At 39.2% G+C, this 72,089-nt stretch overlaps 1 protein-coding gene across 1 annotated transcript; it reads left to right on the forward strand.

The window, feature by feature from the left end:
- The first annotated feature begins 2,943 nt into the window (after positions 1-2,943).
- Positions 2,944-36,930, forward strand: LYPLAL1 (lysophospholipase like 1). Its single transcript, XM_061991445.1, has 5 exons — positions 2,944-3,057; positions 7,263-7,362; positions 19,136-19,305; positions 30,642-30,757; positions 31,322-36,930. The coding sequence occupies exons 1-5, from the start codon at positions 2,973-2,975 to the stop codon at positions 31,559-31,561; spliced, it is 711 nt and encodes a 236-aa protein (XP_061847429.1). The 5' UTR covers positions 2,944-2,972; the 3' UTR covers positions 31,562-36,930.
- The last annotated feature ends 35,159 nt before the right edge of the window (positions 36,931-72,089 follow it).

The raw sequence follows: 72,089 nt of genomic DNA on the forward strand, positions 1-72,089 counted from the left end.
TCTGCAACATACTGTTTTCAGCCAAAGTTAATTTTAAAGTGCAAAGCCATTTTAAATGAGAAAAAAACCAAAATGGTTGCAAGTAAATTAAACTCTTCTGGATGCTTTTGAATGGCGTCAGTGTGAGAGAACAGAGTTAGAACAGAGAGCGCTGTGAGCAAGAGCCTATCCTAAATAACAAGACACAGCTCACATTTAACATTTACTTTCTTTAGAAAACTTAAATATGGCCACATATTTACATTTCAATATTTATTTAGCATTTAAGTAAAAATTTAATACATTTAGTTCATTAAGCCCAGGGAAAAAAAAACTAAAAAGAGACGTAATTGCAACAGAATATGTTTTTAAGGGTGTGGGAGGACATTTTATTGATGCTGTGAAATGTAATAAATTCCTTTTAGAGATGTTTCATGTCAGCAGTGCAAGACTTGTAAAAAACCATAAGTATCAGAACTTAAGCATATGTTAGTTTAACAAAATTTGCAAGCTATTTTCATATTGCCTATAATTTTCTACGGTTATTAACATACTGTTAATTCATTCAGGCTAGTCCTTTCACTTAGTAGGGCTAGGTTTTAGCAGCAGCCACGATTTTCATGGGTTACATCTGTGTGCTTCATAAGCTTTATAAGCTTGGCGCAAGGAAATAGTTATAACCCTTTTCTAGTTCTTACTCCAAGCACGTTCCCTCTTCTGAGTAGAAGGCAAAACTGGCAGGGGAGAGGACTCTATCATCCCTCAAACAGCAGAATACTCCCAGAAATGAAAGAATCATCTCCTGGCCACTTCTAAGCACTTGAAAATGCAGAGTTTATGCCATTTTGACTTGTGGTTTGTTTGGAGTTTTTTCAAATATCATTAAAATACATTTTAAATATAATAAATATTCAGTATCATTAATATACTTTAAAACATTCCAATGAAGGCTTTTCCTCTGCTGCAAATAACAAGTTCTCCCAGTAAATTTGTTGTCATCAGACTTATAACTCATCTCTTTTCTATTTATGTTTGTTCAGAACTCATATTTTCTCATCAGTTCCTATGAAGTGGGCTATTTTGGTTTTTTATTTTCAAAAAATACTGGTCTTTCCCTGAAGCCCTGGTGTCTTTTTCCTTCATGGAAAGATAAAGATAGCTTTTTTTTTTAATGGAGAAAAAAGAATATTGACTATTTCCCTTTTAAAAAACTCAACCATAATCCTCCAAAGCTAGAGTACTATTTTTGCATAGTCTACTATTTTGTCCTCTGCTTTGTTCCTGGCATCATGCTTTATTTGTTGGAATAAAGAAATCTTTTACCTCCAAGCCTATAACTCAAAGGCAGAGAATAATAAACCATGATAAGACTTTAAAAAGGCTTGATCATTTGTTGTCACAACTGTGCAGATTTTCTCCAAAGCCACGCAGCGCCTTTATTCAGTGATTCTTCACATATAATAGGCCCCCAAAATTGCAATGTTAATGAAAGATGGCACGATAAATTATTACAAATACGTATCATTAAATGAGTGTGTTCTATTACCATGATTAAACATTCCTACTAATTAATAAATCAATAAATAAATGGTACTGATGTCTCAAACACCACAATTATTTCTGTATACGGCAAGTGAAATGAAAAGTAAGGTATGTCGCAGGTATTAGCCACTGGTATTACTGACTTATTGACTGCTTTGCTGAGATTTTACTATGGAAAATTTAGATACTTCTTTCATCCTCCCCACCATGCAATTTTTTCATTTCCAATTTTTTCCTACTATTTACTTACTGCAGAATGATTCTAGATATATTAAATAGACAGCTGCATACATTTTGAAGTGGCATCATAACATGCCATTTGTCAGTCTACATTTAACTGGTGTCCTAACTAAAAATATAGGAAAATAGTAGTCAGGATAGTAATTTGAACAGAAATATGAGCACAGCATGCTCTTCACATTATACACACACACTGCTGTTTCATCTACTTAACCCACAGGCCATTCTGAAGGCAATAACATGCTACCTCAAGAGGCTAAGGTTTCATTACATTTCTAAGGACTAACAGGTGTGCCCCTATAGCTTGCCAAAATACTTCATGATGAACTGCAAAACTAATCTGTAAACTTGCAGCACACCCCCTGGCTCACACTGCACCTGGCTAGTGAAATGGCAATTGCAGGTTTATGCCTGGTCATCCTTGTTCCCCTGTTGCAGACCTCAAAGCACCAAGGCAGGTGGTTAGTCAACACATCACTGGAAAGAAGTCTTATGACCTTAAATGTGTAAAGGTTACCTAAAAGTGAAAAAGAAAGTTCCTACTCCTTATTCCCCTACAGCAGTTCAACAGAAACTACCATGAGCATCCGAGTGGTTCTGCTGATGTGGATTACGGTCAATCTTTCTAACGGGCCTCTGCTTTCTGAACCACCTCCAAGGAGCCACCAGAACCCCCTACCACACCACAGTTCACTTCCAAGCCATCAGAACCCCCTACCACACCACGGTTCACTGGTGAGCCAGGCTTTAACCCTTGAAAGTGTGCACCTGGCAAGGCTAAAGCCTAATTGACTTTCTGAGCACATATTAAGACATGAAAGGGGTGATTCCCCCTTTGCCGTTTGATCCCCAGATTTGTCAACCATATGGCTTTTCTAAATACGTGGTCTGCAGACACACAGTATTTTGCAAAAAAAAACAAAAAACAAAAAAACCCAAAAACAACAACAAAACACCAAAACCCGAACTTTTCTGATTTGGTGCGGGGAGAACGAGAGGGAAAGACATAATCCTTCCCGGCCGCAATTCAAAGTGCGGGAACCAGGCCGGCTCTCGTGGCCGGTCCTGCAGCACAACATGCCGGGAGCTGCCTGAGCCTGCCTCCCTCCCTCCGGTCCCGACGGCGGGGCGCTGTGGCCTTAGGCCCGCCTCCGCGCCGGCGCCCTAAGTCCCGCTGCCGGCAGGGCAGCAGGAGGAGAAGAGCGGCGGGCATGGCGGCGCCCGCAGCGTTACAGAGGAGCGTGGTGGCCCCCATGGGCAGGCACACCGCCTCCCTCATCTTTCTGCACGGCTCAGGTGGCTGCTTCTTCCCCCGCTTCTCTTCTCTGCTACGCCGTGGCGCGGCCGGGCGCGGGCCAAGGCGGACGTCGCTTCCCACTGTGGAGCGGCGCAAGGTGCCGTCCGGGTGCTACCGCCCGCCCTCCCGCCGCGGGGCTCGAGGTAGCAGCCGCCGCCGCCGCCGCCGCCTCCTCCTACGCGGCTGGGCCCTCCGGTGAGCGCGGCGGAGGGCGGGCTGGACCGACAGCCTCTGTACTTGGCCGGCCCGAAACTTTGTGAGGGGGTCAGGCGGACGGGCCCGTAGCCACGGGAAGTGCCGGGCTCGGCGTGTCTGGAAAGCGAGCAGGGGTGCGAGGTTGCTCTCCCCTCCCAGGGGGCAGGACGGGACTGTGCGGGAAGAGGAGTCCTCTGTGGGCAAAGGGGTGTGCGCGAAGTGGTTCTAGGGTGTGGGTTTCCTCGGGCTGCGTTTTAGGAACGGTGCAATACACCAGCTTGGCTTGCTTTCCCATGACAACAAATGTCTTCCAGGAGATGCTGTCTTAATTTGTCCACTCTAACGGCAGCCGCATGCAAAGGATGACTTTCATAATTAAAATGGCTCTTGGCACTTTTAGGATCAGACTGAGGGTATTGTTGCCACCTTTTAAAAGCTAGTGTTAATAGACGGACTTCACCATTCTAAAGGGTCCAAGCTGTATCCAAACTGGCTTCATGGCCACCATGTGCAGAAGGTGACCCCACATCAGTGGCTAGTGTGAGGACAGGCGAGGGGAGCATGTGTTTTGGTGGTGTTTTTTCTTTCTTGAAGGTTGTCCCTAAACTGCCAAATAACAAAACCACCTTTAAAAAAAAAAAAAAACAAAGCAACACACCTACAAACCAATAATCATAGGTCTTTATTAGATCAAGGCCTTTGGAATCAATTCCATTAAGCTGTCCATAGGCATATGGCACTTAGCTCAACTCTTTCAGCGTGTTTTGTTACTTATGGTTTTAGCTACTGCTTCTGTTTGGTTTAACAAAGATTTAGGTACTGATTAAGTTCCATTTTTATAATCTAGTGTAGTTTTGTTTTTCTCAAATTCTTTGAGTTTAAATAGGAAAGTGAGAGAGGCTTCATGTGTTCAGCACTTGCTAATGCTTTAATGTTTGAGGAAATAATTTTGTCTCATGTTGGAGGACTAAGGGAAGATTACGGTTAGAGGTTGATTCCACATGTGGTTAAAGTACTCTACAATTTTTCATTTTTTATGTGATTTCATTCATAATCTTTGTGATGTGGAACTACAAGGGTGCTTTTATTTGGTTTTATTTAGGAGTTTTTCAGAGTAGAATTTGAAACAAGTAGATACGGAGCCATTGCTGTGGGCTGGCCTGTAAACCTGAATTGTAAACCCTGTGCACAGCACTTGTGGTGGAAAGTGGCAGTCAAATGGCATGAGTTCGTTTGACTCACAATGTTTGCTCCAGACAAAAAAAAAAAAAAAGAGCATGTAAATCAAATAGGTATAGAAAAATATTAGAAAATTTCTGATACTGTACATCAGATCTGGGTAGAGGATCCATTTGGTAGCTTACCAGGGAAGGCAAACGGACATAACAAATGCATAATAGTTTTTTTAGACTTGGATTTACAACATTGCATGTTGTAATGTGCTTAGAGTCACAGAACTGTTTAGTTTGGAAAATACTTAAGATCATTGAGTCCAGTAACTGACCTAACACTGCCAAGTCCACCACTAAACCGTGTCCCAAAACACCACATCTACACAACTTTTAAATACCTCCAAGGATGGTGACTCTACTGCTTCCCTGGGCAACCTGTTAGAGTGCTTGACAACCCTTTCAGTGAAGAAATATTTCACAGTATCCAGTCTACATGTTACATATTGTTAAGTTTGAACTTTGCACAGGAAAAAAAAATTGGACCTTCAAGCTATATTTGAAAGGAAAGTAATTCATACTTTACTTGAATATAGGAAAGAGATAATATTGCTGCCACTAGTGTATTTCATATTTGTAAACAGACTGAAAGCAGAATTATCTTTGTGCGTCTTTTTAGTAGTATTCATAAGGATACAAAGTGCTAAAATCCAAGAACAGCCTGAAAGAGACCTCTGAGAAGGCTCTTGGACTTTGTTTGGTGTCAGTCTCCTTTATTTCTCCCTCCCCTCCAGATTCTGTTCTTACCAGATCAAAATGCATTACCTCTGTGTGCAAGGCTCACAGTTGCAGAGCTTTTGGACTGTGGGGACTCTGACACACAGGTTGCAGTTGGATTTTCCCCTTACTTAATGAGTTTTGTATGAACTTTTTGTGGACAAACTAGCTTTGTTAACTGTGTTTCTGCTGATCTTGGCAAAGCTTAAGAAATGTGACTAAATAATTAAAGATGTCCTACACCGTTAAGGAGTTTGTAAAGACCTAAGTAAGTTCCAATTCTGTAACCATTCAGGTAGTTGTTTAAGTTGATCTACGAGAGGGTTGGTTCTGTGCAAGTATCTGCAAAGCCAATACTTTTGCTTTCTAATTGAACAAAGTGGAGCGTGTAGGGAAAAAAATGTCTATTCAAGCCTCCTTAAGATAGCTGTTCATAAATTAGGAGGCAGCAATTTCATCTATCAAGATTGTCTACTAGGAATCATACTTGTGTTTGGACTTCAGACCATGCCACTTATATAAGCAAAGTGCTTGTGGGAATGTGTTCTGAAGCATCCAGTTAAAGATGTGCTTTGATTTTACTGCTTAATGTATCACGGTCAATTTTATGACTTCATTCCTTAGTTGTCACTTGGAATATTTAAATCAGAGAACTTTGTGGTTAGGCCATTTGTGCTTAACGTGGAAAAAAATCCAAGAGCAACTGGGTTTTAATACTCTTTGCTTTCTATTTTAATTCTCATGAAGATGGATTAATTGTATTTGTAAATAAAGATCAATGAATTTTATTTAACTGCTAAAGCCAGAGCAAATCTTGTCCACTTGGCAATTATAACTATAAATTGGTATATTCATGTGGCAGAGCTCATATGAAACCCTGTAATGTGGCATTGAGCCTGATTTAGGGAAGTGATACTTTTCTCTTGTGATTTGGCCATTTTATTGAAAAGTTCTGAAGTAAAAACTGAACAACTTGAGATAAAGTCATAGAGAATACTGTTAACTCCGATTAGTGAACTGAGCTGGTAATATATGGGACCCTTGACATCTAACAAGACTAAAGTACCCTGGCATGAGCGGCAGTAGTGAAATTCCAGTTCTCTGAATCACCACAAAATGTTTAGGTTGGTAGTTACTGCCTGTTGTATTATTGTCTACTATGAAGCATATTCCTTCGTGGGCCAGTTTTCTCAAGCTTGAAGCATTATTTAACTCTTACTGGAGACGTGTGTGTGCATGCTGTTAAAGCATGGCAGTACAGTTATAGTTCAAGATAGCACTGATGCAAAGATAAGCTCTAGAAACTGCCTGGTGTATGTATGCATATTTGTTTGAAAGGAAGATATGCTGCTATAAGAAATCAACCTGTATATCTCTTGATGGTGCTTCACTCTCTGGGGTGTTTTGCTATAGGGTAAGTTGACAAGACTTAGGAAAAAAACATGTTGACAGTCATATCTCAACCAGCTTTCAAATGGAACTGTGGAATTACTTTTTTTTGAGGAGCCTGACAGATCGTTTAACCCTAACTCATCCCTTGAGCACTTTTTAAAAAATGTAGAGAGTGTTTGACTGATAGTTCCCTTACAGCCTATGTGTGATATTAGCATAATTAAATATGAAGATCCTTTTTATTGCTCTTGGCTAGTTTTTAAGGTAGGTTAACATAAAATTCTGTAGTCAAAGTAATTATCTTTCCTAGGTGGAGCACTTTTTAAGATTTTCATTGGGTTTCTTTTGTTGATCACAATTATCAACAAATGAGGTGAATTGCATGTAAGAGGCCTTGTGCCTGATTGGGAGGTACTTAAGCCACTGGATGTAGTGAAGTATTTATTACACTTACACTGTGGGACCTCTTCAGTAGTCTGTTTCTGGGAAGTTTTGAGTCTATCTTTGTAGGAAAGGGGCTTGGGGTTATTCCAGAAAATTATTATTTATCACTTTTGAGAATTAACTTTATGAATTAGAAATTAGGTCAATCTGGTATAAAGATATTTGACATGGTATAATTTTCTTTCTGAGTGCACTGAATAATACTTGTACTCTTCTGTGTGATACAGGTGATACTGGCCAAGGAGCAAGAGCATGGATAAAACAAATTTTGAACCAAGACATGGCTTTCCAACATATAAAAGTAATTTACCCAACAGCTCATGCCAGGTATTGTTTAACGTATTTTTAGCTGTACAATTAAATTACTCTATTCCAGTAGTGTAAAATACTTTTGTGAATATTGATACAGACTGTCACAACACTTCCATCTTTCTCATGTATATGATTTTTGGCAATACTGGAGCTCAACAGTTCATTGCTGCCCAGGGACTATGATTTTTAGATGATTAAATGGTTAAGACTTCACAGAGGTCATGTACTCTAATTCAAATTCAGGTATTGCCTTACATTGTCTTTCCATGTCTGTGGTATAAATAGGAAGAGGTACTGCAATCTGTGTGGTAATGGCATTATAGAGTTGTGTCCTGGATCTCAGTCCCACCTATATTAACTCCCATAAATCTATTGCTAAAATATTCTGTAGTACTTAATGCCAAATTTTGTTTCTGAGGGTGGTCAGTGTTTTCAACAAGAGGGATGTGAAGGATCTTCAGCTGCTGGAGAAAAGACTGGGAGTTTAAAATTACACATTTATTCTAGTTTGAATCCTGACCCAACTGTTTCAAAGAGAATTGAGTTCAATATTTGCTCTAGGCAAATGGCACGATGTGTTCAGTGGTAGAGTGGAAATACAGATAAAAATATTTACTTATGGTAATCTGAAAGTTAATGAGGTCAAACCTAAAAGCCAGAAGTTGCATGCTTAACTCTATGTTTAGATATCTAAATACATGACTTTGTATTTCAGAGTTGTTTAATTTTTCTTAATATAAATTATTTTTAAGATATCTGTGGCTCTGTGTTAGGAAAATGTTTCCTTGGAAGATAATGAGGATTAAGTTTCTTTCTGAATTTTGCGTAAGTGTGGATGAATGCTGAAAGGAAAAGGAAATTGTGACATTCTGCATGGACTTTCAAAGTATGGAGGTTTGAAAGTCAGAAGAAATTTTCTTGGAGGATATAAACAAGAGTAACAGCAGATTTTGTCTGGCACTCACTAACACGTGAAAAAAAATCCCTTTCCTTGAGGTATTTGGTATTTTTATGATATACTTAGGCAGCGAAAGCACTTCAGAGATTGCAGTGTGAATGTACTCACTGTGTTTCAAGCCTGTGAGTGGAAGTCTTTGAAGCAGTATGTTTGGGGTTAGTAGGTAGTGAATATGGTAATGTTCTTATTACTTTATTGATGACAGGCAAAAGTTATGCTAGAGTTATTAGTGGCATATCACACATATTGACAGGCTCTGTCTCTTCCTTGTCAACACGGCAAGTACTGGAGAAATGCAGGAGGTTTTCAGACCACATCTGTTAGGCCATTGCCTTACTTTTTCATCCCACTGCATTTCTGGCATCCAATCATTTTCTCATTTGTTTTGGATTTTGTTAATAACTACAGATGCAAACTACATATAAATGATTAACTACCAAGATCTTGACTCAAATGAACCACATTAGTGGCAAATTTGGTTTTATCTTAGGACTTTGTATTTTAGTACTTTGGTAAACAGGAAGAAAGACTCTTCTAGTTAATGGTTAATACCACTCTTTTTTTAAATCAGGGTTACTCTTGGTCTTCTCTACAGCAGGCAGAGGTTGAGTGTGAGTTGATTCAGAAGTGGCTTTTAGCAAAACTGAAAAGTTGTATATTGAAAGAATAAAAACCATCCACACTGTTTGCCTTTGACTAGCAATGTGCAGTACGCTTGGGAATATTACTGTACAGCCCTCTGTTGCTGATAAGCACTGTTAGCTAACATAGTGAAATAAAACAGACACCACAAGTACAATAATATTTGCCACTGTTTGTAGCAATGCTGAAAGGAAGTTTGTGAAGATACCTGATTGGTTTAAACCAAAATAACAGAAGATTTTACAGGCCCATTTCCCTTCTTCCACGGAAAGGAAGTACAAGGTCTAGAACATCCAAACTTGAACATCAGATGCAAAAATTATAAAACCTGCATTAGGAAATTGAATATATGGTCTGATTTTGTGTGTGTCTGTGTGTATAAGTTTTTATAAGAATTCCTAATGCTTCTGGCACCAGGAGAGGAATTTGGCATCCTTGATGAGACCAATAAGTAGATGGTTATGGGTGTGCAGATGTGCTGAAGAAAGTTATAATTCAGTTACACAGTGACAGAATGATCTGCTGATGGAAAGCTACACTGATGTGAATGAGAGTCTGTGTGGGTGGCACAACCTGCCACTGCATTGTCAAATATGAGAGCAGAGATCAAAGCTTGCCAACAGACCTTTACATCGATGATGGAATAAAAGTAAAACTTGAAGTAAGGAAAAAGCATGCTAGGATTGCTTGGTTAATTTGCTTTTCTGGCAAAATACTGTTAATGTGGATGTAGTTCGTACTCTATAAACTCCTGTCTTTTCCAGTATAACTTACCACATACACATTGAATGATCTCTGTCAAAGTAGTTATGCCAGTAAAAGTAGGTTTGATGATATAACTGTGATGCTGGAGCCTTTGGTGGCCCAAATTGCAAGTCAGGAATACCTCTTCAGTTATTTTTATGGTTATAATTATACTGATAGATTTTAGATTTTGTCTTGTATATTATTTCTCTCTGTTAAATAGAGTTCTGAAAAGCAGTGGAACTCACATTTTTCAACAAAACATTCAAATATTTTTTTTTCCTTAATGGAGGATGGATGGGGTTCATGTTTACCTCATTCTGTTTAGACTTTATCCCAGGTACTAAAACACACATACTTTTTTCATTGAATACGATGTCAAAGGTTAAAATATGTTTTGGTTCAAGAGTTAATATGTTTGAAAATTATTTTGAAAAAGCAGCCTAGCATATATTTTACTAGAATTCTGAAACGTTCTCTGGCATCATTAGCATTGATTTCATCAGATGCTAGAGAAGATCCTGCAATTTAAATGGGTAAAAGCAATAGAACATTACTGAATTACACTGATGAATTACAGAAAACTGTTTTTTACTATTTCCCATAAGAAATTACCTCTTAGACAAAATACTTTAGTCATTTTTATAATGATTGCAGAATGTCTCCTGAACAAAAGTGTTCGCAGCATTTTGTCACGCTCATCTCCTGTCACTTCTGAAAGTGCTATGAGTCTCGTATTTGTTTGTTTCCTGAGCAAAAATAACAGAATTTAGAAGTGAAATTTACTGCTGAAGAAAAACTTGCACAATTTCTTAGTAAAAGGCTTATGATAAAAAGCATTCTAGACAAAAAAAGGGAAAAATATGTGGATTTGAAGTCTGTGTGATGTAGTGAAGGTAGTGGCACTGGAATTTTGAATGTGTTTGGAAATCAAATATGTGTAGCTGATGCATGCAAATTATGCTTTTCAAATTAAAATTTTTAGACATTGCTTAGAGAAGTTTTGATTTTTCTCCATATGTAGGCAACTGGGATACTTAAAAATGAGTATAGAACTTGTTTTGATAAGTTGTTCTTTTAACTTTAGCATTCTTTCAAGGTGAGTGCTTCTGTAGATAGATTAAACATTTTAAACATGTCAGAATTCTGTTTTCTCTCCCTTGTAATGCTAATGTATATCTTTAATTAAAAAAAAAAAAAGCAGCTCAAATTGTAGCCCTAGCAGCTGATGCAATTCCCAAAGCCACGTCTACAGTAATCGTTTTAAAGGAAAGAGTTTCCTTTTCCATTTTTTTTATTTGGGTCAGAATGGCTACAGCTTTAAATACTGTTTCAGCTGCTATGACAGTAACTTAAACATTAGGTTTCTACTGCGTTTCTAAATCAGAACGGAATACCACCCAATTTAACCTTTTTTTTAATAGAAAGTGATAGTTTAAATTGGCATTGCAGAAGCTAATGTGGTAAAGTTAAAACCATTTAGGCTCCACTTGTTTTAATAAGTATACCTTACCTTCTATAATTCCTTTAAAAAATCTAGGTCAAAGATTCTTTGCGTTGTCTAGCATTTCTTTGTCAGTTCTCTTTTGCAAGAGAGAAAGTAAACTATAAATACTTCTTGGGCTTGTGGGTCTTTTTAACATTCACTCAACATACCTTTCTGTGACTAATAAGTCTTTATGTAGAACTTGTTGCCTGGTTTGTTTGGGGTATTTTTTTTCAAATTTATTCTAATTTCCCTTGTCTCTGAGTATGTGGCTGGTAAGGACTGCTCAGCGTTATATGGCCTGGTAGTCCATCCTTTCACCTAAGTTCGTATCTTTGCTCAAGCTCATGGATGGAAATGAGTTTAATCTCAATGTAGTCTCTATTTGGCTGTATCACAAAACCACCAGACAGTTTGGCACCATTCTGCTGCATTGGCAGTCTTTACTTGTGAGAGGCCTAGAGCTGGAAAAGCAGCAGGGGTACTGCAGGTCAGACTTGAGGTGGATTGGCAGAGCTGTGTAGGGGAGCATGCACAGTGCCTATCATACTATTTTTGGCTCAAGCAAATGTTATGAATCTTTCTTTTTCATAAGCCCTAATCTCATTCATGAATTTAACACGAGTCTTTTTAGAGGTGGAAGTTTGAGGGACAAATAGGACAGAGTTTTGGTTAGTGTCATGGGATGGTTCTTTTATCTTCTTCTGTAAGTAGAAATTTAACATATTTTGCATAATCACAATGAAAGCATGGTTAGATGAACGTTATCTTTTGGATTAGGGGAGGAAAACATACAGATATGCATACATGTAATGTTCACATCATATGCTAAATAACATGTGGAATGCAATAACCACCTGTCAGATACTTTATTCATGCTTGGGGAAAACAAAGTAGAACATGATGGCAATAATCTTGCATTTCTAATCCCTTTAGCTACGTTGCACTCTTAGACATCTTCTTCTTGATTTTCTTGTCTCAAGTGTTTTACAGTACAGAAGAACTGGAGACAGTGGTTTTATATAGCCTCTCCAGAAAACAGTTGTGGGGTTTCAAGTTAAGTATTTTTCTGTACTCTTCTTTTACAGTCTTTTCCAAGGGTTTCTGTGCTTAGCTGGTGTCATTCATCCATCTTCAGTGCTGCTTACCGCTAGCTTTTGAACGGTACCACTTGGAATCCCAGAGTGTCTTTCAAACCACATAATGGAGAACTGATTTAGATTAGACCATGGTTTGCCTTTTCCCATGTCCTTCCAGTGAATTCATAAAGCAGCTACAATTAGCTAATTGCTGAGGAACTGACAGTGTGTAAAAAAAGGCTGTTTGTGGTCTTCTCAACCATAACTTCATTGCCCTTTCTGTGATTGATACAAATCCCCCCCAATTTACACCAACCATCCCCCCTAAAAACACAAACCAACTCAACAAACCAACAGAAGCAAACTCAGAACATATCCTGCTGAGTTTTTTTGTCAGTTTCTGTTGTGGCTTCCTTTGTCTTAAGTGTATAAGATTAGTCCCAAGTAACAAAAGCTGTCAGCACAGTATTTCTTCAGGTAACTATTCTGTACTGGCTCAGCTCTCATTTGAGCCAATATGCACCCAGAACAATTCTATCAAAAGCATTTACATGTGGTTGAGTCAATAATAGAATCATAGAATTGTAGGGTTTGGAAGGGACCTTTAGAGATCATCTAGTCCAAACCCCTGCAGAAGCAGGTTAAACAGAGTGAACAGACACATCCTTTTCTGAGGAACAGCTGAAATTAGTCCTCATGGAGATAACTTGCCTTTTTTTTTTTTTTAAGAATATTTCCAAAATTAAGCTGTTTGAGTTTCTGAAATTTTATGCTCTGTTATTGTATCTCAAAGCTTCTCCATTAAGATATGTTGAACATCACTTTTAACTTGAGATATTCCTTGGACTAGAGCTTTGAATTTTTCTTGTGATTTGAGTAGGTGGATTATCTTCCTTAGACCCCTTTTGTCTTAAAATCCCGTTTCTGCTTCAAGCAGATAGTGGGAATTAAAAAGCAGAATTATAAACTAGATTTTCTGTTGTGGTGTACTGGTATAAGCAGTGAGATTACACTAGGAGAGAGTTTGGGACTGGGAAGTAACATCACTTTCCTTAGGAAAAACTGCCCCGGCTCTTAAGAGTCAAGACTTGCTTCTAGAATCATAGACTAAATTGGGTTGGAAGAGACCTTTAAAAGTCTTCTGGTCCACCTCCTCTGCTGTGAGCAGGGACGTCTTCAACTAGGTCCGATTGTTTAGAGCCCCTGTCTAATCTGATCTTGAATGTTTCCTGGGATGGGGCATCTACCACCTCTCAGGGCAACCTGTTGCAGTGTTTCACCACCCTCATTGTAAAAAATTTCCTCCTTACATCTAGTTTAAATCTACCATCTTTTAGTTTAAAATCATTACCCTTTGTCCTATTGCAACACACCCTGCTAAAAAGTTTGTTCTCATCTTTCTTATAAGCCTCCTTAAAGTATTGAAAGGCTACAATAAGGCTTCCCTGGAGCCCTCTCCAAGCTGATCAAACCCATCTGTCTCAGCCTGCCTTTATAGCAGAGTCATTCCATCCCTATGACCCCTTTTGAGGCTCTGCTGTGGATCCATCCACCCCAACAGGTCTGTGTCTTTTCTGTGCTGAGGGCCCCAAAGCTAGACACAGTACTGCAGGTGAGGTCTCATAGAAGCAGAGTGTCAGCAGTCTGGCAGTGTGCTCAATAGATTTTCAGTATTCCAGAAGACAATACAATGCTTCCTAACTGAGAGGAGATGGGTTTGGGAAGGAAACAAAGATGAGGATCTCAAAATTATTATCTTTCTTTTTCTTTCTTTGAGTATCGAAGCCTAACCACTATAAATTCCCAGTTCTGTCTGACATCTCAGGAAGTTCTGTCTGGAACTTCAAGAAAGCTGTAAGCCAGCACCAGTGATCTGGGGTTTATGTGACTGCTTTAGCAGGGTGATCATAGTGCTGAGTTTGAAGGCAGTGAGACAATTGTATGTCAGGATAAAGATCTGGGGAAGTAATATTTACTGTTTATCGACGTGCTGTCTGCTACTCTTACATTTCTTATTTAAAACAGCTAGGAGTGCTGGCTTGTCTTCTAACCTAAAATGTTGGACAGGGACAGTGATTTATTGGATAACGAACAAAAACACCTGTAGTTTTATATGAATCTCTATGCTAATAGCATCATTTTGGAAACAGAATTTGGCATGGATTTAGATCTGAATTTGAGCCTTTTGTAGCATCATTCAGTTGCATTCCACTTAACTTGAGATGATTTCAAACTACTTAGCATGATTTTAAGTGTGATTAAGAAGGTCTAGAGTATACAATCTGTGTTCCAGGAAGGTGGAAAAAGGTGGTGTTACTGCTTCCTGTATTCGTTGCATTTTCATCATCAGTACAGAACTCATAGCAGAAGCTAACCGAACTTGTTTGTGAAAACTTGAATTTTCTGTGTTACTTTGAAACTTTGCAGGAAATCAACAGTGAAAATTTCTTCAATTTGAATACACGTCTGAAAGATTTGAAGGATGATAAATACTAAGAGATACTACAGGATATATTTTCCTTTTAAGACATTAAAATATTAGGCATGTAGGATCTTAAAACTGCAGTCGCATGCAAGAAGTGTATGTGTGGGAAAACAATTGTAGATCAGTGCACACCTTTAAAAATAAGACTGATAAATAATCAGAAAACATGATGTAGAGTGATTTGAGGTTGTTAGGAAGCATGTTAAAGATACATTTCCTCAGCATGCATGCAGTTTCTTAAATGCTGCTTACATTAGCCATGTATCGTGGTTTAAGCCCAGTTATCAATGAAGCACCACACAGCTACTTGCCCGTCCCCCCCACCCTTTCTGTAGGATGGCAGAGAGACCAGCAAAATGGGAGCAGAAAACATAACCAAGGGCCTTGTGGACTGAGACAAGGGCGGGGGCGGCTCACTGTCAGTTATGATTCCAGGCAAAATAGGCTTGACTACTCAGCTTGAGGACAAAAAGAAGATCAATTTAATCTACTACCAACTAGAATCAGAAGACACAGAAGGCAAGAGCAGAGCACAACCAGCACTTTTAGATCCCCTTCCCCCACCCTTCCCTTAATCTCAGTCTCAGCTGCTCCCAATATCTCTACCTCCTTCCTTCTCGCAGTGCAGGAGACAAGGAATGGGGGATGTAGTCAGTCCATCACAAATAAGTCTCTGCTGCTTCTCTCTCCTCAGAGGAGGAGGACTCTTAGCATTCTTCGCCTTCTCCACTGTGGTCCCTCCCATGGGATGTGGTCCTTAACAAACCTGTCTGGTGTGAGTCTTTCCTGAGGGCTGCAGCTCTTTATAAATTTCTTCAGCATGAGTCTCCTCCACAGCCGGCACAACTCCAGGCACCTTCTGCTGCAATACCACCTTCAAACAAAGTCACAGCCTTTTCTGGGCACAGCCACCCCTGCTGCTGTGGGGTCCTCCGTGAGCTGGCAGCAGATAAATCGCAGCTCCACTATTGTTCTCCATGGGTTGCAGGGGAGCAGCTGGATGCAGGGGGTCTCTGCTTCAGCTCACCTTCTCCCTGCTGGCCTTGGGATCTGCATAGTCGCTTCTCTCAGACAGCTCTGTTCTCCACCAGCAACCCTTCCTTTTCTGTCTTCTTCATAAAAAGTGATCATGGAGGCACCTAATTGGCTCAGCCTCAGAGGTGGGTCAAACTCAGAGCCAGGAAAGTTTCAAGCAGCTTCTTACAGGAGCCACTATTACAGCCTCTTCCCCATTACTAGAAGTGGCTCCCTGCAAACCTGACACACAATGTCTCCTTTGCATCTTTTATCTTTATTTTTAAATGTTGTTAGTTCAATTCGTAGGAAATTGTTTCAAATGTCTCTTAAAAAAATGGACATAAGCTTGAAGTTTGCAAATACTCAGAGTTCTTGAATCTGTTTTTCATATATGGATTTGAATCTTGTGTGTGTTCCAGAGCTGGCAAACCAAAACCACATACCCTCTTCAAAACCAATCAAACAACAATGAAATCCAACACAGCTTGGGAGACTATATATTTTTACTTCAAGTTTTAAAAGCACATGTTTTAGAGGCATGGAGCTTTTTCTTTATTGTGTTTTTTGAGTGATATTAATAATAGTCAGGCATAGAGGAATAAAAAATCATTGGGACTAGAGCTATCAGTTTTACACTTAGGAGAGTGAAGATCCAAACTTCAGGGTGACTGTTATGTCTGACACTGTACTTAACTGCCCGTACTGATCTTACTGGATGGAGTTTTCCCTTTGCTGTGTATTTCTTCACTTTTGTGTATTTGTGTTCAGCATCTCATGTCACTCTAACGTAGGGATTTTTTAAAATCTTTTCTTTTGTGATTTAATTGTATGAAAAAATTTTGTGCTGTATTCTTGGAGCTGTAGAGATGGTTCCATGCCAAACATATTTGTTTACCGTGGTAATGTCTGAGCTGTGGTGTGCCAGCTAATAACAGAGATTTATTTAAGGAACAAGGTGGATGACTTAAACAGATGTGCCAATTGGGTGAACCATTAAAAGAATCTTACTTCTCAGCTTTATGTAAAGACTATTTTTAATGCATTCCTGAGAAATCAAGAGTGATTGCAAGGATGTTTTTGAGACAGTTGAAAGCATCTTGTCCATTTACTGTGGGATCTTCTCATGTGGGCTTAAGACACATTAGTTGTTCATCTGTCTTCCTGAAGAATTTGCAAAAAGAGCAGGTAAAAGTCATGATTTTTGACATCTGATCAAGTATTAAAATATAATAGATTCTGTCCTGTTTATAAATGGTATGATTATGTCTTTCAGCTGTAGGGAAACCTGTATTAATATTTCTGTTATGTAAATTTCCATAATGTAGCACAAATATGTATCTTCATTCTGTGGGAATCCTCAGTCAACCTCCTGTAATAATACTAAAACCTTGCACACTTTTTCTCACATTAAAATAAGGTACTGGTTTTACTAGAAGATGAAGCACTCTGACTGCTAAACATTTTAACCTGGATGAATGTATAAGTGTTTGAGAGAGAACCTAAAACCGTAAATTAAATGCTGTTTGCCCAAGCACTTAGTCTGTTATAAATCACCTTGTCCAGAAGCTCCACTGATTCTGCTATTGTTGATATTTTTGACTGGGATGTCTCCATTTAGAAATTTACTTTTGTGAATTAGAAATTTGTAATCACCTTTCTTAGGTATTGATCCAATTTATTTGGGAGGAATCCTGGGGATGCTGGTAATATGAAAGAGAACACCACCACCACCAACAATAAAAGCCACAAAATCTAAGGAAACCACAGAACTCCATAAGCATTTTGATAATTTTTTTAAACTCAGGTTTAGCTTGTTGGATGTAAAAAAAATATTTCCACTGAACTTCCTTTACTTTAGAAGTTACCTTTTTCTAATGGACAAGTAAGGGCTAACTTGAATAAAACAGTAATTTGTGAATTCTGTTGCTTAAGTAAATGATTTGTTTTCAATTAAGCAAATCAAGGCTACGTAAGGCACACACTATACTAAACTGGACCACATACTTCTATGCCTTTTTGAATAACAGTAGATTTTAGGTACTTGTTACTGAAAAGATAGATCTGTCTGTATCTATCTTTTGCTGCTTATTGCCTCTTTCTTTATATTTGTCTTATGAGCTTTTTAAGTCATAGACTTTTATTTCATGCTTATGGCACTGGGCAGAGGAAAATCTTGTGTTCTTTCATTTTTGATTTGTGTGACTGAGTAATACAAATATACTGCTCTTGTAGGCTTGTAGCAGTGACTCAATTTTTGGTTTAGAAATAGCCATTTACAAATGTGAAGCCTCTCTGGTATTAATAAAGGCAGAATTTGTTCATTCATTGAGAATAATTGAAATGATAGCTTTCTCATTTTAGGTTAGTTGTGTATTTGTTTAATCCTAGTGCTGAAAAAAAATCCCAAGAGAGCACAGAAGTAAATGTTAGTGTTTTCAGTGGGTTCTCATCCAGACAAATTTATCAAAGCCTGGCTGTTTGTTGGCAGTGATTGTAATCTGATGCGAGGTTAAGTAAAAATGAAAAATGTACCCTCTGATTAAATGTTGCAATTAAGGATTATAGAGAGCTTGGTTTCAAGATGGAGTATCAGTCTCATGGCAATATGTTTGGTACTAAATTGTGGAGCGATTGCATGTGATTAAATCACCTTTCTTGGGATTTCAGGGCTATATTCATCTTTATTGAAAAACAAAGAAAAGACTGCTCTGAATTGTAGCTTCTTTGATTATCTGAGGTTTGGGTAGCATGTTAAAGCACTTAAAATACTAACAAGACAACATAGCAATATGGCAGAGGGGATTATCATGTCTCTAATTTTTGTCAGTGTACCAGTCCAGTAAGCACATGGCATTTCTTTCAGTTGCTTTAATTTCTTTTATGAGATGCTTACCCCGTTAGGTGAAGATGGCTGTATTTATTTAAGAAAAATTGATGGAAGAAATTTTTGTTAATACCTAGAGGTTCACAATACCCATGTCCTGTCAATTTCGACAGGAGTAAGACAACTGAATGCCATGAGGTTAGCTCCCGAAAAGCTGTCTTCTTTAGCAGGTACTTCTATTATCCTATTCTATAGTGGATTTCAACCATGACTTTATTTAGGATTAAGAACAGACAGACTTAAGATTTAAAATGTTTTGCTGATCTGATCAAACTTAACATTGAACTGATGGAAACTTGCATTTTATGTAGCTTCCAAATGTTATCTTTGTTCTTGAAAGCGCATGTTTTGAATGCAGGGAAATGCAATGTGACGGGGTGTAAATTGAGTTGGACTCAAAAGAGGTTCATTCTCTCCTTTACTGGAGAAATACCAAAGACTTTTGATCTTACGCTTAGTTAATAATTTGTTTTCTTTCCTTCCACCATTTTAGGCCGTATACACCTATGAAAGGAGCCTATTCCACTGTATGGTTTGACAGGTATAAGATCTCTAATGACTGTCCAGAACACATTGAAAGTATCGATTCTATGTGCAAGAGACTTACGGACTTGATCAACAATGAGATTAAAAGCGGCATTGCAAAGAATAGGATACTAATAGGTAAGAGAGACTTACTTTTAATGTGTTTATTTCAATGTATTTTAACTGTTAAGAGATCATGTGCTTTGAATTTACTCCGTCCTGCAAGCTCATGAGTGTGCCTGAAGCTGAACAGCTTCTTCAGCAGCAAGTCCTCAAGAGTACCGAATTGTTATTTAAACCTGTCTCGGGTAGGGAGTATGGCTAATTTTAAGTAGCATCCTCAAAAATGTAATTTAAAACTGTTTCTATTGTAAGTAATAATTTATAATAATTATTTAAAATACAGATTGGGCAGTGATTTACTTTGAAAAGTGTGTATTTTTGCTGTTTCCTCTTAGCCCTCTTCAAGGATAGAAAAGTACACTTTTCCAAAATTACTTGTATTTTTGAATAGTGGAGATACAGCATTTAAGTTATCATGAACTTTTCATTACTACATGTGATTGTTTTGGTTTAAGTTGATTCATGGGGAAGATTTGCATGTTACACTACTGTAATTATCAATTTACACTTCATAACAAATGAAGTATTAATCCTCACAGTTCATATTGGTCTACCTTCCCATCCCTCTTAATTTCCACAAATTTCCAGTAACTTTCACAGTGCTTGTGTGAAATAGAGAGTAGGATGTTGAGTCACGGGAACTGAGGGGAATGGAGTAGCCTGTGTCAGGGAATTGAGAATTCACAAGTGCTTGGCTCCCTGTCCCATCCCTAAACCAGAAACTATTTCAAATTGAGGAAAAAACTCTTAGTGTGGGAGATCATAAATTTATAATGTCCAACTGAGTCATGCCATCAAAATCCTGCATGGTGGAGGCACTGCCATTCAGCCTACATGTTTTCTTGGTCCAACCCCATGTTGTTCTTTGAAGGCCTCTGTTTGGTTTCCCGTTCTGGCTCCTTGCCCTCGCTACAGCATGCATTATTTTGAATGGCAATCAGCACAGTCTCTTTGATCTGTCTTTCCTGTGTTATACCTGCTGGCTTGGAAACAGCTGAAGAAGCGCAGGTGCTTCGCTGTCAGGTGATCTGGAAGATATTTTGTGTACTGATCCAACTCTCTTTTAGGCTTTTCTCCTTTCTCTGTAGCCTTTAAAATTAAAACTAGTGATACTGCAGAGTATGAAAGTTGTTCTACAAGACATAAGTAGAGGAAGGAAGTTGGTATGCACCTATTGTTTCATCCCATAGATTATTTGGAAGTCCTCATCTCTGTGTGTTTGTATTCCTCATCTGTGAATCAGAAATAATTATACTTATTTTCTCACACTTAATAGCTTTGATTTCAACCTTCTAGAATTCCTATTCCTCTGTGACAGAGACTACTTGTGTGCCCTCGTACAGTTGAATCTAATATTTGCGCAGCAAGCAATATAAAGCAGCCCTGAATTGTCTCCATCCAAAGTGTATAAGGGGACCAGTGTGGATGCCTAAGAAATTTGCTAGTCTCCACACTCCCATTGTTTCACATGAAGCTGCATGAGGTTAAGTGGTCTTCCACAAGAACTTTTTGCCTTTTCTGTATTGGTTTTGATGATTAACTAGTGTGTGATGCACTAGGGCAGGAAGCTTAGAGATCCTGTAAGGTTTCTGTGCATAGAGGTTGGGTTTACCATCAGTCTGAGCCTAATGTGCCATTCTTGGTTTAGTTTGGACTTTGTGCAAATCATTACCTGTCTTCTGGCATTGTTTCTTATGGGAAATTAGGAATTCTGTAAGAGCACCTGTCAACTTTATAACATTTTGTTTTTATGTAAAGAGACTATGAGGCCAAGCTTTGGTGATAAAGGTACATTTGGTATGTCTGCACCAAACTGTAATTTCCACCGGAAGAGAAGAAATGAGTGGCCTGAAAGTTTTCTGAGTTTGAGAAAGATCAGTATATGAGAGATGATCGAAGTTCTGGTCACTTGCTCAGAACATAAAAGAGCTAAGTCTTGTTGGGTGGTCTTAGAGTTCTCTTTCAAAAAGTCAAGAATACCCATCTGATACAAGAAGAGGAGGTTTGGCGTAACAGATGGGGAGCAGACAGTGGATTTGTGTCTGCTGATACCAAACATTTGGGAGAAGAAGCTTTCTTGAGTTGAAGGGAAAAAGAAGACAATTAAAGCTGAGGAAACCATGTGATATTTTGCATTGAATATTTCCTCCATGCATTCAGTTACGTTGAATCACGCTGGAGTTCTGTAATGAGAATACTGGTACTTACTATGAAAGGTGGAAACAAAATATAATCAAGAGAAGAAACTGAAGGGCTTGGGAGTCTGTGAAGAGCAGTAGGGGACCTTTTCAGGTAGGTCACAGAAGCCAAGAGAGCAGAGCAGTTGCATGAAGAGGTAGTGACAGGGAATGAAATGATTGTCAAAGGGTTAAGGAGGAACTAGGTTGTGGGACTGCCTGTTTTGTAATGAGTGGAAGTTTTAATGGGTGGAAAGAAAACAAAATGCATATGAGGAGGGCAACAAGATTGAAGGTTATGGTTTTATGTGGAATAGCAGACTAGAAATTACAGGCTGAGGACGAGTGTCAGTTATTGTTAGATGAGGATGAGTGAGACGTTAGGCAAGCAGGAAGGTGGGTAGCTGCTGACACCTCAGAGGTGTGGGATAAGAAGGCAAGATCTGAGGAGAGTGAGTGGGAAGAGAGGGGAAGCAGGAGCAGACTCTCAAGTGGTAGAAAACGAGAAGCCCAACACCTGGTGTTCTGGTGGATGGTCCTCCTTCTGGGGCCATTCAGACTTTCCACAAGGCTTTGGATTGTGGGTACACTAAGATATTTCTTTTTCTGACAAAAATTATAGCCTGTGCAGTTTGTTTGGGTAATACAACTGGCTCTGAAATCCACAAGTGGCTGCCTCTTCCGAAGTCTGTTGCTGAGAATGGAATCCAGGATGTGCAATGCTACTCTTCTTCTGGTGCAGCTTCGTTTCTAATAGATGCTCTGTGAATCTATTGCTAAAGAATGAAATTACTTAATTTACTGGAAGTAAATGAAATCTAAATGAAAACCATGTCAATTTAGTATAACAACCAACACACAGTAGTACATGGCTCATCTACCCATGGCTATTTCCTGACAGTTTAAGGAGTTACTTTCCTGTTATTACAGAAGACTTTTGAAGGAAATAGACTCCTGATGCACTAAGGTTTATTTCCTTTGACCTTGGAGGAAGAGAGACTGTGTAATTATTCAAAAATAATTATATCATCCTCTGAATTTGATAATGGCAATCACTTGTTAGCCAAACATTCATGTTGAGTTACTCTTACTGGTCTTCCTGGCTAAACCACTTCTTCCAAGTAGTGCTCTAAGTAGGTTTATATTGATTATGGAGATAAAAGAGGACGGTACAATTAGAAAAATTCTGACACTTGGAGCCTTGATAGTACCTCATCTTAAAACTGGATGTATTACTTCTTTATAAATGCCTGAATTCATTGCTAAGTGAGCTAAAGAAACAAATAACTACAATTTGGGCTTTTCTGTTTAAAGCTGAGGTAGTTTTCAGGTGGTAGTGTCTTTGCTTTTGGGTTTTTTTCTTCTGTTTGGTGTTTGAAGTTTTTTTAACTGCTTCCATGGTGATAGTGCACTATAAAATAATTCCACTTAGGTGGAAACTATCAAAGATTTCAAGAATGTTGGAGGCTCTTAGAAGAAACAGCATTCTGATAGTGCTCACTTTAGTCAATTACACTTCAGTGAAAGACAATCTTGTTCTCTTTTTTTGTTCTTTATTCCGTGCTACTTTCCTGTTTTTACAGGTCATTTTTTCTGTAGCACAAATGCTGATGCAAGCTTGTTGGTCTCTGCCACCTGTAGTCACTTGTGTAAGCAGCTAGTGAAAATAAACTTTCTATAACAGTCCTATAAATTTGACTGTATGCCAAAAAACACATGCATGATTCTCGACCCCTTGTGCTGTAATAACAACACAAGACACACAACTGCTTTTTGTTTATTGCTAGACTTCTTACATAGCTACTGGACTATGGTGGTAGCAACATGAAAGCTCTGTGCTTCTCGTAAATATTAGCATTTCCATTTCTGTCAGTGTATGTGAGAATGAGTTGGGGAAGAAGTATCTTGGCTTTGATATCGCAGAGAAAGAGGATCCTGTAAATATGGGAAGATAAAGTCAACAATAATACTTCACCTTGGTATTTTAGGTCTTTGGCTTCTAAGCCTTTTGCTGTCATTCATCCTGTCTTGTATCCCATGTCTTTATTAGGAAAACTTGTTTTATAGGCACTTACTACCTTACTTTCATGGAGTAAATTCATAGGTTTATATTACTACTTGCCACTGGAATTCAAATGAGATATCTCTTTCTGTAGCACCCATTACATGACTTCATGGTTTGTCTAAATTATGCCTGGGCTCAAAGCAGTACTGTTAGTCCATCTCCATCATAATACCAGCAAGCATTTTATTAATTTTCATTGTATCAGACTAAATTTACATTGCATTTGAACTTTGGGGAGAATATTGTCTTCTTATTTCTTTGTACCTGAACCGTCCATTTGTTTTTCTCTTGGATCTCCTTTTTCATGTACAGGCATGAGGCATTAACAAATGAATATTTCCCTCACAAGTCATTCAGTAGGAGGTACAAGCTCTTAATTTTACCAGAGAGTAGTAGTAGTACTACCAGAGTAGTACTGTTTCCCTGCTCTGGACAGTGTCCATATTAATTTATCTAGAAACAATGATTTTTGAGAGGTGGCATATTCTCAGTTTCAGTCTGCATGGTGAATGATAAACTTGACAAACAATGGTGAAGATTAGGAGCAAATAAGGTTCACGGCAGTAAAAACAAAAATAATTCAATGGCTGTATTGTCATGACATGTGAGAAGAAAAGAATTGTCAAGTTAATGCAGTTCTGATCTTTTCAGCGTTAGCAAAGACTGTTGAAAACATGGTTACTTGAATAAATGTCTGAATTCAGCACAAAGTTAAATGGATGGTTGGGGTTTTGAATGCTGGAGAGTCACATGTAGACATGCCACAGGGTGCACATTAACCTGTCTTTTCTTCACAGTTGTGCCTACAGGATCATAGAAGAGTGAGGTTTAACAACATCCGCTAATCCATCTTCATGTGTTAGAGCAGTTTCAGCTCTATTTAGGCAAATCCTTTACCATTGCTTCTAAAAGATCTCCATTAATTCACAGCTTTCTAAGGCAAACTGTTCCTGTGCTTCACTGTTCTTTGCTTCAGAGATATTATGTTCTACTTTATTTGCTGTAATTCAGTTTAAAATCATTAATACCGTGAGCATAAAGAATAGGTTATTCTCTTCCATGTTGTGCAGTTATGCTGACTGTAAAAATGACAGGTAAGTGTTGCAGCAGGCTGTACTGTCATCCTCAGAAACAACCAAGCAAACACTCTAGGTAAATAAAGCAAGACAGAGATTTGATGGAGTAACATCTTAATAAAAAATTGATTTGAGACTTTTCACGGATTGTGTTTTCCTTCCAGTGCTGGTTAGCCACATATATTTGATTCCTCTCTACTACCCGTATCAGTTGAAAATAAATCTGTAACTTGTTCTGGTTTTACTGCAAGTTGATACATTAGAAACTATTGTATACTTGTTTTTACAAGAAAGCAGTAGGACTTGTAGCACTTAAATATGCATTTCAAAAAGTGTTTTGGCTGATGAGAAAGCTGGATAGCAAATTAATTCATACTTCTAACTTGAGGAAGCGACTGGGTCAGTCAGGGGAAGTTGCTTTTGTTCTTGTAAAGACTCTCAGTTACTAAGTAACAAACAGAAAAAAAAGTGGAAACCATTCCTTGCAGTTCTGCTAGAGTTGGTGTTTAGTGAAATTTCATAAATAAGTTAAAAGAAGAAAATCACTACTTTGAGGAAATGCACTTGAAACAAAGTACAGCTTATACAAGAGTAGTGTTCAAGGAGTGTTGTGGAGAAGGGAATTTGCTGTTCCAGTGACATTTGTAGTCCTCACTGGTATTCATATAGGAACACTGTTAAATGTGTATAATACTTCCATTCATAGATGAAAAAGGAAGGTCAAAACAGAAAGTCAGCCTCCTTGCAGATGATGTGTAGAAAAAGGTTTTGCTGTTACCATTAATAGAAGGTAAGTCAGAGAAAGTCCCTAGGGAGTGGAGAAAGTAAACTGAAATGTAGCTTTATAAAATTCCTGATAACAAACTGATTAAGGTAACTCTTAAGTTGAAATCTCTAAAGAAAGAAGAAACTGACAAAAATGCTGTGAGAACGGGAAGAAAATGTAATGTGTTGTAATGATAACAGAGTATGCAAAGACAATTTCTAGCTGTGCTGGTGTAGCCTTATACAACAGAAGAGTATTTGCCTCTCCCTGCTCTGTGCTGGCACAGGCATATATGCTGTACCATTTGTCGCTTGCCACCTTGTTACCAAAGCTGTACTGACAAATTTGAAGAAATACGGGGATGATGAACAACTGCTATAAAGAAATTAATGAATAAATATTGCTTAAAATAAACACCCCAAAACTCAACAATACACCCAAGTGTGAATCCTTATCTCAAAGTCTGGGACTTAGCTTCTCCTCATCCATCTTTGGTTCTATTCTGTAATGAAGCAGTCTCTACCTCTGCCACTCAAATTCAGGCAAGAAGAGCTCAAGATCTGCAAGGAAGAGAAGATCTTTACCGAATGCAGATGGCAGAGTTCATGCACTAAATGTGATTAATAACTGAAATTTTTTTAAGCCTGTGATTTCTAGTGTGAAAGACAGCTTTGGTCACTTTTTTAAATTGTACTGGAAAGACTGAAAGTGATCTGATTGTTTCCCAAGCTCATAATCATTATCTAAAATGGACATAAGCTGGAACACAAAAAGTTCCTCTTAAGGAAAAATTTCTTTCCTATGAGGGAGTCCTGGCACAGGCTGCCCAGGTAGGTTGTGGAGTCTCCTTCTCTGGAGCTTTTCAATACCTGCCTGGATGTATTTCTAGGGCACCTGATCTAGGTGAACCTGCTTTAGAAGGGGGGTTGAACTTAGATGATCTTTAGAGGTCCCTTCCAACCTCAACCATTCTGTGATACCATGATAACAAACCAAGTAAGTCATTTTGCAGTCAGATCTATATGACTCAGGAAGCAATTGACAATGTCAAACCTTCTGTGTTCCTTCTGTAAAGAAGAATGAAAACCTAAGAGCTTTCTGAACTGAGAAATAGGTCATTGCAGGCACTGAAATGGAGCATGGGAGAGAAGGCAGGTTTTTAGCATTCTTCATGTACAGGATGCAAGAGACTAAATAAAGAAACCTTTGTGCTAGATAATAAAGTTCGTAATTTTCTGAGATACAAACTCAAACACTGTTAGACCAAATACAATGAAGTGAATAAAGCTGAAGTTTGACAGTAGGTAAATATTTGGTTTCCTGAACTGAATAAAATGTTGAAGTGGCATCATGGACCAGATCATCATTTCAGGTACGAATCAGGAGCAAATGAATTTAAATCAAGATCTTTAGCACAAGTGAGCTCAAGGGATTTTTTTTTTTTATACAAACACTTTGATGTTTAAAAGGTTCCTAAGGCCATTTACAAGCTCTGGAAAAAAAGTTTTATTACTGAAAAATGGTAGCTGTGATGAGGGTTTCTGTTTTATTCAAGCAGGATAAATTACATACAAGAAATACAGTTTCTGTTCACTCTGTGTTATGTCATCATAGTGCTAGGGTTACCTTGACATAGTTACAGATGATATTCCAGCAAAGAATGTTTTGTTTTTAGTAAAGTTTTGCCTGGGAGTTTCCTTCTGAGTAAAATAATTTGAAATTTTGATGATCCTGTGATTTCAGCAGATCTTTCTCAACTAGCAAAGCAAGTTCTAAGCAGCTTGCTTCTATCTCCAAAGGGATATTGCCTGGAAACTAGCACTACACAGAAGCAGATTTGAGGTCATAAATTTAATTAAGTTTCTCTGTAACTGAAAGAAAAGTACTTTAGTTAATCGAGTCTGCTTTGTATGTGCTCACCTTTTAGCCTGTGCATAAATCTCCTTTGTAAGGCAGAAAAATTAATACAAATAGTTAAATACTTTCCAGAACCTGTATCCTAAGCATTATAGAGCCAACACTTTTTAACTGTTTTGCAGCATTAATCACAGATCTCTTTACAAATAAATACAAGAGGGAAAATGGAAAAGGAACATAGTTTTTGTGGGAAACCTGTTGGCAAATTCTGAACTTCTGTGTGTAGCCTTTGTACTTCCTGGAAGTAGACTGATCTCAAATGAAGAGCTTGCTGTGTTCTGCCCCTCCAAGGTTGAAACTTTACTGTGTCATTTTTTATCTCGATTAAATGTCACAGCACAATCTACATAGCAGTGCTGTGAGGTTTACATACTGTTTATGATGAAGTCATTGATACACATAAGCATACTTACACTTTAGTGTTTTGCTTACTTTATGATTGTCTCTTCATACATATGTTTTGTGTAATATCTGTACCTTCCTCTTATTTTTCCTTAGTCTAAAATTTGAGTTCTTGTAAAAGTTCTTGACTGAACATCTTCTATGTGTTATGTCAAATTTACACTTATAGTGAAATAGCTGAAATAAAAAAATACATTTCCAACTGCAAATGCTTATGCAAATAGTTGGTTCAGCAGCATTTACTATGCAGCATTTACTCAGAGATTGTTGTGATGTCAAGTGAGAAACTTCAGGTTTTCCCCTGGAAAACCAAATTCAAAGAACAAGTCCTTTGTATTACATTTTCTCATAGTAGTATGAGCCACATAAAAGAACCATTACCTAATATTCTTCTAAACAGAAGGTGACTGCATTGTCAAAGACTGCTGGTGAGTAATTGCAGATAGTGTTGCCAGATTGTGACTAACTGGGTACAAAATTTTAGATTAAATCATTTACAAACTAGTAATGAGTTTTCAATGCAGCTTTTTTCCCTGTGCTCTAAAATACTTAAAATGGACTTCATTTTCTGTGTGGACAAAGTGTATCTGTATTTACTTGTAAGCAAATGCATAATGGTCTCTTTTGATTATGAATGCTACTTTTTGGGTTTGGGGATGACAGTGTTCATTTAGAATGATCAACAGGAAATGAATAATCAGATTCCACAGAACAAAATAAATGAAGTTTCAGCACAGGGTATTGTTTGCATAACTTTCCCTAGCTGTTGTATTTTATATACTTTCTCGGAAGGCTCTGTGAATGCAGGGTCATTGATGTTGAGTTTTTGTTTTTATTGTAATACTTGTGCAAGAAATTTTTTTGTTGCTGTAGAACACTTCTATGTGTGATGAGAACATGTCTAGTAGGAAATACTGATGTAAGATGGGAGGCTGGCAGTAGTATTTTCAATATTTTTATTTTTTTGAAGACAAGTTTATTAAAAATTTCAGGTGATGTGGGCTGGTGTGAGTTTTGAAGGTACGCTCATGTTTGTGTGGATTTGTTGACTCATATGCATTTCTACTTTTCCTCAACTACTTCGATTTCTGAACTGCCACTGGACACTTAGACCTACCACATTTAACTTTCTACTGGTTAAAGATTGATTCTCAAGGTAAATAGAAGGTCCTGGATTTATTTACCAAAGCTAATTATCGGGATATTATCAGCCCCTTGGGTACATAGCTAGGGAATGACAAATATACTTCCTAGTTTGAGGATACAGCTCTCCTATTTCAATTAAGGACTGCGCTTGAATAATGGAAGCAGGGCTCTAGTCTTTCACATCGTGAAGATGTCATGCTCATTCTCCCTAAGATCCAAATTCTGTAAGTCAGGAACCTGCAATTACACTTCTGTTCGTAATCATCTCTCAAAGACTACAAGGTGACACTAGGTTGGAAATGAATCAGAAATTCAGTAGAGATTCTGATAAGAAATTCATCAGAAATTAAAAATTAATGTTGTGTTGTAGAAAGAAAGGACACACTTCATGTCTGCATTAGTCCAGTGTTTTCCGCAAAACTTCCTACACAAATCCAGCCACATATTCCAGTCATAACATGGGATGGAATATGAGCTATAAGGACCTCAGACCTGCTGAGACTTGCAGATAAACATGCTGGAAGATGATTCACCATCAGGAACAGTCTCACTATGACCCAACATTTATGAAGTGGAGCATTTTCTGCCTCTGAGCTTGTGCATGCCAGAGATTTCCTTTGTGGTCCCTGGCTCCAGTGCAGTACCAAAGTTGCAAGGTGTCATTGGGCTCAGTTTCAGTGCTGCAGGGACACTGCTTCCTGTCTGGATTTTGCTTAGCATTCGTGGCAAAACTTCTGTGTTGCACAGAAGTCAACCTGAGAGAGCTTATGTCATCCTTGTGGCAGAGCTGTCACCATTCTGTAGTCTCAATCACTTCAAAAAGATAAGCTGAAATGGTATTTATGTCTACTATTTTTGCATTTCTTCTTCAATCCCTCATTTTACTTCTCTTGTGTGAAAAGGTCCACACTTAGACTTTTGCAACTAATTAACACTAGTTAACTACCTAGCACAAACCAATTGTATCACCAGTACTTTGGATACTAATGCTGCTCTAAGTAGAGCTGCAGTCATAACTTTTCAGCTGGTTGCTGTCTCTGTGCTAGAAGAAATTTCAGCAGCCAGTCATGGTCTGGATACAGTCGGTAAAATAGCTTAGGTTCAGTGTCCTTGTGAATTAATGCAGGAGTCTGGATTTCTCTCCTAATGAATTAGCATTTGTCATGTAAAAATGATCCCTGAGGAAGTACCTTGCATAAGGAGTTAGTGCAGCTGAAGAGACACAACATAGAAGGCTATTAATTCATGGATCCTGTTAGAGCTCTGATGAGGCACATTAGAGTTTTTTTTCCTATTTATTATATATCTTAAGGTGTAAGAACAAAAAAACCCCTCAGCTCATGTTTAGTCTGTGTGCAAGTCTAATGTGATGAATGTTCATTAATTATTGACAATAGTGATACAGATCTTTCACATGTGAATGCTATTAGCCTAGGGGAAAAGTAACAGATTAAAAAAAGCAGTAAGAATTGCTTAGTTTGTTGAGTGTTGCTGCGTTAATGACAGAGGGTATATGGCAACAGGGTTGGAATCTACCTCATAGGGACCATACATGAATGGTTTCTAAAGTAATGGCAATTTAGGTAATTTTATTTTTCCATCTCAGTAATGAATGTTCAGTGGTACTTTAGCTATCCATCTTCTTAACTGAATCATGCTTTGATTTAAGATCATTGTAACCTTTATGTTATTAAAGATGTTTTTTTTAATTATCTTCTGATGTGAATATAAAAATAAATTGGGTGCTGGGTTACAAAGACATGTCACAAAATGCAGAATTTGTTTCTTTTGTTGCATCCTAGGAGGCTTTTCAATGGGAGGTGGAATGGCAATGCATCTAGCATATAGGTTTCATCAAGATCTGGCAGGAGTCTTTGCTTTGTCTAGTTTTCTCAATAAAGACTCTGCTGTTTACCAGGTGAGTGTGTGGTAGACTTTATGGAAAAAATGCTTACTATAAGAAAAACATCATTAAAAAGTGTTCTAGCACATTTATTCATCTGAAGCAATTGATTAATTTTCTAAACTTACAAAATTTAATGGAAATAGATATGCAGAGTATTAGGAAAGTGAGGCTTTAAAGCCGTTGCTGCATAGACCTTTTGTTGGCTTTTTGAATAAAACAGTGTAATTATTTTATTCAGTCAGTGTAGAAGGCAAGTTGTCCTTAGTTGTTAGAGAGTCTAAGTGTAATTATTCTTAGAAAATTAGTGATCAATTGTAATACTCATTGGCTCCATCTACTGTCAGGATTTTTATTTCAATTTCTCTTTTTTGGAGGGGTTATATAGACCTACTGTTTTTCAAGAAGTTGAAGTGCATTTTTTTTCCAATATTTCCATGCTTGCTTTTGTAGAGATAGTGCACGACCACTAAAGTGCAGGTTAATAAACAAAATGCTACATAGACTGACAGTATGTAATTGTAACTACTCTTTTTAATTTTTTACTGAGATATCTAACAGTGTTTCTTCTCCGTCCAGGCTTTGAAAAGAAATGAAAATGTTCTTCCAGAGTTATTTCAGTGTCATGGAACTGCTGATGATCTAGTTCTCTACTCATGGGGTGAAGAGACCAACAAGACGTTAAAATCACTGGGAGTATCAACATCACTTCATACTTTTCCAGATCTTAATCATGAGCTAAGCAGACTTGAAATAGAAAAACTACAAACTTGGATTGTAAAGAAATTACCTGTTGAAGCACCGAAGACAAATGAATAAAAGAAGATGCAGCTTTCAATTACTTTCTGATTTGGGGGTTTTTAAGATCACACATGGCACGTATATGTGTATCTCATGTACATTATGTAAGCACAGCTTCAGGTAGACACTGTTAAATCCCTGAAATTCACTTAAGTGGTGAAACGATGATGCTGACTATTAACACTTGTTTTATCATATGGGGTTTTTTTCTGTTTTCTTGTCCAGTTTTTAAAAAAAACATGCACATAAGTTTATGGAAAATAATTGCTGATAATAGTAAAACCATTCCTAAATAATCAAACCAGGAAGTATTGCTTTGAACTTCATAGATACCTTTTTTGTGTGTGTCTGTGTTCTAAGATGAAAACATACACAGTGCTATGGTTGTCTTTTTGATGGCATTATAGCAGAAAAGGGCCAGTTACTAAAGCAATGAACCTTTTCTTGTAGAAATAAATACACATATTAAAGCTAGTTAACTGAGAGAAACTATATTAGCATCGGGGAATGAACCTGTATTAAAGCAGAGTTCTGTGTCACCTCAAAAAAATTCGCTGAGGTTTGTGTTATATTTTTATGTCATTAGTAGCTGAGTCTAGTTGTACCACAGGCTCTTGTTACTACCATTCTCATTGTTTAGTTACTCAGACACCTAGCTTTATGTGAGTTGCTTGAGCCCTCTGTGGTTTATAGTCAAGTTTTAAAAAAAAGTGTCATCATGATTGTTGAGATCTATCCTGTTTTTGAAGAAATCATTCTTTGGGAGCTGTGCCTTTTGAAACTTATTTTTGCCAACAGTTTTATTTTTGGCGAGCAAGTTCACATTTTTAAATTGGAAGATGAGGATATTTGACTCCTCCATGATTGCTGAAGAGTTGTAAATAATGATTGTGATATAAGGAAAACTTGTATCCCATTATTTTAATGCTCGATGATTCATCTCTGTGTCAGTTTGATAAATTAACTCAGAGTATAAGTATCTCTTCTTATGTAATTTTAATGCTTTTTTTAAATTTTCCCTCTAGCCCCATTTTCTTCTCCCCTAATTCAGTAATTTTATTAGCATGACAAGGTATTCAGCCTTTTGCCAAAGTCAATAGATCCAAGTCTCTTGCTTAATCCTCTCCTTCCCCCCTTTTCTTGAAGAGTGGATCTGGGACACTGCTGTTAGCTCTGTCACAGCAGATTGCTGCCAGTACTGGCTATGACTCGAGAAGTGTCGGCCAACTCCAGGGGACAAAGAGTTTTGTTTGAATCCTCATGCACCGAGGCCAGCTTTTACCTATCTTGAAGAATAAGCAAAGGGCAAAAAATGTCACTGTTCAAGTACAAGGCATGTAATTGGCAGTAGCAAGTAACAACTTCCTGCTGCTAAAAATATTTTGCTTTATTTCATTTTGCTAGCATTAGCAAGTCAGCAGTCTGTTCTGAAAAACAGGATTTTAAATGGCACATGAAAAGTCAGCTATTTGAAACAGTAACTGAACAGCTCTTTTTTTGTGGTGCTCTAGGCTTCCTAATTACTTCAAATTAAACTGCAGCAAGTGCTTTCAGAGGCAGCTGAGCTAACATTGCCTTAGCCCAATGCTAATTACAAGCCTTGACAAATGAAATTGTAGCATTTTAGCGATAATACATCATTTTGAACTTCACACCGTTTGCTGCTCTTCCTGCCGTTCCTGTCGGGAGGCTATTTGAGCCTCTAATGCACAGTGGTAATTCGTTTTGGTGACAAGTGCGTTCAGATGGAGAAGCAGCAGGCTCCTGGCAAGGTGGCTTTTAACAAGGGCAGAGAATAGCACAAAACAGTTGAAATTAACATCGTGAAGGAAATAGACATTATTACCAAGCCAAACCCAGTTCTTTTGGTTGTTTTTGCGGTCTCGATAATTGCAAATAGTCAGTACAGAGTTTGGTTTTGTTCCCTTGATAGACCGAGAAGCAATTACAAAGGTTTGCATTTCATGATCTTCTTAGAAAACAGCAAAGGCCTCAGTTTGCATGTTTTCTTCCATGGCTTGTGAGATGCCAACTAATTAGAGGATGCATTATGCCGTAAGATTGGAAATCTGTTAGGTGTTTGCTGTAAAAGGCTCCCTAATCTCAGAGTTTTGAGGCCACTTTGGGGACGTTAGAGAACTTCTCAATTAATCTGCAAGTAGGTACAGTGAGGACAGTGTGACTCTCCTGACCCCTTTGCTGAGAATGATGTGGCTCTGTGTCCCAGATAGTGCCTAGCTCAAGTTGGACAAATAGATTGAAGTTTATCTCAGAAAAAAATTGGACTGCTGGTTGGCACTGAGAAGCAGCCAGAGGCAATATTAGTCCTTGAGGACAGCAGGCCTGCTGTTAGATCTCTAGTCAAATGAAAAATTTAACAGGCAAAATTAGCCCAGCTGGTTGACAGCATGTTTCAGAAGTAATCCAGATGGGCTTTTGACTGACTGGGGTTTTTGTTGACCTGGCGTCTTTTTGTGGCCTGGCCCTTTTTTACTAACCTTTAAAAAAAATTCACTTTCAAATTGGTACTGGCACACAGAGCAAGGGGTTGTTTTGCTGAAAAGGCATCCCAGCAATGTGTGTGATACTACGGCTCCAGGATCTACCTCTTGATTGCTAGGTGGAGTTTGAAGTACTTCATGGAATCTTTGAGGATCGATAAGAGTTCCCTTTTGACTAACTAGTTGTGTGTTGTTGAGACAGAGTTACAGTAGAGCCTGGAGGTGGGACATCTTACCGGTTGTATCTAGATGTAGATTAACAGAATGGAAAAGAATGCAGCTGTTTTCATTTATCCCTAATCCTTCACTCCTGATATCTTTAGAGATGTTTACATATCATCCAAAGATATTGGAGATAGATGCCATATACTCTTAGGAGGTGCAAACTCAAGGCTCTGTCTCCTCTTTTTCTTTCCTTTTGCATGAGCTTTTCTCCATTTCTGTCTTACAGATTCAATGAGAAAAACATGTTTCAATATAAATTCCTGTATGTACATCATTTTGAGGAATACATTGCAAAATTACAGTGCAAAGCATGGATCTAAATCACTTGAGCTAATGAAGATATTAAAACATAAACTTGAAAGTGGCTGTGTGCTGTGCTAATACAGAAGAGGCAGGATCAATTAGTTGGCATGTTGTTTATGTTCCTACTGTAACTCCTTCAAGGTGTTCTAGTTTTTTCTTTCAAAGTGAGAAATGAGCTTGTCATTTAAGTATAAACTTTTAATACCTTATAAAAAATAAAACCAAAATAACTGAGTAAATCCATTCAGATTGATGTTACTTTGTTGGAGTTTAGTACTTTTCTGATGAAAACCACAATTCAGTAAGCAAAAAAACCCAGTTTAAATTAAACTTTAACTGTCTTGGGCTCAGTTAGTGTGCTCCATACTGCTTCAGAAACAAAGCACTAGTGTTTGGACTCTTTTTTTTTTCTTCCTAATTTTCTGACGTTACACATTTGTATTTCAGATGTGACTAGATCATTGCTGTGAACTTCAATGCCTTCTGAGTAATTAATGTGCTAGTACAGACATATAAAGCCAGAGAACAAATGTGAGTATGGCAGATATCAGCCGATCAATGTGGGAAGCCAGAAGTCACTGGTAATGTGATTTTAAAATTAAAGAAAGAAGTTCTGTACTTAAATTAATCTCCTCTCATGTTAAATCTCCAATTCTATCTTTTTTTGTAAATCATCTTTAAAGCTGTTTAACAAGTCTCTAGAGATGAAGTCAGCCAAGTGGGTGAATGGAACTTGTATTTATAAATATGGAATCCAGATGGCAAAACACAGAAATGGGAACCTAGTGGATGATGTCAGAATGAAATTTGTTAAGACGTAGCTAGATGAAAGCACTAGGCATTTACTTTTCAGCTGACACACGTTCTAGGACAGCTGAGAAAATTGTTTAGGAGATCTTAGAACAAAAACCTATTCCATGAGTGTTATAACTTGAATCAACCTTGATTTGTGATGCAGCTGGGTAAAGGTGCTCTAGAGAAAAGAAGTAACACAATTACCAATTCATGTATTTTCCCACTTTTGTTTGTTTGTTTGTTTTCCAAACTCCTTTCCATTGTGCGAACCTGGTATTGCTACTGAGAAGAAACAGCAGCTGTCAGTTGGATTTTCAGTACCAGATTGTCTGCTGACAGGTTTCTCTATACACTGCAATTGGACTTTGCAGCATCTTGTTTGTGTCTTAGTTACTAACTGATCAGTAGCACTCACCCAGCATGTGGGAAACAAGTGCTTTTCCTCTACGGAGCTGTAAGTGAGAATATTTGTCTTTAGCAATGAGAGCCAGAAGGAAAAGGCAGTGAATTTCCCGCCCCCATTTTGTAGTTCAGTGCCTAGTATTAGCTAAAGATGTGAGACACCTGGATTTAATTCCCCTACCCATCTGAGCACATTCATCTGTGTGCCAGGCCTTAAAATCCTACCTATGTAGGTGATTTATCTAATATCTTTTTAGTATAGACTGTATCATCAGTCAGTAGAAGACAGAGGGTATTCCAGATTTTCCTTTGCATAGGTGAGTACCTGCAAGAGTTATGCTTTTCCTTTGTCTCTCTCTGTTAAGGAGTATTTAGCTGTTGAAGTAGACAAGGCGAGGTATCCTTCATCATCCTACTGATCACTGGTTTGAGTAATTTCCTGTGAGTGTAGGATACAGACCTGCAGCCTCTCAGGCATAGGTAGGAAATAAGCTTTTGTTCCCTGTGTGGTGAGTGAGCACTGTGTATACCGAACAGTTAAGAGTTATTTTAAAATACTTGAGAAGAGCCAGTAGAGTGGATCTGGTAATTCCCCAGGGCACAGCAGTGAGGCTGGCTACCCTACCTGCCATCATCCTGATAGATTTGGTAGGTTGTAAGTACAGAAATCCTGTGAGGGCTGGAGGCACTACTTTGTTGAGGAAGTACCCAAAAATCTTCTGTGTGTGCATTGTGTAAATCCGTAGGCTCTCTTGAACAGGCAAGAAGTTGTTTGCTCCTTATTAAGTTCTCAAAAACAGTTGTGTAATGAGTGTTAAACATTATTCTTGGATCATTAATTGCTAGTGATGAGGAAATTAGACTGCTGTGAACGAAGCCAACAAGGCTTTTTAACCTGGGCCTTAAAACATAGTGAAGACTGTCAAAATAGACCAGAGAGTATACTTACAACTTTTCCACTACTTCATAGGGCCAGCATTTTGTGGTTGGAGGATATTTTGCTCGGGGTTCTTGGAAAGTGCTTTTTTAAAATGAAATGCAACATGAAGGAGTAATAATCTAATACCGTGACGCTCAGAATAAAACTGTTGAAGAACTAATTGGTTGCTTGTGATCTCTTGCTGTAGTTAAGGTCTTTTTCAATTTATACTGGCAGACATCAAGCACATCAGATTGTAGTTTGAGTTAAAAAGGCCATCAAGAGATGTTACCCTCATGTATAGAGTAGAAAATGTATTAAAATATTACTTTTACTGGTTCTTGGCCTGTTAAATATGCAGAACTAAATCAGAATGCAAGGCTTACCTACTGTCATAACTGATCTTAGTGTAAAAAATCTTTTCTGGAGCATGTTTCAGCCAAATACTGATATTCAAGCATACGAACAGCCTCTGCTGCCTTAAAATGTTTCCCACTGATGAATCTATACAGAAAGTCTGGCCTCAAAGATGGAGTTTGTTTTGTTTGAGTTTGGAGGGTTTGGGGTGAAGTTCTTAATGCAGCCAAGGTCTTGTGGGGGGCAGCCAAAATAATTATGAACCTTAGTCACAGTAGTATGCCAAAAATGCAAAGGCAGTGATTTAATACTTCCAGAGTAGTAAGAATGGTTGAATGCTCAACCATCCTTTCCTTCCGTGGTTACAATTTTTTAATTGCTAATCTCCAGCCCAGTTAAGATATGCTTGTATCTGAGGAAGGTCTCTTTTTTGTGTTTACCTTTTTGTGAAGTGTAAATTAGAATAATTTGCACATTAATACAATCCATCTATGATCATTCTGGCAGTAAATTTCATTTATACTTAAAAGAAAATGGAGCTTCTCTTTACTCTTTCTTTACTCTTTACTCTTTACTTTCTACTCCAGAAATTGTAATGGCTGATTGATGACAATATGGGCAAGAACTGCTGCATTGACATCAATAGTATTTTTCTAAGTATGTAATTATTTAAATTGGATTTATCCATGGGCCCTTCTTGACTTACGCCTTGATCACAGAGTCACAGAATGGTAGGGTGTCATGGTTTTGCCCAGGCAGCAATGAAGCACCACGACAGTGTCTTGCTCACTGCGTCCCATCCACCCTCACCCTCCTTAGGACAGTGGAGGCCCCAGCGATGTGGGAAGAGAAAGGATAACCAAGGATGTTGTGGATTAAGACAAGGGCAGGGACCGCTCACTGCCTATTATGATTCTGGGCAAAACAGACTCCAGCACTCGACTTAGAGATGAAAGTTTATTCTACTACCTACAAGAAACAGAACAGAACAAAAAGCATAAAGGGAATAGGACAACCAGCACTTTAAGATCTCCCTCCTCCATCCCTCCTTTCTTCCCAGGGCCTGGTGCTGCCAATATCTCTACCTCCTCCCCCCTCAACGGCTCAGGGGAGCAGGGAATGGGGGATGTGGTCAGTCTCTCACAGATGGCCTTTGATGCTTCTCTCTTCTCAGAGGAGGACAACTCCCTGTATTGTTCCCCTACTCCAACACAGGGTCCCTCCCACGGGATACAGTCCTTAAAAAACTTGTGTGGGTTCTTCCCAGCAGCTGCAGCTTCTGCAGATACAGGATCCCTTGTTCGGGACACGGCCTCTTCTGGGCATAATTATAATGAGCTTCTTTGGTGTGGGTTCCTCCCCACAGTTACAACTTCTGTGAATATGAGGTCCCTCACACGGGACGTGGCCTCCTCAGGCCATAGTCACTGCCCCTGCTGCGGGGTCTTTAATGAAGTGAATCTCTGCCCCTAGTGTGGGATCTTTAATAAAATACAAACAAATCACTGCTTCACCTATCCTCTCTGCAGAATGCAGGGGAGTCTCTGCTCCAGCACACCTCCTCCTCTCTTCCCTCACTGACCTTGGAGTCCGCATGGTCGCTTCTCTGTCTCTTCCCACTCCTTGCACTACCACCAGCTGGAAAAGAAGAAGGGACAGAAGGAAGAAGAACAGGAACAACCCTCCTATTCTGGCTTCTTAAAAAGTGTTCATGGAGGCATCTAATTGGCTCAGCCCCAGAAATGGGTCTGGCTCAGAGCTGAGGAGAATTTCAGGCAACTTCTTACAGGAGCCATCTTTACAGCCCCTTCCCTCTTAGCAGAAGCAGCTGTCATGTCAAATTATGACATCGGGGTTGAAGGGCCTCTAAAGATCATCTAGTTGAACTCCCCTGCTAAAGTAGCTTCACCTATGTCAGGTCACACAGGAATGTGTCCAGGTAGGTTTGAAAACCTCCAGAGAAGGAGACTGCACACCCTACCGGGGCAGCCTGTGCCAGGGCTTCCTCACCCTCACAAGAAAGAAGTTTTACCTTGTGTTCAAGTGGAACTTTCTGCATTTCAGCTTGTATCTTGTTCCAACAGGTGATCCTACACCTTTCAGAGAAAGTAATGTTTTTCATTGTTTCCACAGAACAGATTACAGTCTTAAGTCTGCTAAATAAATGCCCTGTGAGGAACTTGGGGTTTGGAAATGAGATGAACCCTTTCTTTGATATGCTTTAGAGTATTTTAGGGGAGTTGGACTAGATGATCTTTCAAGGTCTCTTCCAACCCTTAGGAGTCTGCGATTCTGCAATTTTCTAGTTCGATTTTACAAGTCCTGACACATTTTTTTCCCCACTGATTTGGGAAGGAAGAGGAAGCTTGTTTAGAAGTAAGTTCCCTCTTGTTGAGCAATCGGTTCATGGAGAAATGTTTGATCCCGTGACACATAGCATCAGATTTGCACTTGGAGCCATGCAGATTTTTTTTTATGTGAAGAGACTTGTGTACTGTGGACACCTGCAGCATGTATAAAGGTGATGCGGAGTGCCATGTGCCGATTTAAACTAATTTCCTCAGTGATGAACCAGATAAAAAATGAAGGATGGTGCTGCCAGTATTTTTAATAATATGTTGACATATTTTTTGGGGAACGACGCAGCCCATGCTTCCGTTCTCATTTATAATTTAGCATGACTCATAACCAGAAGTCGGAACGGTCCTGGTGAAAAGAATGGATATTAAGATTGCAAGTGCCAAGGCAGATTTTGTATATCGAAAGCTGACAAAAAAGACAATTTGCAGAGGTTTCAGTAAGTGCATCATTAAATCATCTTTGGCTTCTTCTCAGTTCTTTTTTTTTTTTTAAATGATGCTTCTCTAAGCAAAAATATAAACATGTGAAACACTGGAGGTGACTTTCTTGGAAGCACTATTTTTTTCCCCACTAAGGAAATATATTTTTTCGGTAGATGTCCAATTGATTAATGCCAGACCGCATGGAATTACTAAGTGAAAGCCTCAAGATGTTCTATTGTTTTTATAGCACAACTCAGTCGCCAGTGTTTTTCTGTATGTGAAAATATTTGGCAGCTTTGTTGACCAGATAGGCAATGGTATGTGAATTTTGTATTTTATCTAAAGGCTCTTGGTTTCACATCTAAAATTTAGGGCTTGGATGTTCAGCTAAAACAGCGGGTAAGTGATCGCTTTCCTAATTTCTGTAGAGTGTCATGAGAAAGGAAAGCCTCGTGTCATGCTCCACCAAAACTGGACATACATATTTGACTTTCCTGAAGGTGTTTTCGAGCACAGCAAGCTGTCAAGCCTGGAACTACCTGTAGCCCTGCTCACCTCAGCAGCAACCGCTATGGCCTGTGTGTGGAGACTTAGGTCTGCTCTGCCGGTGTTACAAGCAAGTTCCATCTTCATAGCGGAACCCCTGTAGTATATCTGGCGTGAGCAGCACTGAGGAACATACGCGTTGTATAAATCCCTTCTTGAAGTACTACTAGTACTTTTGGTTAAGCCACTGTAAAACTACTGGTATGCAGTTGTTCATAGTTTGGAAAATACTGTTTTCATTACAGCAAACCAATATAAACATCAGCAATATTCCTATCAAACAAATTAGTTCTCATGTGAAATATACGGTCAGTAAATTTGTTGTGTAGCTGAATACACTGTTATTTAATGGAACTTGATTTGATGCCAACCAAACATATGGATCTTTAAATGCATTCCCCTTGTGGCTACGTTGAAATCATCCTCCAATAACATGTGCTGAATTACCTTCCAGATTTGCAGGCTGGCTGCCCTTATTGTATGAGGTTTTGAAAGGCAACAAATGGGAGTGTGGGGGGGTTACAATACAACAATTTCTGGTTTGTTAGTTATTTTTTTAAAAAGCTTTTAATTGACTAAAGCTTTTCTACTCTCATCACCCCCCAACACCACATCTTCCTCTCAGCCATGAAAAGATTTTTGTTTTATCTTCAAAAGCCGTAAAGAGTCTTTGTCCCTTTGAGGATTTTTGTCTCCATTTTTTTTTTACCAGGGGAAATTGTTAAAAGGAAAGATAAATAGAAGACAGGGAAATACAGGCAAATATTTTTGTCCATGCCTTTTTACCATATTAAAGTTATTACTACAGGAATTTATATTTCTGGAAAAAAAAAATCAGAAAAGACTGCATTTATGGGGTCTTTTTAGTGGTGACAGTCTGTGTTCTTTGACAAGAAACTGTATTGGGAAAGCTACTTCAGCCACTACATTTTTCTTGAATGGGCTGCCCAGATGGGTTGTTGAGTCTCTTCACTGGAGACATTCAAAACTCACCTGAATGAGTTTCTGTGTGACCTAGTCTAGGTGGCCCTGCTCTGATGAGGAGGTTGGACTGGATGATCTTTCAAGATCCCTTCCAACCCTCGAGATTCTGTGATTCTTTGATTTTTAGCCACCGAACTTTAATGGGCTAACACAATAGGTTACACTTATAGCAGAAGTATTAGCATAGGTCCTTGTCCACCAAACGCTTTTGTGCATGCACACTGATCGCTGTGGTTAGTAGTATTTGAAATCAAGTGTCATACCCTCCTTGCAGTGAAACATACCAGCGTCAGAAAGTTTAATACAGTGTTCTTCCACAGCAGTCAGTTCGTTAAAGGTGGGGTTTAAAAATTACTGTACTGTAATTACCTCCAGTCATTTGAATTTAGCTCACTGCAATTTCTTTAAAACCTTCCCTTTGTACTTAATCAAATGCTGAAGTGGTGCTAAGAAGGATGGGCCTTATATTACTTTGTCAAATTCCCTCCAGTGCTATAACCACAAGTAAGTGCATTATAATGATTTACATGTATAACATCTGCATGCGCTGATGTCTCTTGTAGTTGAAGTTGTGTTTTGGCTTACTGAGACAATTAAATGATGTGAATTGTGTTCCCAGATTTGTGCCCAGTGTCATATTTGGAGCTTCGAATGTGTCTAGCTTCTGACTGGCTGGCCAAACCTGGTAAGGTTACCTGATGGTGGCACGCAAAACTTGCAGGCGTTCAAAAACAGCTTAACATCTAGCTCCAGGCACTGGACTGAGACCACCTTGGAGGGACTTGGCTTTAAGGAGTAGCAAGAAAATAAAATGTTCTTTCAATAAATAATTAGGAGGACCTGTTAATGCTATATGGAGTGGAGTGGAGTTATCTGTGCCAGTTTCTTCTGCAAATTGGTGCAGCTCCTTTGAGACCAGTCAAACTGTGCCAATACACATCAGCGGAGGATCTGACATGAGTGGAGTTACTGGGGGTTTGACGCTGTGCCAGATGAGGAGCTGCTTCTCCTGGATAGTACATCAAGTAGAAGAGGATGTTGAACACACAGTTCAGCAGTGCGGATGTGGGTTTGGCTTTGGGGGAGGTTGGGGCTGATTTTTTTTTAAGCCTGGAGAAAATGTAGGTGAAATGGTGGCATGATGCTGACAAATGGAGAGGGAGTACTTCTGTTGCAATTAATACAGCAAGTGGTGGTAAGCTGAAAGTCTTGCTCCCTCAAAAACAAAGTTAAAGGCTAATTATAGATCCACTGATGTAATGGGAACATTCTGACCCACCATTATTGTCATAATCATAGTTGTAAGTCTGGTAAATGAAAAGGTCTGTTTTCCTTGCTTTCTGCGTACAGATTCCATTTCATAACATTTTGGGCTATTTCAGGGAGGTTACAGGGCTCTGAAGGTGATTAAACTTACTCAGTCATCAGGAGCTTGACTTGTAACCCACCCAAGATCTGCTTATAATAGTACTGCTTCATTTTGTTGTTTCTGTTGAAAATTTCTTCACTGAAGGTGAGATGTGGTCTAGGGAACCTCAAGTGCCAGACTGAAAAATGAGATTTCTGTACAGCTAATACAATCTGCCGCCTATTTTATTAAAGTCTTGGTGGGAGGGAGATAATATAATAAGGAGGGGAAGTAGCCTGGGGAGACCAAGTCTTGCGTATTGTCCTCCTGCAGCGCAGCGTGGAGCAGTGTGCACAGGAGCAGTGTGCTCTATGGGGCACCATCCAGAGCAGGACAAAATCTGGGGAATCTGTATGGTTCTGTGACTTCAGTGTAAATCCAAACTCACGTTTGCTGACACACAGGCTTTATGTACTGTTTTAACAGGGGAGTGCACAAAGTCTGCCTGTGACGTTACACTTAGGCCTGTGTTTCTGCAAAAAAACACTACCTCATGTCTCAGGTTGCCTCTAGTGGCGGTAGACTCCTGAAACATTTCAAGGCAAAACCATACTTTCCCTGTAGTCTATACCATCACAGATCACTTAAACTGATTTGGTCGACTTTGCCCTGAAATAGTTTTGAGGTGCTCTTCCTGTCTTTAGTTTGTTCTTACTGGAAAGAGATGTCTAGTCCCTTCCCCATATATTTTTAAATCAGAGCCTAGCTATGTCCTCTTGGTGCAAGGACTCAGAGTAGGACTGTAGAAGGGGCAGAAGCCAAATACTCAAGAAGTTTTTTCTGCCTGCAGGGTAATGTTTAACATGTGGATGACGAAGGTATCGTTTCCAGTCGACATCAGAGTAATGTGAGCCTGTCAACGTACCATTAGTTTGGCTACGAGTAGATTATGTTGACAGTTAATATTTGGGAACCAGGTATCAGAGGTATGAGCATTATGCAGACCAATGAGACACAGTTGGAGAGAGTGAGGGAGGACAGCAGAGATAGTGAATAACCTTCAGAGGAAAGACCCTGGAGGCCATAACCTCGGTTCAGAGAGATGTAACACTTACAGGGGCCAAAGGGGGAGTAGAAAATTTCAGAAGCTTTTGAGACGGGCAGAGGTTGCGATCTGTTCCCCAGCCACTACTTGGAGATAAGCTTCTCTTTAGGAAAGAATCAGCAATATTTAAAATTTATATGATGTGCATAAAATAAAATGCTTTGTCAGCTGATCCCTCAGCCAAATGTAAAACACAGTCAGAAGCTTTTCAAAGCTCCATAATCTTTTAAATTATAAATCAATGTTTTTGCACTGTATTGAAATTACCATAAACTCCCAGCCTTTGTGATAAGCTACCACAGAAAGGACTAGAAGCCAGCAAATATTTCTTGATAGTAATCTCAGAAGAAACTCCAAATTATTTCCCAAAAGACTGAAAAAAAAATATTCCCAAGTTCTGCTTAAACTGGTGTAGATAACTCTTGTGTTTTGAATATATAAGGAATATATTTATTCCTTAGGTAAAAATTAGAAGATTGCTACTTAAAAGACAACTGAAATTATTCTAGTGTAGCGAGGTGAAACAAAAGTCACACTGTAAAAAAGACAAAGTGCTCAGACTAGTTTCTGTCCCAAACAAAATGTGGAAAGTAAAACAACTGCATAATGGAGTAAATACAGAGTTAATTGTAATTTTGTTGCAAATTTCACAATTTTGTGACATATTTCATAAAGCTGTAGCTCATTCAGAGTCACAATTATGTGAGATTTTTTGCTTATTAGCATGTCAAGGTTTTAATCTGAATAGCAGGGAATTGAAAATAAGCTCTAAAAACTATAGAAATACATAGAAAAGGGGAAACCCCCCTCAAATTAGTAAAAAATATAATGTGGGGATTTTTAAAGCTCTTTATATATATACACGTGTGTGTGTGTGTGTGTGTATGTGTATAGATACCCAAGTGATCTATTTGAGTAAACTGTATTAGAGTGCTATGTTTCACCACCAACTTCCAAAATGATTATCCAGCCTCAAGAGAAATACTTGCTATGTAATATGACCAGGTCAAGATGAGGGTGATTCCACTGCATGACTTCACTGCCATGTGAATTTACAGGCATGTAACTTAAAACTTCATTCTTGCAGATAAAGTTGGGGGTTGTTTTTTCTTACTCTTTATGAAGTGAACCTGGAAAGCATCCGATCACTGTCCTCCTTACAATTATATGGGTTTTTTCCTATTGGGAAACTGTTGCTAGATGAATTCTAAGTTCTTCAATCTTTCCTTGTGTCATGTTTTGTAGGTCTGTATCATTTTTATTGTTCTTCTGTGGTTTACTCCTTTTTAACATGCGATGTTCAAATTGGGTAGAGTACTCTGGATGACACCTTGGTGTTGCAGAGTTGGACAGAATAACTGCTGCCCGTCTCTTAGGAACGATGTTCACATTTTTAACTCAAACATAAAGACCTTTGCCCTCCTGCAGCATAATGATATTGGTATGTATTTTGTTTGTCATCTGCTATAACCCCGGATCCTTCTAAGTTAATTTATATTTTGTAATAGTTAAAAAAAAAAAGTAAAAAAATTATCTTTTTCTTCTTTTAACCGAGCTGGCATAAAAATAAGCAAATTCAATTTAACTCTCTCCTTCACAAAAACAAAAAAGAAAGAGAGGGGGGAGAAATAGTTTCTGGGTGGAGAGCTTTTATTTCTAGTTTCATCCCAAAGCAGATTTTTATGGCTGAGTTATAAACCCCTGAAAATTGCAGTTCATAATGGAAACATTGGCAGACCCTGAACGGCGCCGCTGTAAAGTAGTATGAAGCTTTAAGTTTTTCCACTTTTAGACCTGGAATAAAACTAAATTACAACACTTTCCATACAGGCATTTGATTTTTCCCCAGTAATTTCTGCTGGATCTGTCCAGTGTTTCCTGACTTCCTATGTTGCCATTGGACTTTTTCCTATTGACTAGGCAGTTCGTTTCATTCAATCGGTAGATTTACCAATGGAGATACTCAAGCAAAGTGTTGTTTAGTGGCACAGAGGGTGCTAGGAAATGTAATGCTGGCTTGAGGAAAGTTACAGTGCAGATTTATGGAAGGAATTTACAGTAAGTGGGGCTGGAATGTGTGCTATGGGAGCCACAAAACATGTGAAATGATAAGGGTCCCTATAATGCTTTTCTGCAGAGTAGAAGTATTCCCCAGGCTCCATCAAAACCCATTGACAAAGTGGATGCAAAGGCACTCTTAAGTAAATATCAAGATTATTCTCCTTTCCCAAGGCAGGAGAAATACAACAGCATTGTGATTTTTCATAGCATTACAATATGATGGGGTATTCCAACAGGAGCAATTTTTTTCTGAAAGTGGATGTGAAAGCAAAAGGCAGAATGGAAGTCAGCAAGTGGACAGGGCTTTTTTCTGGAATTATTCCTGGAGTCATTTCTCATACTGACGCAGGCTGCAGGAAGCCAAAGATCAACATGTGGGTTATTTATAGCCATTTTTTAAATGACTTCAGTGCAAATGATCTGTTGAGCTACTTCAGTACTTAGGGCAAGAGTTGCAACACCGCTCGTTTGGCCCACACGATATTCCTCTTAGGAATTATGGAACCAGGGAGTAAGCAAATAACATGCCCGTGTGTTTCTGTTTTAGGTCATTCCATGAAGATAGATTTGTTTGTTTGTTTGTTTATTACTGTTGTTGTTATTGCATCCTGATGTATCTCTGGTATTCCTGGCATGAACAACGGAGGGCTATGATATATTCCTAGCTGATTTGGATTTAGCTCCTTTGTCCAGGCAGTTTTGCATTCAGCGCTGCACCAGCTCCCTGGGCTGTTGACGTGACTGGGACTTTGTCAAGTGCTCACTGTTTCTGGAGTTCTCCATTGGATCATAATGGGAATGATTCTAACACAAGATATGGGAGACAGGTCCCTGAAAACTAGCCTTAAGGTCATGTATGAAAGTCACATCTACATCCCCTGGGTGACTGAGAATCATTTCCAAATAGTGTATTAGCTTAGGCCGGGGTAGCATGTCTGCTGAAGGCTTTATCTATGTACTGCTATTTCTGTGTTTGCCGTTCCCTGGATGTAGGAGCAAAGCCTTCAGTCTGCTGTAGTGAAAAACCCAATTGTTCCCAGTCAACCAGAAAATTTCATGCTTTTATGAGGGAATTACAGTATTGACACTGAGCAACTAAGAAATGGGGCAACTCTGCTTTTCCTTATTTTCCTCCTTTCTCTACTGCAAAATAAGTGGATTTCTGCATAAAACATCTCTAAAATACAGACCTTTCTAAAAAGATTTTAGATCCAGACATAAGATAAACACCTTGACCCACATGTGGCAGAATATTGTATTTGTCATTTACCAGTAGTTACAGGTACCTGTAGCTCTTTACTCGATGGAAATATAGGCAAGCTCCATAATCTGCTGCAAGACGAGGTAATTCTTCAGCTTTCAGGGGAGAGCTGAGCTATTCCAATCGACTTTGTAGGTGAATTCCAGTAGCCGTGTCTGAAAAATTCTGTATATTGTTGAGCCCCCTATAAAGATGGTGATAAACTGGAGCAAGCCCAGAGGAGAGCCACCACAATGATTAGGAAGCTAGAGCATGAGATGATAGGAGTGCCTGAGGGAACAGGATTTTCTTAGTCTGGAGAAGCGATAGAGTAGTTGATGGGGTCCAGTTGCCATCTACCACTGTCCAAACGGACCTTTTGGAGGAGATGAGATCAGGACAGACTCTGTGAAGGACACCATGGCAAAGGGACAAGGACTAATGGTCACAAGTTGTAACAAGAGTGTGAGGAACATATTCATCATGTCTTGGAGGTTTTCAAACCTCAACTAGACCTGATCCTACTTTAAATCCTTCACAGATGACACTGCTTGATCTGAGGAGTCTGGGACAGGTGACTGCCTGAAGGTCCCTTCCAACCCAATTTTTTCTATTAATATGAATTCATTTTACCAGCAGTAGCATCAATATGGAAGAAAAGTACCAGAACTGAGGATATGAGAAACACATATATTTATATGACCATCTGAGATAAACAGACTTCCAGCTATTTACTTTTAGTGGTTTAGTTTTGCTTTGGAAAAGAAAATCAGGAATAGACTAGAGTCTGAAAGTGAGAAATCCAGTTGCAATGAGAAGAGCTTAATATTTTTAGCTCCTATTTTTTTGAAGTAAAACATTAAAAAAAATCTTTCCATTGCAAAGCAGAGAAAAACTGTAATATTTCTTAATCTGCATTGAAAAGAATCAGTTCCATTCTCCGAGTGTGTGTTTGATTTATACATTTTCAATCACTTAACATACATCAGTTTGCATTTTAAAAATTAGGAGCATGGATTTATCATATAGGATGTTTTAGAAAGCAGCATTCAAAAAATGATATAGCATTATGGAAAGCTTTATTATTGACTTTTATTGCTTCCTTCAGCAGAAGCAGAATTGTGGTGGGCAAGAAATGTGAAGAGCCATCCTTTTGCTGATGTATCATCTCTGTAGCATTCAGTCTTGTCACTTTGCATTAGCTTTACTTTAAAGCTTACCAAAAAAGTTTGTCTGCCCTGTAAAACAGTCTAACTTGAACAGATGAATAAACAACCAGACACAATAATCGTGCTCCACGGTGCTAGTTGTGGAACCTCTGTTGTGTGAGAATGCCAGGAGTCAGATCTGGGATCAGAAATCAGGTCCTCTGTACTCTGGGTGAGTCCAGCTCACTATTCTGTGTCCTGCTCAGGATGTTAGTCATTAATACAAGAACCAAAATCAACTGAAAACCAAATAACTTTATGTTATAAAGATCCTGCTTGTTTTTAAACACTGATAAAGGCAACTTTGTAAGATCAGCTTTTGATTTGTAGCTGTTCTCATTTGGAAGAGACGGGGATGCTAACGTCTGAAGATTTGTGGGGTTTACATGGCAGAAGATAAAGCAATAACAAAGACAGGTTAGGTGTTGAGGTACAGAATGAGTCTTTGGGCTCCAAACATGTTGCTTACTTTGCAAGTCAGTATCTCCTCATTTCAGTGACTCCTTTTGCATAAGGGTCATCTTTTCAGATGTAAGATTCTCAGAAAAAAATACACAGTTGAGTTGCATTTGTGAGTGGATGAGAGACAGCTCTGAGCCAGGATTTTGTTTCTGCTCAGGTAGGCTTTTTCTTGTGCCATAGATGTCCTCACAAGACAAGCAAACATCACCTCTCTTATTAAGCCAAAAGGAGCAGATAAATCTGACAAATTTTGCTTTTCTGCTGTTTTTCTCTTCTTGGTTTATAAAAGGTCATGGTGTGAACCACTTCAATGCCTTGCACTGTTTTCTTTTACATTTTATAGTGCTTGCATGATCTCAGCGAGGGAACGTATTTATTGTGCATGCCATTCAGTTTAGATTCAACTGCAGCACACGATTACAGCAACTTAGAGGAAAAAAACTGGAAAATAAGTCCCTGATGTAAAACTGGTAACTGAGCCAAAACAGTAGTGCCAGTTATTTCAGTGCCTCACACAGTGATTTACGTATTCACTGCAAACACATTTAGCAATTTATTGGAACAACTGTGCATATTAACCAGCTCTCTCAAGACCTTGGATGCAAAATTTTTTTGATGATAATTTTTCCTTTTAATATTTTACAGAGAGGCATTAGAAGGTGACAGTAGGGAAAGCTTATGTTTGCATCATACTTTTCAGTGCCACCCGTGAGTTTATCCCTTTGGTCTCCACTGTTTAATTTTATTTGGGAAAATATATGCAATGTCTCATGGACAGACTGAATCCTGTAGATACTTACTAAGCTGATGCGTAACCCTTTTTTTTCACACATGTATTGCACATGCATGTGCCTACATGACTCTTTCAGGCTGCTGAAAAGCACAAGAAGCAATTTGTAGCTTACGTTACTAGTTGTCTTCAGCCTTTGCCTGCTCTTTCCTAATTTGCTCAGATTAAATCTGCAGGATTAACAAGGAAGGACACAGGTCTATAGAGGGTTGCAAGTAAGGACAAAATAATTTCTAGGAAATGTCTGCCAGCTTGTAGCAGCTCACACACAGGTAGGTTCTTTTTATTTTAGGCAGGCGTGTACTTAGCCTTATAATAGTTTCTATCACAAGACTCTTGTCCAGGAAAGATATTTCCAAATCACGCACGTGTTGATGGTAAATGCAGAAGCTCAGTCAAACCTTTCAAACCATGTATGAGATAACAAAATAAGTTTTTTACTAGAGAATATTACAGCTGCTGTCTTCCTACTAAACCTGCAGCAAGGAATGATGTAAGTGCTGCCTGCAAAAGATTTTAAAGGTAAATGGCATTAATGAAAGCCCCAGGTTATCTCTTTCTTTTCATTTTAGCGGCTGAGAGATGCAATAGCTCAGATTTTTTTGATCCAGTAAGGTCCCATCCCACAAACTTACCTATATGGTGATAAGGTAACACAGAGGAAATTACCAGCACAAAGTAGACAGTAAGAGCTGTCTAGCTGTTTCAGGAGAAAGTAAAGACTTGTTTTTCACGTTATGTGAAAGCTTGATCTTTGACATCCCACCGGGCTGGTTACCTGCAAAGTTCAATACCAATATAAACACTTTGTAAGAGATTCTTATTTTTGTAAATGTTCAGTGAAGCTTAGCTGGTAATGACAGTAGAACAGATACTTTTACTGCATACACGCTGCATGTGTCTAGGACTCAAATATCTCGATAGCGTTGCATATCTATTTTTATAAAAGCAGTAGTTTTTTATAGCTTACATACAGACTCTCCAATGCACATTCACATGCTACAATGAGGTCATTTTTCTGGGTAATTGGAAAAGTTAAGTAATTGCTTGAAAAAGTAAACATCTCTTTTAACATCCATGAAGCAAGTCTTAGAGCTGTTTGATACCTATATTCCTGAAATTAAACAGTGGTTTACATCAACATGAAATCCATCTTGAGCTAGCCCATGATGTCATGTGGCACTGCCAGGGCACGTGCAGGCTACTTCAATACCCTTCATTCATGATGGGAAGCCTCATTGTGATTTCACTTTTCCCTTAGACAGTGAAAAGCAATACATAAAATGTGGTATCCATATGATTTGTGTGTGTCTGTAGTATACCTGTTGACAGCTTAAGACACCAGTGGGACAGACTGGAACAGTTTCCTGTACCTTTTATTGCCTTTACGCTCTCCAAACCATGACCTTGTGGCTTTAGAAGAATTTACCTGTTAGCATACTTATGTGATAGCAAGGTACTTTGAAACAACCCTCTATTTTTTTGTGTCTATGATTTTTTTATTTATTCAGAACCAAACGGAATGATCTTGATTTCTGTGTAGGCTTGCTTATTTTATATGGTTTAGGGTCATAATTTCCCATTTCAACCCTGGTGATGACTGCACGGCCTGCCCAGCTTTCTCTGGAGCACTTGAGTACCTTCATCAGTAGAATGTCACATAAAAGTTTCCTAATTTATCAAGCTCTGGATGGGATTTAGCTGTAAGATCAAGTTTTGTCTTTGCATGTCAGAAATGGCATTTCTGGAATTGCTGCGTCTACTGTAGCATCATCATCAAATCACTGTTCTGCTTCCTCCCCTACTCTCTGTCGTTTCAATTATCTTTTGTCATGTGTCAAACTCTCAGACTCAAGCTCCATCAGACAAGACTCATCTTTTAGTCATATCACAGTTTCATGACCCAAACTCTGACTAGGATGTCTTAATTATTTCTACCGTGGTTATTCCGAGTTAACAGTAGTGTGCAAGTTACTGAGACAGGAATGAATTTGGGCAGCAAAAGGCCAAACACCAGTTTGATAAGAGAAGGCAAGGTTTATGTGCTAAAGTTGAAAAGAAAGAAACAGATTTTAAAATTTTGTTGCAGGAAAGATGGATGCACTGCACAGGAAAAAGGAAAATCATTTGGTCTCAGAGGCTGAGATTCTGTATGAGACAGTGAAGCCCTCAGTTACAGTATGGAGGCTGAGAAAACAGAGTTGGAGAGTTTTGAGAGTGGAAAAATAAGAAATTCAGGGTGACAACACAAAGGCCAGTGAAGGGGAAGCATGACAGCTGAGCTTGAGTAGTCATTCTTTGCAACAGGGAGCAAAAAGAAACAGAAAACAAGTGTCTTAAGTCAATCCTCAGCAGATGTCACTGATCAACTCGGCCCTCTGATCAGTAGTTAGATATCCTGTAATACTTCAGAGGATGCTGACATGTCCATCAGCTCCTTAATCTCTTGGATTCGTTCTGAATACTTCTTAGGTTAACATTTGGAAGCTTTTATTTCATTTGAATTCTTCTTGAAAAGCCTGGACGTAAGAAACAGTTGTTGATTTGTACGCTTGATGCAGCTTCAGTTACTTTCTGCAAGGGAAATGGACCTTACCAGAATTTCAGTGAGTCATTTTGTTTTTCTTAAATATCAGTAATATCCACTATAGACTAAATAAGCTTGTATTGCCCTTGGAACTAGCTGATTGCACACATTGCTTTCCAACTCCTACATAGGTTATCTTTCAAACCTACATGTCCTTTCGAAAACACTAATTAGATTTGCCACTTACCATACTTCTGCAGCTATTTGGCACAATGCAGGGGGGGGGGGGGGGGGAAGTAGTTTCTAGCTCATTGCTTCAGGAAATGAGTGCATAATAAGCTCACAGCTGTTAAACTGTTGTCAGCTTCTTCTAACACTTAGTGTCACCCTCAGCAGCATTATGAATTGGAATGGGGCAGTACAGAAAATCAAATTATGTGATTGCTTAGGGCTCTGGTTTGAAACAGATTTACACATAGGGAGTGCAAGCAACCAAATAGCATCTTAAGGGTAATTTGACCAAAAAATATTTCTAATAAGAAAGTTAGAAAACATCACCATAGACATATTACATTTTTTTTGAGAGTTGTAGAAAAGCAGAAAGTACTAATGCCCCACTTTTCCGAAAGGGAGCCACAGTTTTTGAGACTTCTGGGATGAACTGACAAAGAGCAATTAAGCTTAATTCTGCTTACATTTGTAAGACTGATGACAAAGGCATGGTTCAAGTGTAGGGCTTCTCTAGAAAAGAAAGAAATTAGAGTTCTAATTAACTGCAATAGCCATGTTACCAACAGATTTATAGGGGTGAAATCTTTGAGTGGGAATTAGCAGTAGTGAGGTAACAAAGTTTGATGTTTTCTGCATTGACCAAAATCACTGAATAGTTTTACTGGGGAAAAATATCTTAAAACCAAAGCATATTCATACACTTACATTAAACCTTCAAAGCAGCATCATGGTTTTAGGCCTAGTTGGGCACAAGGACCATGAAGCTGCTTACTCATTCTTGCACCCAGCCCCTGGGCAAGATGGTGAAAAGGTTCTATGGACCTCAGGGAAATCACCAGCGACAGGCAGGGTGAAATCACAAGACTGCTCAACTTGGGGAAGCAAACAGTTTAATCTGCTACCACTCAAAAGCATAACAAACAGAAATCAACACAAACAGTAGGATGACAAAGAGCATAATCAGCCCTTTAAGGCCACCCTTCCCTCTTTGAGGCTTAGAGCCCTGATCCTGGTGTCTTTACCTCCTTCCCTCCCCAGGGAATGGGAGTTTCAGTCAGTCCTTTCCTGATGGTTCCTGGCAGGCAAACTCCTCGCTGTTCCGCTGCTCTAGCATGAGAGGACCCTCACACTGGCAGTCCTGCACAGAGCACTTGAACATGGGCCCATCTCAAAGCTGCAGTTCCTCGCCACCTCCCATATGGGTCTCATGCAGTTAGCACTTGTTCTAACTTGTTAGCACTTGTCCACAGCCACCTCCCCACATTGCACTACAGACTCAAGGGGGTCTCTGCTCTGTCGTACATTCTCCCTTCCTCCCTTGCTGATTTTGGGGTCCATGCAGTCATCTCATTCTTGTCCCACTCCTTCCTCCTCCTGCTGAGGATTTCCCTTCTTAAACAATGATTACACTTACAGCTGTCACACTCCCTTCTATCATTAAGTTATGGTGCAACATCTATATTTAAAAGAAAACATTGACAACCACAGAAGCACAGGTAGACTGTATGGTAATGATGATCATTCCAGGGGTAATTAGGGCTCACATTTTAAAAATGGCCAGAGAAGATTTTAGTTTGGTCTCCTTTTACCTCTTTATTTCATCAAGGGACAGGTTCAGACATGGGATTAACCATATTTAATTTTGGCTTTCATTTCTATGTCAGTCTGTGATAAACTTTAACACAAAACAGACTGTGATGGCAAGTCTCTGCTTTGTGCTTTCCCCAAGGACAAAGAGAAGTCACAAAGGAATCATTAGCAAGTATTTCAATATCTTGTTTGGAGATTTGAAGTTTTGAAACTTAGGAAAAGTTTCCTGTGTTGAAATGCCTCCCTCTAGGAAAATAACAGAGGTCTAAACAACAGGGTAGAAATCTATGGTTCCTGAGGCTTTTATATAGTAAATTAGGAAAGAGGAGAACAAAGGACAAGAGGCTTTATAAAGAAAAAGTTATAAATTATAAAAAAAAAAAAAAAGATCTGTTTTCAACCCTTCTCTGAGATGGATGGCTTCATGAGAATAAAGATTGAATAAACCAAGACAAAGAAAGATGTTTAAAACCTCTCTTGCATAGTAATAACTGCACTTACAAGTCATGCCTTTGTATATTTTCTATTTCTTCACATGTAAGAGTCTGTTCATAATTCATTTGTTCATTCGCCAATCAAACCTGACTTACAGACCAAGCACTTTTCATAAAACCCGTGTTCATGAGCACCAAAGAAAACTTAGAGGGTTTTCTAGTGGGCTTTCTAGGGTTTGGGGCTTTTTAAATCTTACAGCTATTAGAAGAGTGTTAACAAAGCATTTATTACAGCACTTGAGAGCATATATTTAACTTTTTTTTCAAAAAAAGAAATCACAGAACAAATTACCTTTCAGATGATCTGCTTTCTAATTTCTAGCTAATTTCTAATTGGACCACTCCAAGTATTTTTCTAGTTCATTTAAAGACCCAGAATTAACCAAATCTGTGCTAGCTCTCTTAGCACAGACTAAGATTTCCTCAAAAAGCAAAACAGCCCCCACCCTGTTTAAGATCACTTAAAGCAACAGGAAGCCTCTTACAGATTGAGCAGTGTCGTGGTCTGTTTGGATTTCTGTCCTGGTTTCAGCTGAGATAGAGCTAATTTTCTTCCTAGTATCCAGTACAGGGAATGCTTAGGAATGATGCTGAAAATGGTGTTGATAACAGAAGCATATTCTGATTATTGCTGAGAAGTGCTTGCACAGCATCAAGTGCTTCTTACTCTTCCCTGCAAATGAGTGGGCTGGAGGGCACAGAAGATGGGAGGGAGCATGGCCAGGACAGCCATAGGATGTCATTCTCAGTATATAAACTGGGGAGAGCTGGCAGGCAGGGGCCGATTGCTGCTTGGGCAGCCTGGCCTGTCTGATCTAGGTGAGCCTGCTCAAGCAGAGGGGTTGGACCAGGTGATCACAGGTCCCTTCCAACTTCCACCCTCCTGCTGGTGACTGCGTGCTCTGCTTGTACTCCTAAAGCACTTCAATGCAGCCCTCATGCCTGCTGCAAGGGACACTTGGGCAAGGGACTATCCGAAACTCCTCCCCACAACACAACATCTCCCCACTTCAGAACAGTCTATGATAGATGCAGTTAAGAGAGAGATAAAAGATCATTTTCTTTTGAGTGTCAGAAAGCTATGAGGAAGCCACCAATGCAGGAAGAAGCTGGACTTAGTTCCCCTTTGTTTGGGGAACACTGTCAACAAGGAATTGTTCATGGCCCATAAGAGAGAGCTATTGCTGGCTGCAGCAGAGCTCAGCAGGTTGGGCCCAATTCAGATGGACAGGTTGGCAAAGCTGTTTGCCTGCATTGTGGCCAATGTGCTGGAGCAGGGACACTTGAAGAGGAGGTGATTGGCCACAGGAGATTCTAAGCCCAGGAAGCCAATGTGAAGAAAGCAGATGTTGCCCTAGATCCTCCCTCAGGCACGCCCAAGGCAGCAGGGAGCCAGCAGTTGTGTGGCACAGCTTTGCACGGGCTCTCAGCCAGTGGTGACGCCTTCTCTCAATAGCCAGGCTGCTGCCTACACTTATTTCAACTCTTCCACTTGCTCCTCCTTGCTGGGCTCCTGCAGCACTGCCATCCAGTGCTCAAAAAGGTCATTAACAAGGAGCTTGGAGGGGATGCTGCATAGGAAGTCCTTCAAGGCCAAGGGCTCCAGCTGAGTTGAGGAACACTCCAGGCCAGGCAGGAGCAACTCCAACTGCAGGTCAAAAGTGTTTGTCTTCAAGATGGCAGCCAGCAGCAGTGCTGTTATGTGCACCATGGTCCAAGGCCTCCTGCAGCTCCTGAAGTGCTGTTGCAGTCAACGCTGCAGAATTTTCCCTCCATTGAGGGCCCTTCTTGCCACAGGACAGCCAATGGTTCCTGCAGGAGAGGCAGGAGGACATGTGCCTGCCTGAGGAGCTGCCTTCCAAGAAGAATGGTAGCCAGAGCATCACCCCAAACCTGCCTTCTTGCTGGGGCCAAGAGCCCAATTCTCTGTCCCTGGGGAGACTCCTGGGATGCCCATCAGCTCAGTAGAGCCTCTGGACGGAGGGCTGGGGTATCCTGGCCAGGTGGGTTCAACTGAGTGGGCCAGGCAGTGTACTGTCCTCCCTCAGAGGGCTGCCAGGGGCTGCCAGGGGAGCCACCTGTCCCAGCCAGAGCCACCTGCTATGCACCCGGGCAACAGAAGGCATCTGATGCTGAGCAAAGAGGGGCTTTTCTTTGCTGGGGCTTCTCTCTAGTATGACCACTGCTGTCTGGCACTGGGGATCCCACTTCACTTCCCCTGCTCTCAGCACCCCTCACCCGGGCCTTGACTGCTGGCTCCTGCCTCCAACTAGAGAGGGTGCTGGGTGCCACTGCTCTGCACCCTCTGTGCCCACCTGCTTGGCTGCTTCTCCATCCACTGCCCCCTCTGCTCACCAGCCTATGCAGCGTCAGCTTTCTGCCAGTCCTCAAGCACATCTCCCTTGTGGAATGGTCTCCAAAAATATTGACAGAAATCACAGCTTGTTGTCAAAGACATCCATAGGCTACAATAGAAACATTGCTTCTTTGCGACCAAAGACCCAAATAACAAAGCAGGAAAGACCAGCCTCTGATGTATTTGGACATTGATTCTCTGTAGAAAGGACTGGAAGAGCTGGAAGATCCTGAATGTGAACAGCCTTCAAGCAGCAACTAATGCCTTTTCTGGCATGCCTTTATGTACTATACCATTGGTTCCTGCTGCAGACTCATACAAACAGTCTGAAAGACAGATAGTTCTGATACACACATGCTCTGCACCAGGCTTGCAGCAGTTCTCTGTGTGACCCAATGATTTTCCCACCAGGACTATCTCCTTAAACACCAGTTTGCATAATCTCTGTTACTGAGAGCTCCAGAAAACTGACTTCTCCACTGGATTCATGTACAGCCAGAGTCTGAACCCCTAAGGGCAACACTCAGACCAGGATACTTTAGGGGGCAACACGAAGCAAGGAAACCACATGAGAAAAATGTCAAGAGGGAAGAGCTGCTCCTGGCCTGGGATTTGCTTCTCTGTCCATGAGATTGTGACAACACTAGCCTGTGAAAGCACACAGGCATGCTAAACACCCTCCCCACACTGTCCAAACTGATGTCATTTATCTTTCCCACAGGTGTTCATGGGGTGACAGTCTTATGAACATTTCCACAGCTACATCATGCTCCATACCTAGGGCAAGTTTATGCAAGGCTGGGTTAGGTCTCCCAGACCTCTGCCTGAGGATTTGTAGTTGCAAAGCTACAAAGGTCAAAAAAACCTCACTCAAACCAAATAATTGTTCATCAGCCCTGCAGTTTTATTGCTGTAAAAAGGAGGAATTCCTCTCAATTGTTATACACTTGGCTCCAACCACCAAATCAAACTTATTCCCAGACTTTCTCTTTTATTATATTACTCAGCTCCTTTCAAGTCTTACAAAAACCAGGACTTTGATGCCTTGTCACCCAGAAGCCAAAGGAAGCTTCCACAAAACCAGTAAATACTTCCCATTGTCTAGGCAATATCATTAAAAAAGCAAAACATACCAGAGAGATGCTACAAGTCAGCATATAAACTCAGGCACGAGAGCAATGTCAATGGTAATGGGTAAGAAAGGCAGGGTAATTATACCACACCAAAACTGCAATTGTGTTACAGTCCTTTCCTTTGGAGGCCAGCTAAGAATTAGATAGATCTTTTTTAATCATCAAAGGTAGTGGCTGCAAGACACAAGCTGCTGGGTTTGCCAATTCTGGGTTTGCCAATTCTCAGCAATATCTGCAGAAACAGCTGCCTCAGGTGCTTTGTAACCAAATTTGTCAACTTCTCCAACTGCAGAAATCTTGGTACAGGAGGGAAGTGCTTGAATTCACGTGCAGAATTCTGTTACCTTGAAGTCTGGTTGCTTTGCATTGCCCTTATTATAGGTGAGCCATTGGGTTTTTTACATATGCCTTTGATCCCAAAAAGGACAGGAATGACTTATAAAGCATACAAGTACTTCACTGTGAACATTTTTAAATGCAGGATTTCCTTTCAGAAAGACCTTTGTTTTTCTAGCACTTTGTGATTGTTTCTACATTCAGTTTTAAGTTGCTAGCTACTTTTCATGACTAACTCATTATCAAGATTCAGTTAAAAATTTACCTCAGCTCTTAGAGGAGACTAATGTTCTAATCCTAAAAACTTAGCCAAAATATGAGGCAACACACCTTGCTTTTTGTGTGAACAAAATGTTCTCAGTCAAACATGGATAATTTTTATTAATCTTATTTCTTATATAAACAAAATTTCTAAATATATTAATGTTTACTTGGAATCTGTTTGCCTTTTAATTCTTTTTTTCTTAAGTTCAGCTGCTGACCTAAGAAGAGAGCTGAATGCAAAATGGATTTTTTACTATTATTGTGCCACTACTTTAACTCAAACAAATCCCTGCACTTGTTCCAAATACTGCTTCTTTGGAGCATTGCAGAATCACTAAATAAAACCTGCCTTTTGACTCATGGCCCTGCCTAGATGATGGATAAAACTGAAAATAAGTATAAAATGGCTTTGCATGGAAGTAGCCAATCAGTTAAATACAGGTCTGATCCAGACCATGCCCATTTCATCTTATGCAAGTAATATTCAGTAAAGTTGGGATTCACATCTCTAAAATTTACTAGAATCTAAGGAACTGGTTGATATCTATATTGATAAACTTTTTGAGGGAGCTCTCAACCTTACTTGTTTCACTAGATTTTGATAAGAGAAGGAATAACACCATTGTGAAGGGTACTGGTGAGACAGCATCAAAATCTGCACTACACAGCTCTGGTTGTCTGTCCTCTGGAAAGATTAACTAAATTAAAGGATGTGAAGGAAGTGGAAACCCTTGGTTGTACAGCAGAGAAAAATGAGAAAGATGACTGCTCTCTGTGAGCCAGTTGTGGGGATTAAGGGAAAAGGAAAGAATTACTTAAACTAAAGGATACTCTTGGCCCATGAACAAATGAGCTTGAACAATTCATGAATAAATGAAGCTTTCAGAAGCAGCTTATGTACAGGGTCTGGAACGGTCTTGTAGTCAGGAGAAATGGGTGAAACACTGACCTACTTTCAGATGGGCCACAGTTAGTTACAAAAGTAGCTTATAAATGCAATTATTGAGTGGCCCAAGGAGAGCAGGAGTTCCCTCCCCAGCCTGTGGCCCTGTATTACAGGGAGCATAATAGTAGCATCCTAACAGGGATGTCAACATTTACCATTTTCCTCAGTGTTCTCATTGCTTTTCATATGTATCTTTATTCTTCTTTGATTAAACAAAAATCAAACTAACTAAGTCTGTGCACTTCAAAGATTTTAACTGTAAAATATTTTAACAAGGAGCAGGCAACAAATTGTTTGTTGAAAGAGGAAAAAAGTAGAGTAGACTGATCTCTTTTCCCTCTCTTAAGTTTTTCTATCCCTTAGACGTGTTTGTTATTTTGCCAACAGCCTGTGTTGTTGGCCAAGTGTTTAGCTTTTAGTAAGGTGAAATAAAAGAAAAATGAGTCAAAGATGTTTGCATGATCTATCTTTTTTAGACATTCTCATTATTTTAATTAAAACTTTCTATTCTGATTGTGATGACTTCGATTTGCATTGTAGAAGATCGTTTCCATTTAGTATTGCAGGTGCATTCTGCCTAACGAACCTAATCCACCTTCTCATTGGATAAATGTCAGGATCAGAAGTTCAACTAATTAATGCCCTTCAAAGCAATTTTAGCTAAAGCCAAGCACTATTTGGGCACTGTCAAGGGTTAATAGGCACAGCTTTTTGTCTGCAGCAATAAGGTTATTAAGTACAGTAGATTAGCATCTCTATTATACGCCTGCCTCCTTTCTGAATAAACCTCGTCAAGGCAATAAAGCTGGCTTCAGTCTCCATGGCTGCTTAGCTGAAGGCCACATCAGGATGCATATGTCAGCTTTCTAAAGCAATAACAACACATTCACTCATTAGTAGCTTCATATAAAACAGTGGAGTCAATGAATAGTATATAGCTGCCTTTGTGTAGCCAGGTTTTTGACAAAGTGCTACAAAATGTTTCTTAAACTCTACGGAAGAGTGAGACAATGATAAAAAAACTTTCAAAACCATTAAAGCCTACAGTGTATCCCATTAGGTTATTGTTATAAACCTTCTTTCCCTGATTAAATCTCTAAAAAAAATCTATGAAATCTTAAGACAGGCACCTATATGTTTAATTCAGTGATTTGAAGCTAAAGCAAATGGCAAAGCACATCTCAGTTTTCTAATTCCCTTCAGCCCTGGGGACTGAAATCACATTAGAATGCCAAGACTGAGATTTTTAAGTGTCAGTATCCTTTATTTAAAAAAAAAAAAAACTGAGATTTTAACATAGTAAATTAAAAATTTTAAAAGAATAAAGGTGGAAATCGTTTCCATCTCAAAATTTCACCTTGGTGTTCATAGAAAGCAGGAAATTCTGGTAGAGGCAGTGAAACATGGTATTTTGCTTCTTAGAAAATATTTTGAGATCATTTATAGAGAGAGACAGTTGATCCAGATTCTACCAGTTAAATTTTACGTTTAGTCACCAAGAGAGACAGAAATAGTGGGATTGTAATAAAACTTTATTTCAGATAAATATGGCTAGGTACTTTTGAAAAACCTACTCTTACATGTCTATATTTTTAGAAAAGCTAAAAGCCTCTGAAATTTAACTCTTATATATTCAAAAACTAGTTCCCATCAGACACTATATTCCCATCTCAATGTAGCATTAATTTCCTGTATGACCAGAAAGCCAGGTCCTTGCCACTGTGCTTAGAAGACATCCTATTCTTTGACACAAAACATATTTGCTGCAAATGTGTATTTAATGCTACAAACAAATGTAGCTATCGCAAAGTCTGATTAAAAAAGCAACATCACTTTCATGTAAATCTGGCATAAGTGTAATTCTCAAATGCTGATGGTAAAGAAAAATATATTTAGATGAAATGTATTGTAAAATATCCACCATACGGAGTACTCTGAAAATGTAAAGGCTGAAACTGATCAGGTAATAGAACACTATGAATTGTCTCACAGTTTAAAAAAAAGGTTAAAAAATAGCATTCATTTACTTTGGTTTGTTCTGTCTGCTCAGCTGTGCTTTTTAAGGATAGTGACTGAAAGGAATTAGTTTTCTGTGAATAGATACAATGTTGACAAAGGATGGATTAATGAAATACAAACAAAAAAAATGCATTCTTTATACAGCAGCTGGAATTTCATGTTCTTTCTAAAGCCATTGCAGAAAGACAGGGTAACATTTGGAGATATTCAGCCCCCAGATATGTGAATGACTTCCCACTTTCATGGGACAGAATTAAGGGTCAGAATTTATTGCAAAGGCTCTGAACCTAAATTTTTATTTATTGCTTGCCACAGAGCATTTTGAAAGTAAATGGTGAGTGCAATGGCAAACAACTTGAAGAGACCACAGCCAGTCATCCAAAACCTAGAAGATTTGCCCACTGACTTCTTTCCCTTTTGCCAGTTTTGGCAAGCATGAATGTCCAGCTTCAGTCATTTCCTGAGTGTTTGTCTAGTCTGCAAGGCAAACTGTGTCTCTGTTTAGCTATTCATCTCAGACCTTTCCATGTGGTTAAAGAGGATACCCAAGCTGTAGTTAATAAGACTGTCAGGTTGAGCTCTTCACAGATCCTTAGCTGTGAGAGGGGACTATACATAAGTTTCATACTGATCAAAAAGTAGTAATGATAACACCTTCCACCTCATATGTGGTAACTTTCCTCTGACCTTTGCTCAAAGTTGCTTTGTTTTCTGATGTTTTTTTATGCCACCATTAATCTGTTGAGTTTCACAACTTTTTGCACAAGACAGATGCTATTGTCAATTATTTGCAGACAAAGAAAATATAATACAGATGCTGCATCTCCTCTTGGGAAATACCAGTAACTTGTCTAGCAGTGTTTCTATTATCAAGGGGAGTTTTCCAAAATTTCCTGAGAGAATAAAAGCACTAAGTGACTTGCCCATGAATCACTGGAAGAATTAGAAATTTAAACCAGGAACTTTGTTTACAGCTCCACATTCTAATGTTAGGCAGTGCTTACAATCATACTTACTTGATAAATAGCTCAAATCAAATGATGACTCTTTTCCTAAATGAATGAGATATGACTTATTTTTAAGTACTACAGTAATAATTTTACTTCTTCCTACAGAGAATTTTTTTAAAAATATGCCTTCACTTCTTATCTGAAAAAAGATTTAATTCAAGAACCCATGCTTAACATTCGCTTTTTCCTTTTTTCTTTTCTTTTTAATCCAGATATTGACTTCCTTGTGGCACAATGGCTAAGCTGAAGTTTTGAAATATAGTTTTACAGCAAGTTGAGAAATAGCAAGATCTTGGGTTCTGCAGGTTTGGTTTGGACCTTTTTACAATTTTTTCTCTTTCTGAAAAAAGTCATAGAATCATAGAATGGTAGGGTTGGAAGAGACTTTTAGAGATCATCTAGTCTAACACCCCTGCTAAAGCAGGTCCACCTAGATCAGGTCACACAGGAATGCATCCAGGCAGATTTTAAAACCTCCAGGGAAGGAGACTCCACACCCTCCCTGGGCAGCCTGGGCCAGGGCTCCCTCACCTGAACAGTGAAATAGTTTTTCCTTATATTTAAATGGAACTTTTTGTGTTCCAGATTCATCCCATTACCCCTTGTCCTGTTGTTAGATACAACAGAAAAAAAGTGATGCCCCAACCTCCTGACATCCACTATTTACATATTTGTAAATATTAATGAGATCCCCCCTCAGTCTCCTGTTTTCTAGACTAAAGAGCCCTGATTCCCCATCCTTTCCTCATAAGGAAGATGCTCCAGTCCCCTGATCATCTTGGTGGCCCTGTGCTGGAGTCTCTCTAGAAGTTCTCTGTCCCTCTTGAGTTAGTGAGCCCAGAACTGGACACAGGACTCCAGATGAGGCCTCACCAGGACAGAGTAGAGGGGGAAGAAAACCTCCCTCAATCTCCTGGACACATTCTTGATACACCTCACAATGCCATTGGCCTTCTTGGCCATGAGGGCACATTACTGGCTCATGTTCAGTTTATAATCAACCAGGACTCCCAGGTCTCTCTTTGCAGAGCTACTTTCCAGCAGGTCAATCCCCAGCCTTTACTGGTGCATGGAGTTGTTCCTCCCCAGGTGCAGGACTCTGCACTTGCCCTTGTTGAACCTCCTGAGGTTCCTCTCTGCCCAACTCTCAAGCCAGTCGAGATGACACTGAATGGCAGCACAGCCTTCTGGGGAATCAGCCAGATATTGAATTTTAAAGACATTTTAACATTTATATAGAAAATATTAATTCATAAATGTATTGTAGAGCTCAGAATTTGTGAAGAGGAGTCTTCAGGAAATTTTTTCTAGGTAAACACACAAGATTTTTTAATCATAAAAAATGTTCTCATTTTTAATCTCTTATTGAGCCAGTATGTAGAATTCAGCTAGAAAATATATAAATATTTTTTATGGTAGCTTCATTTGTCTAAAATATCTTGAAATTCATATTTAAATGTTGTATTGACATTTTTGGTCCTGAATCTAAACAGAAACCATGGTGAAAACATTCTGAGGTTTCGGAAATTGTTTAAACAAGATCGGCATGACCAGTATTCAGAAAGAAAATGGAATATAATCAACACTTTATTGTAATTTCAATGTCATAACTTACCACATGGGTTCAGGGTTTTTACATAAATTTTTACCAGTTGATTCAGAGTGATGTGAGACAATATGAAACTGTGTAACCAACACTCTTTATCAAGATATAATTACAAAGAAAAAGCCTAATTCCCCTTCTGGTGCAATTGGGAATGGCTCAGGACAGGAAGGAGGCAGAAATGAGGAATTAAAAGAATAGGTTGATGGGAACTGATTAATGACAGAAAAACAAATTGAATTTAACTGCAGTGACTTCTCTTCATACTACTGCCCCCTTTAAAAAAATGTTATTATACAAGAAAAAAGTGTCTCCCATTCTCCAACAAGGAAATGTTTCCACTTTCAGGAAAGTACAAATCAGGGCCTAAAAGCTCCTGCCTGAAAGTAGAAGTTGGAATATGTGGGGAGAGATATAATTTGCTCATTACAGCCCAGTTTTCTTCCATAAATCAGGATCTGTGACTGGATTATATCACCCATAAAAAACCTTGTCCAGAAGTTCCAGGGTGACCATCTCACTTCTCATCCTGAGTGGAGATCACGCAAAGAGCGCTTTGGTAGTAAATAAATATAGAACACAGGTTGTTCAGCTGTCTCCAGCTTTCCACTGAAAGGCAGGTACAAGTGCCAAAGTTGCTTTGGAGAGTGGGAAGTCAGCAAAGAAGAGAGAGTTAAGAGTGTGGTGTATTTTTGCAGTAGTCAGGGCACACAATGAAGAAAGGCAGATGTGAAAAGAAAAAAAGCATTCTGCCTTTTCTGAAACCACAGAAACAGACTTTAAAAGGGCTTTTAAATATTCAGCAAGATTCTGGCTATGCTGTTTGTTAGCTGTACCATACTTCCTAAATCCCCTGTACTATGATTCAAAACTTGTGGCAGTGAGAATCTGTTTCAAACAAGTCCCAAAGATGTGTTTTTATTTGCCTACCTGAGAAACCACTTTTCCTTTGCACCCACAGGTGCACAGATCAGACATATACAGGCAGTATGGGCAATGAGAACTCAAGTTTAAGCCCAGGTCCCAAGCCCACAGGGTCTACAAAGCTCACAGAGTCTGCAAAGAACCAGAGATCTCTAGTCATGGCTCTACTCGTCATTTAACCTATTTGAATGTCAACTGGTACTAAACCTACCCAATTACCACATATTGTAAAATTCAAAGCATCTTTCCTTAGTTCTATTATGACAGGTTTTAGCTGCCATGATCACAACGATTCAAAATAGCCTGACTGCAATTTAAACTGAGGGATAAAAATAAAATGTAGTTGCCAACTGTAATAGAGAGAACTATGGTAGCAAAGAACCCCGTGAAGATTAAAAGACAAAGGACAAGGTGTCAAATCATTTGGGAAAGAGAGCAGGCTGCCAAGACACCAATAGCACATCTCTTCTTCCTAGCAGCAAATGTAAAGAAAAGCTATTCTCTTTTTAGCACCTCAAGGTGTCTCTACCAGGAGAGTCACAAGCCAAGAAATTACTTACAAAGCCATACTTCACAGGAAGAGTGTCTGGATGTTCTCAGTAGATCACCTCTGATACCTCCGAGTTTATGAATGTGTCTGAGTTCTAGTATGTCAGACAGGTAATACCTTCTGCTCAAAAAAATTTTACTCCTAGTACCTTTGGCTTACCTATTAAATTAAATGCTTGTGGATCTTTAGGGTTCCCTTTTTCCCCATAGCTGTATTATTTTATTAAATAATCTTCATCACTGCAATTATTCTTACAAAGAGAATAAGAGATGATTGTTACAAAGGCCTAGATACCGATGGCAAGTATAGTTAGAGAGTTGGGAATGAAGAAATCTTTGTAAGGAAGTATTTTTTTTAAGATGGTTACGGGTCATTTGATTTGATTAGCAGGAGTTAAATAATCTGTTTATTTGACAGCATATTTTAAAAGACCTTTGAGAGCAGATCACTGAATGAGTTGGATGGAGGCCACCTCTTGTCTCTGAGGCAGATGGATGGATGAGAGGAAATGCATTTAAGACATGTTTCCTGTGCCTCCATTTGGGAGGGAGGGAGGAAGGAGGCCCCCAGTGGACACAGCTTTCAACCTCATAAGCCTAAACAGGACAAATCTGAGCATGAGTCAGAAAGGTAACATTAATATTTCTGAAACAAACATATGAATAACTTTCACTACTCATTGGCATTTTTTCCATTGCTTCAAATTCACTTTTTAAAATTTTAATGAAAGCAGGTGATATTTTAAATAAAAAGCAACTTTGTGTATCTAATACTAAAACATGTTCATTCAAAAATGCAGAAGATAGATATATCATGGAATCATAGAACCATAGAATGGTAGAGGTTGGAAGGGACCTTGAGAGATCATCTAGTTCAACCCCCCCCCTGCTAAAACAGGTCCACCTAGATCAGGTCACACAGGAACGGGTCCAGGTGGGATTTGAAAACCTCCAGAGAAGGAGACTCCAGATCCTCCCTGGGCAGCCTGTGCCAGGGCTCCATAACTCTCACAGTAAAATAGTTTTTTCTTGTGTTTAAATGGAACTTTTTGTGTTCCAGCTTCTTTCCGTTACCCCTTGTGCTGTCATTGAATACAACACAAATGCCCCAATCTCCTGACATCCACCATTTAGATATTTGTAGATATTAATGAGTCACTCCCCCCCCACACCCCCTGCAGCCTCCTCTTATCCAGACTAAAAAGCCCTGGTTCCTGCAGCCTTGGGGGAAAAAAAACCCCAAAAAAACCAGCAAGACTAATATCATAAAGCCATGTCAAATTAGGGGAGCATTGTCATATTGAACCACTGCTTTTTTTCATGGAAATATGTGTCCCAGAATTTGGCATCCAACTCTAAAGAAAAAATAAAGACTACCTATTTCCCAGCAGCAGCAGAGTGCCTTAATTTTCAAACACCAAAACATACAAGTGAATCCTTTCATTCAATAAATAGACCTGTTGATTCCTTCCCATCCTCTGTCTCTTTGGAGAAGCACCATCACTCCACTACAGTTACTGCCTATGTGCTTGTCCAGGGGTGAATTCCAATTTCTATCTAACTTCCTATATCAAGGAGGAGTTTGGCTGGTTGCTGAAGGTGAGTCCATCTATTTTGTGTGTTGGAGTCCTCCCATGGGAATTATCTGACCTCATCTAACGATTTGTACTGCTTCTCCATAATCCAAATACTTCACTCTGTGACACAGGGATTTTCTCTTGCTGTTTCCAGTTGTCAGCTATCTGCCTTAACATCAGAGGCAGCTCCAGTCACTGACTTGGATTTATGAAAAGCAGATACCCCTTTGAATGAACGTCATGTCATTGAATAGCCTATTTTTTGTGTCTGTGATTTCTTCTGCCACAGAAATCTCTCATTCTGCCACAGAAATCTCTCATTCTGGTAAGATGTCTCACATGCTACTAGAGAGCATGGTACTCTCCATATATGTGGGCTTTGTAAGCAATTGCTTCTTTCTTGCTTTATTTAAGGATAATCAGTCTGGAGTTTTCATTAATCCCTTTTATGCAGCCTACCTGAAGCTGTGTTTTATTTGCTTAATTGGAGGACTCTAAGAGTCTACAGATGCAAATCTATGAAGTTATCTGCTAGCCAATAGTTGCTGCAAAAATCTAGGTTAGGAAAAGTTAAACTACCTGGCACTCAACTCGGGTTTGTCCTGCTCACTAAGTCACAGTTTGCATTGTTCATAACTGGCTTTGTGTGCACTCTGCTGACTTCCCCTCCAAGTAGTCCAAGTAGCTTTAACCAAGAGCCTGTGAGGGATCTGGTTATGTATTTCTTTTAAATCCGCCTCTTCAAAATGTATCACAGTCAGTATGTTGTCACAGTGCTCTTTGGAAATGCACACTAATGACCTGGGAAACTGAAATAAACCTCGGAACAGTTAAGGAGAATTTGCAGGAATTCCTTCATGCAAAGCTGGGCACCCTAAAAGAAAAATGCTTTCGAGTTCAAACTGTTATTTATTTTGGAGCATTTTTCTCTCTCTGCTTTCAATGGTGACCTAGGAATGAGCTCACCATTGGAAGCAAATCTGTCTTCTGTTTCCACTCCTAAAGGATTACCTACTCTCTGAAGCACATGGAGTTATTGATGGCTTTACACCAAAATTACAATTTGGAATTCTGTGGAAAAAAATAAACACACACACACACACATACACATACATGTGTGTGTGACACTGACAGATTCAAGTTTAAAACTTGTTGAAACATTACAACAAAAGGAGATTGAATTTGTAATAAATAGAAGACTTCCTATATTCATAAATGTTCTGCTTTGAGCTTGAACAGGAAAATATCTAATCTAGCATGACTATGTGGGAGAACAGCAAAAACATTGTTTTGTAATATGCATATGGGCTGTGTGGCATTTGGCAGGATCTCAGACTGAGATCCAATTAACAAACAACTTCTCTCTGCCTTCGCGTGGGGTTGTTAAACGTGGTTTTCTCTAAGCAGTTCATGTGAACCAGTGCTGCTGGCAGTTGATTAGTGCTTCAGTTACAAGGCTGATGACAAACTAAGCAGAGCCTGCCCTGCAGAAGACCAGCACTGCAGATTATTAACATCAAACATCAGATCTCACTAATACCACTTTTGATGGAGTTTAGGCAATGCAACTTTGAAAGCAAGCAGTGTCTGCCAGCAGGGCCAGCACATGAAAAGGGCACGTGACAGCCACCTCAGGTGTCATGGCCAAAGATGCACTCATTTTAGTGTCATACCACCTCCTGGTTTTCTGGCTTTGCTAGTGCAGGCTCCTTTGTATCCAATTCCCACGCATGGATGGACAGGTCCAGGATTCACTCTGTGACTGCATTAGGAGCTTTGCCATTTAAGCATCTGCCTGGTGGTGTGGGGAGGAGTTTGAGAACCAGTGAGTGACAACTGGCCCACCAGCATGCAGAGATGGAAACTTTTTGTAAGTTGAGTTAAAGAGAGATGGCTTTATTTTTCCTCTTGCAGCAGTTAGCCTACTAAACTGAATATTGAACGAAAGCCAGATACGGTAGTGACAGGCGTGATGTTACACCATAAGCAGAACAAAAGGAAAGAATAGGCTCCAGCATCTCTCATGAAGTGTCATCCTGCTTTGAAGTCACTTATTCTGAAATTCCTGTGAAATAACCTGGCAGCTGATTTCTTACATTTGCTTTGGTACATATACATCTCTCCTCCCTTTCCTGCACTTTTGTTTCTGTCTTTCACACATTTCAGAAGTAAGGATTATAAAAAACCCAACATAAACCCCAAATCTACAGATGCAAAAGAGACGTCTCTTAAGCCATTCCTTCTCTTTTTTCACTGATGTATTCTCTCAAGAGTGATAATCATCTTTTTTGAAATGCAGGTCTAAGACGGAAGGAATTTTTATCTGGAAGAGTAATATAAATTAGCTTTGACTGCCAGTTTCCACTGATTATTACTTTCCAGGCGGAATTCCTACAAATTCTTGAGGCATGACCTCTGATGAAAAAATAAACCCCTTTAAAACTTGTTTGAGAAATTCCAGATAACTTTCACAAGAGATTTAATTTTAGAGCATTAACACAATCTTGGTTGGAAAGATAAAACTACAATGCAGTTATTTGGTAGGAGTCATTACTGAACAGTGAAGTCATTTGAGCTTATTTTACTGTGCTTATCTTTTTGCTCTCTTTTTTTTCCTCCCTCAAACTAATTTTATTATGCATTACTCAGTGCACTCTGGATTCACCCTCATAAAAGGATAAAGTATCTCAGCAGATATCCAGGCTTAGGCAGTCAGTTTCAGAGTAAACTCACAGGCCTTACTTATCTACACCAAACAGGCGGTGCACAGGGTATCATCTACATATTGTCAGTTAGCATTCATTAGCTTGTAAATCTTGGGGTTTTTGAGGCTTAAGCAAAGGTAAAAGCTGCCACAGATAGAAAAGAGCTGTTTTAAATACTAGTGCCAAGCACTTACTAATGGCAAATGCATCTTTGAATCAGATTTCACCTCTCCTAAGCAAATAAATTTTTAAAGAGTTGCAGCAGCAAATGAAGAGAGCCGCTCTCCGGCACCTCTGTTTGATCTGTAGATGCATGAAAAAGTGGAAAGTACATGTTGGAAGATACTAGATTATATTGCAATCATTTTCTTGCTTATTTTTTAATGTTTAAGGCCAGAGTCCCTGGTTCTTTACTTGCAAAGGGTACATGATCTGCAATAAGATGCTCTCACTGGCAGGCATGTAAGCTCATTGTTCAAGGAGCTGTGATGGCATCAGTGTGGTGCTGCAAAAGCACCTGCCTACTCACACACCAGTGCCTGCCTGAGCAGAGCCATGCAGAGCGTGTGCCCATCTTAAAATTGAAGTGTGCCATGGAGTGTCCAATGAAGCATTCCCAGTCATGGATACCACCAGGTCAGCACACCCGCCTCAGAGCTAAGGGATTTTATGAGGGTTGCAGTGCTGTAAAGGCAACGAAATCCAAATATATGGGGGCTTTGCGGAAAACTATTTGTGTCCTCACATGTGACTTCACCCCTGTCAATGATATTATAGGTGGCTGAGACTCTCCAAAGCAGAACAGAGGGATCAGGCACTGGTTTCCACTCACTCTGAGCAGGAATTAGCAGCTGGCTCCAGTCCCATGGAGAAATCCAGCTGTATTTCTCACCTGTATTTGAAGCAATGCATATGTATTTTTTCAGCTCAGCTTCTGTCTCCTGAAGTGCTTCTCTTCCCACACAGGCACTAAGAGCTAGTACTCCCAAGGCCTGCTGAGAGATGACACTACCTGCCTGCACACTGGTGCCTGCCCAGTATCAGTATATTGATCTGATGTCTCTGTGGGAGTAGGCACCAACTAAGGATAGGAAGCTACATAGGTCATTAGAATGTTCTAGGTGTGAGGACCAGCCTAAAGTCTAGCCTTTCTTTCCTGACAGCTGCTTACAACACTTTACTTCAGAAATTCACTGTCCTTCATGAAAGGAGCATGATCACTTTTCAGCTACAAAAACAGTCTTTTGGAGGAACATGTTTCCATGTGGAAAGAGCCTGTATTTTCCTGCAGAAATACCAAATTTAGTCCTTCCCCATCTCTTTTCCTTTAGCTCACATTACTCATCTCACTGGCAAAATGGAAGAACAGAGGAAGGAAGGAAGGAAGGAAGGAAGGAAGGAAGGAAGGAAGGAAGGAAGGAAGGAAGGAAGGAAGGAAGGAAGGATTTCATAACCAAAAAATCCTTTCTCTATTTTGATGCAGTTCTTTGTAGTCAGCAATCTTTCAGCTATACTTCTCTACTTCTGGCTATGTCAAGTCATTGCCACCTCCTTCTGCCAGTGCTTCCCTATTGTAAATAGCTACCTTATTTCTTTCCAAAACTCCATCCATATAGAACTTCCTTTTCCATTTCAGCTCATTCCCAGATAAAGCACTTCAGCTAGCTGAACTGGTAGCAGTATAATTCTGGCTGAAGAGGAAAGAAAAAGTAGATTTAAGCTCACTGATTACATGGAGCAATATCTGCATCCAGTGATATCTTAACACACAAGTAAGTGTGTGACAAGTGTTTACACTTTTTTCCCCTTCAAGGGGTGCCCATCTGCCTTAACCAAACTAGTGGTTCGGTTTTTTTTTTCTACTAACATGGCTTTCTGGACCAGCTTATGTATAATGTGGAGAGTACAAGTGCATGACTGATAGGACAGCTAAGCAGGAGTCATTCATTTACTTGAATGAATGCACTTAAAGAGCATAAATTTGGGGGGCACAGAAGGTATTTTTAAAGCCAAAACTTTATTGTTTTGTGAGTATCTCCATATAGTACCTATTGGAACAGATCCATTCCTTGCTTGACCAATCTTATTAACCAGAGCTGGAATAGAGCTCACTCCTCTGAGAAATGTGGCCTTTTGTTTTTAATAAAACATGTGGGCCAAATTAGTATGTAAATAAATGAATTACTTTCAAGAATCCCAGATAACACTTACTGAGCAATGGGTCAGGCCAGATTTAATCTAAAAATCTTTCTG

This window comes from Colius striatus, chromosome 2, assembly GCF_028858725.1.
Source record: "Colius striatus isolate bColStr4 chromosome 2, bColStr4.1.hap1, whole genome shotgun sequence".
Lineage (NCBI taxonomy): Eukaryota > Metazoa > Chordata > Aves > Coliiformes > Coliidae > Colius > Colius striatus.

Bases quoted from the DNA above. Each gene is read 5' to 3' on its own strand.
- LYPLAL1 (XM_061991445.1), top strand. From the start codon at position 2,973: ATGGCGGCGCCCGCAGCGTTACAGAGGAGCGTGGTGGCCCCCATGGGC. The intron at 3,058-7,262 runs GTGGCTGCTTCT...TGTGTGATACAG, and splicing joins CATCTTTCTGCACGGCTCAG to GTGATACTGGCCAAGGAGCA. The intron at 30,758-31,321 runs GTGAGTGTGTGG...TTCTCCGTCCAG, and splicing joins AAGACTCTGCTGTTTACCAG to GCTTTGAAAAGAAATGAAAA.